This window comes from Thalassophryne amazonica, chromosome 19, assembly GCF_902500255.1.
Source record: "Thalassophryne amazonica chromosome 19, fThaAma1.1, whole genome shotgun sequence".
NCBI classification, from domain to species: Eukaryota; Metazoa; Chordata; class Actinopteri; order Batrachoidiformes; family Batrachoididae; genus Thalassophryne; species Thalassophryne amazonica.
This window is the reverse complement of record NC_047121.1, coordinates 18,117,124-18,189,212: the sequence shown is the minus strand read 5'-3', so window position 1 is coordinate 18,189,212 and position 72,089 is coordinate 18,117,124. Positions and strand designations below refer to the sequence as shown.

The following is a 72,089-nucleotide window of genomic DNA, read 5'->3' as shown; positions in this document are numbered from 1 at the left end:
CATTTAGCACTAATTATTGGAACACAAAATTGGTTTGGTAAGCTCATTGACTCTTGACCTCCTTACACAGGTGAATCCAATCATGAGAAAGGGTATTTAAGGTGGCCATTTGCAAATGTTTCCCCTCTTTGCATCTCTTCTAATGAGTGGCAACATGGGAGCCTCTAAACAACTCTCAAATGACCTGAAAACAAAGACTGTTCAACATCATGGTTTAGGGGAAGGATACAAAAAGCTATCTCAGAGATTTCAGATGTCATTTTCCACTGTGAGGAACATAGTGAGGAAATGGAAGACCGCAGGCACAGTACTAGTTAAGGCCCAAAATGGCAGGCCAACAAAAATCTCAGATAAGCTGAAGCAAAGGATGGTGAGAACAGTCATAGTCAACCCACAGATCTGCTCCAAAGACCGACAACATGATCGTGCTGCAGATAGTGTCTCTGTGCATCGTTCAACTATACAGCGCACTTTGCACAAAGAGATGCTGTATGATGCTGTAATGCAGAGGAAGGCTTTTCTGCATACACGCCACAAACAGAGTCACTTGAGGTATGCTAAAGCACATTTGGACAAGCCAGCTTAATTTTGGGATAAGGTGCTGTGGACTGATGAAACTAAAATTGAGTTACTTGGACATAACAAGGGACGGTATGCATGGCTGAAAAGAATACAGCATTCCAAGAAAAATGCTTGCTACCTACAATAAAATTTGGAGGTGGTTCCATCATGCTGTGTGGCACAGTGCAGGTACTGGGAATCTTGTTAAAGTTTAGGGTCACATGGATTTCAGTCAATATCAGCAGATTCTTGAGAACAATGTTCATGAATCAATGACAAAGGGGGCTGGATCTTTCAACAAGACAACAACCCTAAACACTGCTCAAAATCTACAACCCCTGGCAAAAATTATGGAATCACCGGCCTCGGAGGATGTTCATTCAGTTGTTTAATTTTGTAGAAAAAAAGCAGATCACAGACATGACACAAAACTAAAGTCATTTCAAATGGTAACTTTCTGGCTTTAAGAAACACTATAAGAAATCCGGAAAAAAAAACTGTGGCAGTCAGTAACGGTTACTTTTTTAGGCCAAGCAGAGGGGAAAAAAAATATGGAATCACTCAATTCTGAGGAATAAATTATGGAATCATGAAAAACAAAAGAACGCTCCAACACATCACTAGTATTTTGTTGCACCACCTCTGGTTTTTATAACAGTTTGCAGTCTCTGAGGCATGGACTTAATGAGTGACAAACAGTACTCTTCATCAATCTGGCTCCAACTTTCTCTGATTGCTGTTGCCAGATCAGCTTTGCAGGTTGGAGCCTTGTCATGGACCATTTTCTTCAACTTCCACCAAAGATTTTCAGTTGGATTAAGATCCGGACTATTTGCAGGCCATGACATTGACCCTATGTGTCTTTTTGCAAGGAATGTTTTCACAGTTTTTGCTGTATGGCAAGATGCATTATCATCTTGAAAAATGATTTCATCATCCCCAAACATCCTTTCAATTGATGGGATAAGAAAAGTGTCCAAAATATCAACGTAAACTTGTGCATTTATTGATGATGTAATGACAGTCATCTCCCCAGTGCCTTTATCTGACATGCATATCATCAATGACTGTGGAAATTTACATGTTCTCTTCAGGCAGTCATTTTTATAAATCTCATTGGAACGGCACCAAACAAAAGTTCCAGCATCATCACCTTGCCCAATGCAGATTCGAGATTCATCACTGAATATGACTTTCATCCAGTCATCCACAGTCCACGATTGCTTTTCCTGAGTCCATTGTAACCTTGTTTTTTTCTGTTTAGGTGTTAATGATGGCTTTCGTTTAGCTTTTCTGTATGTAAATCCCATTTCCTTTAGGCGGTTTCTTACAGTTCGGTCACAGACGTTGACTCCAGTTTTCCCATTTGTTCCTCATTTGTTTTGTTGTGCATTTTCGATTTTTGAGACATATTGCTTTAAGTTTTCTGTCTTGACGCTTTGATGTCTTCCTTGGTCTACCAGTATGTTTGCCTTTAACAACCTTCCCATGTTGTTTGTTTGGTCCAGAGTTTAGACACAGCTGACTGTGAACAACCAACATCTTTTGCAACACTGCGTGATGATTTACTCTCTTTTAAGAGTTTGATAATCCTCTCCTTTGTTTCAATTGACATCTCTCGTGTTGGAGCCATGATTCATGTCAGTCCACTTGGTGCAACAGCTCTCCAAGGTGTGATCACTCCTTTTTAGATGCAGACTAACGAGCAGATCTGATTTGATGTAGGTGTTAGTTTTGGGGATGAAAATTTACAGGGTGATTCCATAATTTATTCCTCAGAATTGAGTGAGTCCATATTTTTTTCCCTCTGCTTGGTCTAAAAAAGTAACCGTTACTGACTGCCACAATTATTTTTCCTGATTTCTTATAGTGTTTCTTAAAGCCAGAAAGTTGCCCTTTGAAATGACTTTAGTTTTGTGTCATGTCTGTGATCTGCTTTTTTTCTACAAAATTAAACAACTGAATGAACATCCTCCAAGGCCGGTGATTCCATAATTATTGCCAGGGGTTGTACTAAGGTATTCATGCAGAGGAACAAGTACAACGTTCTGGAATGAACATCTCAGTCCCCAGACCTGAATATTATTGAAAATCTGTGGTGTGATTTTAAGCGGGCTGTCCATGCTCGGAAACCAACAAACCTGCGATGTTTTGTCAAGAAGAATGGTCCAAAATACCTTCAACCAGAATCCAGACTCTCATTGGAAGCTATAGGAAGCATTCCCTGATCTCTAGTAATACTGTGAGAAATCTTGGAGTTATTTTTGATCAGGATATGTCATTCAAAGCGCATATTAAACAAATATGTAGGACTGCTTTTTTGCATTTACGCAATATCTCTAAAATTAGAAAGGTCTTGTCTCAGAGTGATGCTGAAAAACTAATTCATGCATTTATTTCCTCTAGGCTGGACTATTGTAATTCATTATCAGGTTGTCCTAAAAGTTCCCTAAAAAGCCTTCAGTTGGTTCAGAATGCTGCAGCTAGAGTACTGACGGGGACTAGCAGGAGAGAGCATATCTCACCCGTGTTGGCCTCCCTTCATTGGCTTCCTGTTAATGCTAGAATAGAATTTTAAATTCTATTCTTACTTATAAGGTTTTGAATAATCAGGTCCCATCTTATCTTAGGGACCTCATAGTACCATATTACCCCATTAGAGCGCTTCGCTCTCAGACTGCGGGCTTACTTGTAGTTCCTAGGGTTTGTAAGAGTAGAATGGGAGGCAGAGCCTTCAGCTTTCAGGCTCCTCTCCTGTGGAACCAGCTCCCAATTCAGATCAGGGAGACAGATACCCTCTCTACTTTTAAGATTAGGCTTAAAACTTTCCTTTTCGCTAAGGCTTATAGTTAGGGCTGGATCGGGTGACCCTGGACCATCCCTTGGTTATGTTGCTTTAGACGTAGACTGTATTTCATAATTATTGTATGGCCTTGCCTTGCAATGTGGAGCACCTTGGGGCAACTGTTTGTTGTGATTTGGCGCTATACAAGAAAAAAGTTGATTGATTGATTGATTTAGAGGCTGTTACTTCTACAAAAGGAGGATCTACTAAATACTGATGTTTTTTCTGTTGGGATGCCCAAATCAGCCACTGATGTGTGAAAGAAAGTTTTGGATGACAAGGTGAGCCGATAAATAGTCTACCAAATCAAAAAAGCTCTTCTCTAATAAAATTGGGTCCCCTAGCTGTCACTACAGATGTACCCTCATCATTCTAATTGTGTGTTGAGAGAGTAAGCTACAAATTTCAACTAGTTGCAAACATTGTCTGACGTGCAATATATAGGGCCTACGTAATTTAAAGGACATGTCACACATTATTTAATATCCTGGCTAGCAAGTATTCATGATTGTAAGTCTATCTGTGCACATGTGCGAAAAGGTTAGTGGTCGCTGTTGTATTTTATTGCTAATTATTAGTGAGGCAGAAACCGACGCATTTTGAACAACTGAATCAATATGAAGCTATTGTGTTGAAATGGTTCAGTGTTTTGAAGTGTTTGATACAATTACATATGGCGACATCTGCTGGCCAATCTTTAACATAGAACATGCATGGAACAGTGAAAGTCAGGCACTATTACGTATGCTAAATAATAAAGGGTCTATGTGCATTTTGAAATTTGTGACTAATTTTCCTTTAAAGCCATTAATAATATACTTGTCTTATAATGTTAATGTTATAATGTTAGACTCTTTCTCTCCGATTGTTCTGTCTGAGTTATTTTCATTAGTTACTTCATCCAAACCATCAACATGTCTATTAGACCCCATTCCTACCAGGCTGCTCAAGGAAGCCCTACCATTATTTAATGCTTCAATCTTAAATATGATCAATCTATCTTATTAGTTGGCTATGTACCACAGGCTTTTAAGGTGGCAGTAATTAAACCATTACTTAAAAAGCCATCACTTGACCAGCTATCTTAGCTAATTATAGGCCAATCTCCAACCTTCCTTTTCTCTCAAAATTCTTGAAAGGGTAGTTGTAAAACAGCTAACTGATCATCTGCAGAGGAATGGTCTATTTGAAGAGTTTCAGTCAGGTTTTAGAATTCATCATAGTACAGAAACAGCATTAGTGAAGGTTACAAATATCTTCTTATGGCCTCAGACAGTGGACTCATCTCTGTGCTTGTCCTGTTAGACCTCAGTGCTGCTTTTGATACTGTTGACCATAAAATTTTATTACAGAGATTAGAGCATGCCATAGCTATTAAAGGCACTGTGCTGCGGTGGTTTGAATCATATTTATCTAATAGATTACAATTTGTTCATGTAAAAGGGAAATCTTCTTCACAGACTAAGGTTAATTATGGAGTTCCACAAGGTTCTGTGCTAGGATCAATTTTATTCACTTTATACATGCTTCCCTTAGGCAGTATTATTAGACGGCATTGCTTAAATTTTCATTGTTACGCAGATGATACCCAGCTTTATCTATCCATGAAGCCAGAGGACACACACCAATTAGCTAAACTGCAGGATTGTCTTACAGACATAAAGACATGGATGACCTCTAATTTCCTGCTTTTAAACTCAGATAAAACTGAAGTTATTGTACTTGGCCCCACAAATCTTAGAAACATGGTGTCTAACCAGATCCTTACTCTGGATGGCATTACCCTGACCTCTAGTAATACTGTGAGAAATCTTGGAGTCATTTTTGATCAGGATATATCATTCAATGCGCATATTAAACAAATATGTAGGACTGCTTTTTTGCATTTACGCAATATCTCTAAAATTAGAAAGGTCTTGTCTCAGAGTGATGCTGAAAAACTAATTCATGCATTTATTTCCTCTAGGCTGGACTATTGTAATTCATTATTATCAGGTTGTCCTAAAAGTTCCCTGAAAAGCCTTCAGTTAATTCAAAATGCTGCAGCTAGAGTACTGACAGGGACTAGAAGGAGAGAGCATATCTCACCCATATTGGCCTCTCTCATTGGCTTCCTGTTAATTCTAGAATAGAATTTAAAATTCTTCTTCTTACTTATAAGGTTTTGAATAATCAGGTCCCATCTTATCTTAGGGACCTCATAGTACCATATCACCCCAATAGAGCGCTTCGCTCTCAGACTGCAGGCTTACTTGTAGTTCCTAGGGTTTGTAAGAGTAGAATGGGAGGCACAGCCTTCAGCTTTCAGGCTCATCTCCTGTGGAACCAGCTCCCAATTCAGATCAGGGAGACAGACACCCTCTCTACTTTTAACATTAAGCTTAAAACTTTCCTTTTTGCTAAAGCTTATAGTTAGGGCTGGATCAGGTGACCCGGAACCATCCAAATTCAAATTCAAATTTATTAATTTATATAGCGCCAATTCACGACAAAATCGTCTCAAGGCGTTTCACAACATAAAAAACAATTAAAAATTTAAAACACAATAAAAACAACCATAAAAGAAAAACAGCAGTAAAAGAATACAAGATTAAAAACACATCATAACACTAATGATAAAACAGGGAAAATAAATGAGTCTTTAAACGTGATTAAAGGTCTCCACAGTGTCCGACTGCCGAATGTGTGCCGGCAGATCGTTCCACAGAGCTGGGGCATGATAGGAAAAAGCTCTGTGACCGGCAGACTTTTTATTCACCCTGGGAACACACAGAAGTCCTGCACCCTGAGAACGCAGGGCCCGAGCTGGTACATAGGGGCTTATCAAGTCAGCCAGATAGGGAGGTGCAAGTCCATGAACAATTTTAGAAACTAAAATCAGTACTTTAAAATCCGATCTTGCAGAAACAGGAAGCCAGTGCAGGGACGCCAAGATTGGCGTAATGTGGTCAAACTTTCTGCTCCGTGTCAAAAGTCTGGCAGCAGCATTCTGAACCAATTGAAGACCCCTGATCCTGGACTGCGGTAAACCAGAGAATAGAGCATTACAATAGTCCAATCTAGAAGAGACAAACGCATGAATCAAAGTCTCAGCATCAGCCATAGACAGAATAGGACGAATCCTCGCTATATTTCGCAAATGGAAGAAGGCAGTCCTTGTAATGTCTCTAATGTGGAGATCAAAGGACAACGCAGGATCAAAAATTACTCCAAGGTTCCTCACTTTATCCGTATGCTGTATAACACATGGACCTAAGCTAAATGCTAGCTGATCAAATTGATGCCGATATCTCGCTGGACCAAAAACCATAACTTCAGTCTTAATAGAATTTAAAAGTAGGAAGTTACTAGACATCCAACTTCTTACTGATGCAAGACAATCTTCCAAGGATTTTATGTGAGTAAGATTACCAGCAGTTATTGGCATATACAATTGAGTGTCATCAGCATAGCAATGAAAGGGAATCCCAAAACGCCGCAATATATTCCCGAGGGGTGCTACATAAAGAGAAAAAAGCAAGGGGCCCAAAACGGATCCCTGAAGAACCCCAAACTTCATCCCTTAGTTATGCTGCTATAGACTTAGACTGCTGGGGGGTTCCCATGATGCACTGAGTGTTTCTTTCTCTTTTTGCTCTGTATGCACCACTCTGCATTTAATCAATCAATCAATTTTTTTATATAGCGCCAAATCACAACAAACAGTTGCCCCAAGGCGCTTTATATTGTAAGGCAAGGCCATACAATAATTATGTAAAACCCCAACGGTCAAAACAACCCCCTGTGAGCAAGCACTTGGCTACAGTGGGAAGGAAAAACTCCCTTTTAACAGGAAGAAACCTCCAGCAGAACCAGGCTCAGGGAGGGGCAGTCTTCTGCTGGGACTGGTTGGGGCTGAGGGAGAGAATCAGGAAAAAGACATGCTGTGGAGGGGAGCAGAGATCGATCACTAATGATTAAATGCAGAGTGGTGCATACAGAGCAAAAAGAAAGAAACAGTGCATCGGGAACCCCCCAGCAGTCTACGTCTATAGCAGCATAACTAAGGGATGGTTCAGGGTCACCTGATCCAGCCCTAACTATAAGCTTTAGCAAAAAGGAAAGTTTTAAGCCTAATCTTAAAAGTAGAGAGGGTGTCTGTCTCCCTGATCTGAATTGGGAGCTGGTTCCACAGGAGAGGAGCCTGAAAGCTGAAGGCTCTGCCTCCCATTCTACTCTTACAAACCCTGGGAACTACAAGTAAGCCTGCAGTCTGACAGCGAAGCGCTCTATTGGGGTGATATGGTACTACGAGGTCCCTAAGATAAGATGGGACCTGATTATTTAAAACCTTATAAGAAGAAAGAATTTTAAATTCTATTCTAGAATTAACAGGAATTAACAGGAAGCCATTAGTGATTGATTAGTGATTGATCTCTGCTCCCCTCCACAGCATGTCTTTTTCCTGGTTCTCTCCCTCAGCCCCAACCAGTCCCAGCAGAAGACTGCCCCTCCCTGAGTCTGGTTCTGCTGGAGGTTTCTTCCTGTTAAAAGGGAGTTTTTCCTTCCCACTGTTGCCAAGTGCTTGCTCACAGGGGGTCGTTTTGACCATTTGGGTTTTTACGTAATTATTGTATGGCCTTGCCTTACAATATAAAGCACCTTGGGGCAACTGTTTGTTGTGATTTGGCGCTATATAAATAAAATTGATTGAAAATTGATTGATTGATAATGTGATTGTGCTGTCATAAAATACTGTATGTAATAGAGATATAAATTGTGAAATGCTTGTGCAACTAGGGACTGTTATGACCATAGTTGAACAAAATGAAGGGGATTTGGGGGCTTCAGAGGTTTTTATTTAAAATAAGATCATTTCAGTGGTGTTAAGCTTGAGTCTGTTCCTCTTCTCTCCAGTTTTGGAGAAGACTCCCTCATATGGCACAGAAGATAAATGGACTGCATTTATATAGCGCTTTTCCATCTGCATCAGACGCTCAAAGCGCTTTACAATTATGCCTCACATTCACCCTGGGTGCTGCCATACAAGGTGCTCACTACACACCGGGAGCAATAGAAGATAGAGTTTGTCCAGCTTGTAAAGAGTTGGATAAACAGCTGCCTTCATCCTTCCTATCTCTCCTTGCAAATTCACTGCAGAAAATGGTTCTAGGGACCATTAGCATGGCTAAAACCCTTCAGCTTTGACCCTTCAATCAGGGCCTTCTTGATCCCCAGCCATTATAGCATTTTTCTTTATTTGCCTCTCACATGCCTATTCACCTTATTCAGGAAGTCAGGGTGGGTGGCTCCATTTGTCAAGCAACTTCCAGTTTGCGTCGATGATTAGCTACGTGGGAACACAGTACACTAGAAGTGTCCAAACATGAGCAGCATTAATTGTTCAGTTCGTGGGTGTCACAACAACTGGAAGAAGAGGAAACTATCTCTTTCAGAACGATGTTTTGAACAGGGAGAGATCTGAGTGCTGTGGACCAGCATTTAACTTGTTCCCTCCTCCATCGAAAGACGAGGCTCTCCGGTGCTGGCTAAAGGCGCTGTATTTTAAAAATCCACCCAAACGTCCCCATGTCTGTTCTTTTCATTTTGTGGAGAAAAAACCACACCACTGCATCCTTACCCAGAGAAACGACTGGACTATAACACTCCATGAAGAAGCCACGGCGAATGCTACTGAGACATATGTGTTTGTAGCGTTAGCTGCTATCTTATTTACTCATTTTCTGGCGTTTGATACAACCAAGCATTGTATAAAATAACACCATACGTATATTAATGTTACGTAATCTTGGCATTACGGTGGTATTACTTGTCGGGTAGTATTTTAACTTGATTGTGCTTTTACATGCGCTTATACGAGCTGCACAGCGTGAAACTCGTAGTTCCTCATAGCCAAACCGTCCACGCCGAGTGACAACACAAAGTAGTTAAAAATAATCGAGGGCCACTTTTCATGTCATCTTCCCACTCTGTTATGACTGTGGGTGAGCCAGAGTCAATCCCTTTGCGCTTTTCAAAAAGGTTTTTGTTTCTACCCATGCAATGACTTCCATTGTTCTATATTGAAAACACCGCTTAGCGGAAGTCCTAAGACAAAACGGAAATGCCTCTGTTGTAAAAGTGGGCAGCGCTGAATAAGGTGAATAGATGAGCTTGCTGAAATATTTCAGAAAAAGGAAGGAGGATGGATGTGGAGAGAAAAACAATCAAGCAGTTTGTCTTCTGTTATTATTTTTATTAGTAAACAAGGACTGCTTTGTTTTTTTTATTAGGGTTAGGGTTACCAAAAATTTTCGGCACACACAGAGTGTCACTCCAGCCAAAGTCCCAAAGTTGGCAACCCTGCGCTAACTCAAAGATAACTTCTGCTCTTGTCAAAAGCTCATAAACATATTGTTTATGATTAATTGATAGAGGGGCTTTATTGAACATGTACGAGGGTTGTCAATAAAGTATCCTTTTATTTTTTCAAAACTATATGGATTTCATTCATATGTTTTTACGTCAGACATGCTTGAACCCTCGTGCGCATGTGTGAGTTTTTCCACGCCTGTCGGTGACGTCATTCGCCTGTGAGCACTCCTTGTGGGAGGAGTCCTCCAGCCCCTCGTCGGAATTCCTTTGTCTGAGAAGTTGCTGAGAGACTGGCGCTTTGTTTGATCAAAATTTTTTCTAAACCTCTGAGACACATCGAAGTGGACACGGTTCGAAAAATTAAGCTGGTTTTCGGTGAAAATTTTAACGGCTGATGAGAGATTTTGAGGTGATACTGTCGCTTTAAGGACTTCCCACGGTGCAAGACGTTGCTCAGCGCTCCCAGGCGCCGTCGTCAGCCTGTTTCAAGCTGAAAACCTCCACATTTCAGGCTCTATTGATCCAGGACGTCGTGAGAGAACAGAGAAGTTTCAGAAGAAGTCGGTTTCAGCATTTTATCCAGATATTCCACTGTTAAAGGAGATTTTTTTAATGAAAGACGTGCAGCTGGCGCGGTGCAGCGGCACAGGAAAAACACCTCCGTGTTGATAACCATTTGTAAAATCCAGGCGGCTTTTGATGGCTTTCAGTGGAGTGAGTATATGAGAAATTGTTTATCAGCTGGACATGTTCCAGCTTGTCCTTAAGGCTTCCAACAGAGGTGTTTTTCCTGTGGCGGAGCGTCGCGGCGGCTGCAAGCCGACGCTGCAATCCGTCCGCACGTCTTTCATTAAAAAATTCTCCTTTAACAGTGGAATATCCGGATAAAATGCTGAAACCGACTTCTTCTGAAACTTCTCTGTTCTCTCACGACGTCCTGGATCAATAGAGCCTGAAATGTGGAGGTTTTCAGCTTCAAACAGGCTGATGACGGCGCCTGAGAGCGCTGCGCAACGTCTCGCACCATGGGAAGTCCTTAAAGCGACAGAATCACCTCAAAATCTCTAAAATTTTCACCGAAAACCAGCTTAATTTTTTGAACCGTGTCCACTTCGATGTGTCTCACAGGTTTAGAAAAAATTTTGATCAAACAAAGCGCCAGTCTCTCAGCAACTTCCCAGACAAAGGAATTCCGACGAGGGGCTGGACGACTCCTCCCACAAGGAGTGCTCACAGGCGAATGACGTCACCGACAGGCGTGGAAAAACTCACGCATGCGCACGAGGGTTCAAGCATGTCTGACGTAAAAACATATGAATGAAATCCATATAGTTTTTGAAAAAATAAAAAGGACCTATACTTTATTGACAGACCTCGTACAATTGTACATTAGAATAGGATCTTAATAATTAATGCAAATAACAATAAATGTGTATATATATATATACTATATAAAGAAAAAAGTTATTATCAAGTGTTAATACTGTGTCCAGTATGGCACAAAAAATATATACATATAAATGTCAAAAATAGAATGTGGAAAAACCAGTAAAAATATTTAAACTGATTGTAAAGGACCAAAAAGCAAGGTCTTGTTAAACTGGGTGGAGAAAAAAAAATGTTGCTTGAATTAATTGTATATTCCTTTTCCCATTTCAACAACCAACTTACCAGTATGTGCAAACAGTTGATATAACTAGATTAACTAAATATAGCATTTCATGATGTTCAAAAGTCAAGAACATGATGTGCGATAAGTGGTCAGGATCATAGATCAGGATCGAACCCAAAAGTCAGGACCAAAATCAGTTACTGGGATAAAAAGACAGAGATCAGGATTAAAGCTCTGTGATCAGGACAAATTCTTAGTGATCTGGATTAAAGAAAGGAAATGTTAACAGGTGTTGTAATATCTGATACGGCAGTCCAACATAAACATTTAAAGGAAACTATTTACCTCAAAACAATTAAGTAATGATATAAACAAAAATCAAGCATTAATAATCATTTGAAGCATAATAAACTTTGTAGATTAGTGATGAATAAACTTAAATACTTTCAACTTTCTTACACTCATTCATCATTGGTATTTAATACATTCATTGTGATCAGGATTCTTGCACCCAGGCACTCTTCCTTAATGTGAGTGGGACTTGAGCACATTGGGCTTTCACATCTTTCTGAAGGATGACTTGACATGCAGCAGTTAGTTTCAGAACAATATATTCTTTATAATTGCATGAAAGGAGTGTACATTTACACAAAATGCAATTTCAATTTTGTGCTTAAAATTTCGAAATTTACCATAAATTAACCACATTTATTTTACTTAAACACAATATTTGACTAAACTTAAATATTTTGAGGTAATGAGTTTCTTCAAATACTTGAGTAGAACTAACGTCTCAGGTTTTACTTTGGAGAGGGCTGTTGCACCGTGGAGCGTGTGTGTGCGTTCCCTCCGTGTCGACGTGGGTTTCCTCCCACAAACCAAAGTCACTGTGTGACTAAACTGCTGGTGTGAGTGTGAACTCAGTGGCGCCTGCCTGCTGCTGTGAAAAAAGTCTGTGACGTGTGTATGAAGTCAGCAGTGAGTACCTGAATGCAACATTTTAAAGGGACAGATGACTCAGAAGGGAAGTGGAAAGACGTGGACGGAAAAACGAGGAAGGCAAAGACCAAAAAAGGAAAATCTTTCACATTTTCGCCCCGAAGCTGTTTCCACTTCTACTTCTTTCCTTTTCTATTTTTATCAGAATTTTAATATACAGGACATTAAGCAGTGGTGGTGACCAAGTGGTTAGTGTTTGGTTTTGGTGCATAAGGTTCCCGGTTCATTTCTCCATGCCAATCACCTTAGTATTTCTTGTTGCTTAATGCTGACAAATTATACTGTATTTCTTGTCTTTCTGATGCCTGATTGTTTTTTTCTCTCTGTTTGAGGTGCGGCTCCATCCAGAGATGGGAGTGGTGTCAATTTCTGCAACCCTCCTGTGTATTAGTTTTTTAAATTGTCAGTAGCATGGCCTAAGCAGAGGGTCACCCCTTTGAGACTGGTCTGTTTGAGGTTTCTTCCTCAAATCAGAGGGAGTTTTTCCATACCACTGTCGCCTGTGTGCTTGATTTGGGGGTTGGTAAGGTTAGACTTTATTTGTGTGAAGTGCCTTGAGGCAGCTTTGTTGTGATTTGGCGCTATATCAATGTATGTCAATCGAGAACATAAATCTAACCTAACTTAAACAAAATAAATCCAAAGTCACCTGGTTCAGACACTAGTAATACATTAATTTTAAAAAAGTTTTGTGGTTTACTTCTTACCCGATAGTGATTAGTACTTCCTGGATTTTGTTATGTCTTTTGAGACATCTCGATTGTGTCTAGGCTCTTGTGTTAAACGATGCCACTGAATTCGTCGACTGCATTAAACAAATGTCACACTTGAACAAAATATACTCGGCACAACAGAGCTGGTTTATTGCATGTAATTATTGCCCAGGTACCTTTATTTGATAACCATGCTAGTGAGTGAACAGAAAGGTCCGGGGTGCTCAGTGTACTAACTGGGCTGCTGGTTCAACACCACATTCTCCATATTTACATAGAAAAAAAGACAAACATCAGGGGGAAATCTAAATAATAAATAAATTTAAAAAAAAATGCTAGTCCCTGGCAATTATTTTAATAAAGGCACTTCTTTTTTAATTATATACATTTCTTTCATCTTAAGAACATGTTTTGGGCTTTCACAGTAACAACCATAGCAGACATGATTCACACAAATTAACACCACTACAGACGAAACATTAAAGATGATATATTTAAAAGTGTTAACAAGACAATGGAAGCAAAAGCACTTTTCAAGCTATCCTAATTAAAGTTAAAATAAAAAAACATAAAACAGTAGCAGCTCGGAATAAAAGAGATGTCTCTCATGTCTAACAGCACAACTTTTTGAAATGAAGTGCCACTCATCTTAGTGGCTATTCTTCACTGTGGACACACACTTAATGGATAAACTGGGGGGGACAAGAACGTAATCAACACCAACTTAATTTGAGTGTTTCAGCTATACAGTAATAAAAAAGTGTTCTATGTGCTTTATGAATGAAACATTTCCAAACATTCTGTCCTGTGCAAGAGATTCAGAGTTTATCATCAAACAAAAACTAGATTACCAAGTGCCAGGGAGAAAAAAAAAAAGAAAGAAAAAAAAGAGGAAAAAAAAAAAGTTGTTTCTGATCACAGCTGCAGGACAGATCAACTTTTTTTCCTCTTTGGTGAAAAAGTGATCCATTGAAAGTAGATCATTTGCATGAAATGCTGCTCCCCAGCCAGCCACCAGGTGTCGCTGTGTTAATCTGCAGAAAGCTACACCTTTAGTGATCAGGAAACCATTTCGTCAAGGACGAAGCAACACGTGGTTCAGAACTGCCAGGAATCACACAAACCAACAAGGCGTGTTGACAAACACAATCTATCATAAACGTGTGACAACTTTGTGCTTGAGACCAGAAGATCCTTGGTTCAAATCCCAGCCTGACGGGAAAATAATTAGGGCCCTTAGGCAAGGTCTTTAATCCCCTAGTTGCTCCCGGTGTTTTAGTGAGCACTATGTATGGCAGCACCTGACATCAGGGTGAATGTGAGGGCATTATTTGTAAAGCGCTTTGAGTGTCTGACGCAGATGGAAAAGCGCTCTATAAATGCAGTCCATGTAATGTGGAGCTGTGTCAGGAAGAGCATCTGGTGTAAAATTTCTGCCAATTCAACATACAGCTCCACCTTGGATCTTCTGTGGTGACCTGAGTGAAAACAAGGGAGCAGCTGCAGGGACTATGCTAATTTGTTTTTCTATTAATTATTTATCTTTGTGTGTGTGTGTGTGTGTGTGTGTGTGTGTGTGTGTGTTGTGTGTGTGTGTGTGTGTGTGTGTGTGTGTGTGTGTGTATATATATATATATTATATATATATATATATATACAAATAAATAAATAAAAATCCGACATTAAAATCCTTTCAACCTAATTCACCACATTGAATCACACATCTATGTAGACTGAAAATGTCATTTGCGTCTGTTCTTCATATAATAGCACTTTACTAAGTATATTGTGGCAAATATTCAACACATAATGGGCAGTGTGGACATAATTCACCTACCAGGTTATAAACCTATGTTTAGTGTGTGTTTTGTGTTATGCATGTGATAACACGCCGAGAGGGTGCAGCGCACATCAAAATGTCTATGTCATTTTGATGCAAGCTGTTTTTTGTTTCTGTTGTGCATGTGACAAGCTGGCATTGTGTGAGGTGCATATCAAAGCGTCTCAGTTGCTTTGACGTTTTTCCCATCAGGAACCCCTGTGTTGTTAATGGGCGGTGCTGAGTTGTGCTTTAAAGTCCTGAGTTGTGTGAACCAAAACAGGAGAAATAATTGACACACCATTGCATTGCTGACATGGGAAATTGTCACTCCTTATTTCATCCATCGTAATTTCCACAATATACAGTGAAACTCGCATAATGGATTGAGGTGGCCCGAATTTTGTCAATTACAACCCCAATTCCAGTGAAGTTGGGACGTTGTGTAAAATGTAATTAAAAACAAAATACAATTTGCAAATCCTCTTCAACCTATATTCAATCTTATACACCACAAATACAAGATATTTAATGTTCAAACTGATAAACTTTATTATTTTTGTGCAAATATTTGCTCATTTTGAAATGGATGCCTGCAACACGTTTCAAAAAAGCTGGGACAGTGGTATGTTTATCACTGTGTTACATCACCTTTCCTTCTAACAACATGCAATATGCGTTTGGGAACTGAGGACGCTAACTGTTGAAGCTTTGTAGGTGGAATTCTTTCCCATTCTTGCTTGATGTACGACTTCAGTTGTTCAACAGTCTGGAGTCTCTCTTGTCCTATTTTGTGCTTCATAATGCGCCACACATTTTCAATGGGTGACAGGTCTGGACTGCAGGCAGGCCAGTCTAGTACCCGCACTCTTTTACTATGAAGCCACGCTGTTGTAACACGTGCAGAATGGGGCTTGGCATTGTCTTGCTGAAATAAGCAGGGACATCCCTGAAAAAGATGTTGCTTGGATGGCAGCATGTGTTGCTCCAAAACCTGGATGTACCTTTCAGCATTGATGGTGCCATCACAGATGTGTAAGTTGCCCCTGACATAGGCACTAACACACCCCCATACCATCACAGATGCTGGCTTTTAAACTTTGCGCTGGTAACATGGATGGTGATTGTCCTCTTTTGTCTGGAGGACACGATGTCCATGATTTCCAAAAACAATTTGACATGTGGACTCAACAGACCACAGCACACTTTTCAACTTTGCGTCTGTCTATTTCAAATGAACTTGGGCCCAGAGAAGGCAGCGGCGTTTCTGGATGTTGTTGATGTACGGCTTTTGCTTTGCATGGTAGAGTTTTAACTTGCACTTGTAGATGTAGCGATGAACTGTGTTAACTGACAATGGTTTTCTGAAGTGTTCCTGAGCCCACATGGTAAGATCCTTTACACAATGATGTTGGTTTTTAATGCAGTGCCGCCTAAGGGATCGAAGGTCATGGACATTCAGTGTTGGTTTTCGGCCTTGCCACTTATATTATGGACTGTAGATTATGGAATCCCTAAATTCTTTGCAATTAAACATTGAGAAACATTGTTCTTAAATTGTTGGACTATTTTTTCACACAGTTGTTCACAAAGTGGTGATCCTTGCCCCATCTTTGCTTGTGAATGGCTGAGACTTTTGGGGATGCTCCTTTTATACCCAATCATGACACTCACCTGTTTCTATTTAGGTGTTCTTTGAGCATTCATCAAATTTCCCAGTCTTTTGTTGCCCCATTCCAACTTTTTTGAAATGTGTTGCAGGCATCCATTTCAAAATGAGCAAATATTTACATAAAAACAATAAGGTTTATCAGTTTAAACATTATATATATTGTCTTTGTGGTGTATTCAGTTCAATATAGGTTGAATAGGATTTGCAAATCATTGTATTCTGTTTTATTTACATTTTCCACAATGTCCCAACTTCATTGGAATTGGGGTTGTATAATTGAAATGTTTATATGTATAAAATGGACAAAATCTGATATATGTATTAAACGGACAAAATCCGTCATATGTATGTAATGGAAAGATCTACAGGGAATCCTCAGCACCAATTAGGCTTATGTATTTCCTTGATTAAATGCCTGACCTTGAATAGAGGTCTGCCTCATTTAATGACCAGGTCAAAACCCGGTGCATTAAAAAGATTACATTTGGTCGAGTCACTCTTTTTCTAAGTCCGCTGTGGAGTGGTACCTTAAAATCCTAACCTCATTTATGCTTCTACAACTCGGTAACTCTTTAGCCATGCAATGACGTCGATGTGCGCATGATCCATTTAAAGTTCTCCATCGCGCTGATGAGTGTCCTAATGCAATTTACCGCAGGAACAGTGGCTTTTTCTGGATCAATTTGTCCCTCAACGAGCTCCACTTCTTTATGCAATCATTAACCCCATACCATTGTTACAGTATGTGCAATTTCCTTCCATGAATTGTGGGTCATTTGAGTCTATTTGTAGTTTTCTGACTCCATGTTGTAAAGTTGGTCATATTTGTGGACTTTTCTGCCAAACATTCATCTATCTAATCTATGATCGAAATGTAATCGGCATGGGCACTGCAAAAACTTTAAAAATATAATGGGAGAGGAAGGAGTAAACCCAGAAAAATGACCAGTCACAGCCTTTGCTGTCTCCGTTGTTAAAGGAGGTGCATATCAGGCTACAGAGAGAGTTTGCAGCAATGCAGAGGGCTCTGATCTAAAGTGGTTGTCTTTCATTTGTCACACCCAGGGATATGTATGGAACTTAACACGTATTACAGTGTAGGTAGCAAGCAGCATTTTATTAATAATCGCCAGCCTTGAATAAAAGCCTGCCTTGTTTAGGCGCTGGGTCTGAGCATGGTTTGAAAAAAATAAACGCCTAGGATTTTAATGAAGGAAATACAGTATCCATTTTCCTTGAATCATCGCGTGTTAGTGCTGAACTTCATTTCATACCTCCATTGCGACTGGGCAAGGCTAGACTGCTCTGTCTGGTACATGCAAGTGGTTTTTAATGGAAATACACTGCGATGGGACGGGATGTTTTGTCCGATGTGAGCGAAAATCCATCATACAAAATCTTGCATATACAGTGTTATTACATGGAAAACCATACAAAATATTGGGACTTTCGCATTTGTCCAGTGAATGCAAGTGTCTGGTTTATACAATGACAGTTTAGGAGAGTTTCACTGTAGTTAGTGTAGATACCTATAGACCACAGTTTGATTCTAGGTGTGTGCTTCGGGCAACCCAGGTCCTGCAGCAATACATTTTATCTGCATTGTCCCAACCCGATGGGTACCAGCACTGACTGAGGCATAATCTGTGATGGACCGGCATCCAGTCCAGGGGGATTCTTGACTTCTCATCCACTTTAAGTATGTCCCTTCATTTTCTCCTTTGTTTTATTTGGGGTCACCACAGGAAATATAGTATTGTTCTGCATGCTGATTTGGCACAAGTTTTACGCCGGATGCCCTTCAAGGTGCAGCTCCACATTTGATGGAGAATGACCAGGGGTTGAATCTGGATCCTTCTGCTCTGGAAACAAGTGTACTAAATGCTTGGCTCAACTCTCATCGGCTTTATGTTAACATATCCATGGATAAGCCTCTGGGCCTCCAATTGATACTCAGAGGATCTTTAATCAGTCGCAGACAAAATGTAGTTATGACATATTATTTGTGATGTTCATGTTGTCAATATATCTTCATGAAGACCGCAGTGACTGCAATTATACTGACTGAAGCCTGGTCACTGAGCCTGAATCTGTTTTGCAAATCAGTGACAGAAACCTGAATACACTGTTATCAGGGTTTCCAGCAGGATTTTTTCATAGCATAGGGGAGAACTTGGCGGGCATAAGCTGTGTGGCGAGCATTGCAGGCATGAGTATTCTTGGAAGGTCTGGGGGCATTCCCCCCGAAAAATTTATAACCCTCTGAAACCCTACGAGGGCTGTCATAAAGTTACGGTCCTTTTTATTTTTTTCAAAAACTATATGGATTTCATTCATATTTTTACGTCAGACATGCTTGAACCCTCGTGAGCATGCGTGAGTTTTTCCACGCCTGTCGGTGACGTCATTCGCCTGTGAGCACGCCTTGTGGGAGGAGTCGTCCAGCCCCTCGTCGGAATTCCTTTGTCTGAGAAGTTGCTGAGAGACTGGCGCGTTGTTTGATCAAAATTTTTTCTAAACCTGTGAGACACATCGAAGTGGACACGGTTCGAAAAATTAAGCTGGTTTTCAGTAAAAATTTTAACGGCTGATGAGAGATTTTGAGGTGATTCTGTCGCTTTAAGGACTTTTCACGGTGCGAGACGTCGCGCAGCGCTCTCAGGCGGCGTCATCAGCCTGTTCAAGCTGAAAACCTCCACATTTCAGGCCCTATTGATCCAGGACGTCGTGAGAGAACAGAGAAGTTTCAGAAGAAGTCGGTTTCAGCATTTTATCCGGATATTCCACTGTTAAAGGAGATTTTTTTAATGAAAGACGTGCGGACGGGTCCGCGCGTCGGGACGCAGCCGCCGCGACGCTCCGCCACAGGAAAAACACCTCTGTTGAAAGCCTTAAGGACAAGTTGGAACATGTCCTGCCTGTTAAACAATTTCTCATATACTCACTCCACTGAAAGCCATCAAAAGCCGCCTGGATTTTACAAATGGTTATCAACACGGAGGTGTTTTTCCTGTGCCGCCGCACCGCGTCGGCTGCGTCCCGACGCGCGGATCCGTCCGCACGTCTTTCATTAAAAAAATCTCCTTTAACAGTGGAATATCTGGATAAAATGCTGAAACCGACTTCTTCTGAAACTTCTCTGTTCTCTCACGACGTCCTGGATCAATAGAGCCTGAAATGTGGAGGTTTTCAGCTTGAACAGGCTGATGACGCCGCCTGAGAGCGCTGCACGATGTCTCGCACCGTGAAAAGTCCTTAAAGCGACAGAATCACCTCAAAATCTCTCATCAGCTGTTAAAATTTTCACTGAAAACCAGCTTAATTTTTCGAACCGTGTCCACTTCGATGTGTCTCACAGGTTTAGAAAAAATTTTGATCAAACAACGCGCCAGTCTCTCAGCAACTTCTCAGACAAAGGAATTCCGACGAGGGGCTGGACGACTCCTCCCACAAGGAGTGCTCACAGGCGAATGACGTCACCGACAGGCGTGGAAAAACTCACGCATGCGCACGAGGGTTCAAGCATGTCTGACGTAAAAACATATGAATGAAATCCATATAGTTTTTGAAAAAAATAAAAAGGACCGTTACTTTATTGACAGCCCTCGTATGTCCTACATGTCTGGCCGGTGGGCCAAATTTTGTAAAGAAAAGCTCAAGATTTTCATCTTTGTTACAGCCTTACTTTAAAGCCAAAAGAATCAAGGCATCAGGTCGCAATGTGTGTCAGAGGAGCATCAGAACTGCTAATTTATACACAGCAGTTTTCGGAAGAAAATCCTAACAAATATTTTTTACTTCAAGATTAATTTCCGATTACTGTACATTTTAGCTTTAAGTAAAAAAAGACTTTAGAAACCTTTGATCTTCAGCATTTCTTAGACTTCATTTACATCAATCATTCAGAAATACAACACAAACACTGTGGTACTTTATGGCAAATCTGTGTCAGGTAGGCAGTTCTCAAAAACTAAATGACCACGCTGGAAGAAAACGAGTGAGGGATGCCACCAAGACACAACTCTGGAAGAATCTTTGCCTTATGTGGGTGAGTGGAGAAACTGACTAGTGCAGTATTTTTATGTTTAACTTTACATACAGTCCTAATGTTTTCTGATTTGTGGTTGTTTCTGTTGCATTTCTTGAAATTACAGAACTACTGTAAAGAAAAGCGTTAACATTTTATTGTTTTTAAGAACTTTGATGAACTGATGTAAAGACCAAACCACACAGACATGTCCAAGGAAACTGATATAAACTGAACAGAACAATGCAGGCTTATTTGACTCTCCTTTTTTGAAAAAGAATAATAACAGGTAACTTACTTTGAAATAAATAAAACATATAGCTGCAGCCTAATAACTTTGAAAAATGACATTAAAAATTATCAGCTTGTATTTTTATTCGGACTCAAGTTCATTTAGTGTGATGGAAGTTATCGTCTTGTTTTATTTTTCTCCTCAGTCACGTTTTGTGCTTGAACATAACACAATTACATTAAGCTCAAGGCTAAAAAAAAATCCTTTGTAAAATAACAGTCTTGTAAATTTCATTGTTCTCACCTCCTTAATGAGATTTCTGCTTCTGTTCATCACTGCAGTTTCCACATCAGGTTTCTTTTATTAAACACACGTATGCATGATTTTATTCAGTTATACGTATATTCTAATTTTAAGTAATGTTAACCATTTATTTCATCTGGTAAATTCTGTATATTGTCGCCTACACGTGGTTAACCTCTGCTATATTTAGTTCCGATAACTTTCAGTCCCCTAACATTTTTTTACTGGCATAGAGATAAAGCTGAATGGTCAGAAACATCTATAAAACCTAAAATCCTACATTTTAATTCCTGTTGTGTGCTTTGCAATAAACAGACCACTGTGAGAAGCTCAGTCCTCCCCCAGTAAAAGTAGGCAGACCAGCTGCTGCAAAGAAGAGGAAAAAACATCATTTACTTTCAACATGCCGATACTCACATAGTGGACAGCACCCTTCACTCATGGTTTCATTTAAAACCAACTAATTTCTGATAGTTTAGTGAAATTAACGGCAACTGTCATTTTTACAAAGTGAAAATATCAGTTATATGTTTTAGTTTTAAATAATGCACTAATTCTGAAGGTTTGACTTTAAACAGATACATGTGCCAAAAGGCATTATGGGAAAATTAAAATGACCTGCTCTCCTGAGAGTGCTGTCACCCCAATGATGGCCCTGATGCGCTGGTCCAACTCGGACAGCTTTTGGCGGTCTGCTGTTCCCCCTCCAGTCCACTGCATCTCCCATTGGGATTTTGCGATGGTATTTTTAGTATCAGTTTTTAAATCAAACCAATTTTTTTTTCGCTGATTTCCTGCAACATCTAACAACATACTGCTGAATGGAGAAAAGTCTGTGGAGTTGAGAATGTGTTTCTCCCAAAACCAACCCCAACATGCCCCTCTATTTCTTGGGGGATCCGGAAGTCCCAGTTGTGACCACTACAAAATACGATGATTTTCACCTGGACTCTGACTTCAGTGGATACGCCCACATCAAAGAGGTGGTAAAGAAGACATCAAAGAAGGCATCCAAATGGCTCCACGTTTTGACTGTCTTGGCCAGACACGGCCTCCCCTGTGAGGACCTGGTCACCATCTACACCACTGTGATCAGGTCATGTCTGGAGTATGGCAGTCTCCTTTTAGTGGGCTGCAACGAGGGTCAAGCTGCACAGTTGAAGAGGCTGCAGAACAGAGCTCTCAAGTTCTGCTCCAGAGGCCGCACGTCATGTCCACAGGTTCTGTCCATCCAAAGTAGGAGGCAGCTGTCCAACTGGTTACAAAGATGTCAGACATCCAGCATCCACTCCATGACCTTCTCCCTCACACCAGGGTGGATGACACACAGAGATAATTACGCAGTAGAAAAAAAATCTCACAACCATCACCTACAATAAAGCCAGAACAACAACAGAAACACTACCCACTGCTTTTGGACTATACAATATATCAATGATGGGAAAATGACATAAAGACAAACACTTTTTCCCTCACGCACGTCTTCTTGAATTGTAAAAAAGTGATTTTTTTTTTTAAATGTATGAACTGTGGTTGTTTTGTTATATGTTTAGTCCTTCTATGTCTTTTTAGCTTATTTTTAGACCTTTTGTAAATTTTGCTCTGATTCAGTTTTTAACTGTAAAGCGAATGTAAATAAAGTCTCCTCTGAACTACCACAGTTCCTTTTTCTCTTTGCCTGCTGTGCTGAAACTGATTTTCCTTTTGCTTTCGGCATTTTGTTTCCTCTTTATGAAATCTGCATCTGGCCACCGCAATGCACTTCCATGCCCACCAGCTTTCGGTTTACCAGGAGATGGGATTCATCAATTTAGGAACACAGCTGCAAACAATTCTATGGTTTCAGAACACACTGATGAATCTGATGTAAAGTTTTCTTAAGAACCTTCTTAGGGACAGCTTAAGAAGGAATCTAAGAAGATTCTTAAGAAGATATTGGTGAATAAGGCCCAATGTACTTAGTCTGTGAGTCAACAAAATTTCCATCAGTATCTTCGTAAAAACTACTGCATATTCAGCTTTGACATTTTGAGTTTTGGTCTATACAGGTAACCTTTTATTGTGGGCCTTGTCGGTATTTAATATACCGACAAATAATATAATAATTTGCAGTTATTCTTTATTTTTTTTTATATTTCTTATAATGGAACAAAGTAGCTCAAGCTGAATTTACTGACTAACAACCACGTATCCTGCCTATTTCTTTTTGCCCTATGTACGCTATTACTGTTGAACAAATGAGCGCCCCCACCACCCCCCCAAAAAACAAAAGGAACAAAATAAATGCAGTTTTAAAACCACAAGTCTAGCACAATACTGTCAGAAAACTAGAGACCTCTTGCCTTCTTTTGACTGACAAATTTGACACTTGATTTTCCTCGTCTCATTTTTCCCGAGGCCATCAAATGTGGCTATTGGGTATTGCAAAGACTTTGCATCCATTCATCTCTCTGTCTGTCTCTGATGTGTGACGTGCGGTCTCACATCTGTCTCTGTGTGTTTGTGCACATGCGCACGAGCATGCACAAAATCATCATTATGGGATTGTAAGCGTCTGTCCCTCCCAACAGTGGCTGGAATTTTTCCCAGTTAGCCAATTTGTTTTTGTTTTGTTTTTTCGCCATTTTTCTTCCGGTTTCTGCCTCTTTCACCCAACTCTGCTTACAACATTCTCACTGTAGTATTCTCTGATTGTTGATTCACTGAAAACTTTGCACCTGATACGCCAGCTGCACATTTAGAGTTCATAGAGAGTTCCAACATACAGTTGTATGCAAAAGTTTGGGCACCCTGATAATTTTCATGATTTTCCTTTATAAATCATTGGTTGTCTGGATCAGAAATTTCAGTTAATATATCATATAGCAGATAAACACACTGATATTTGAGAAGTGAAATGAAGTTTCCAGTATTACAGAAGTATGCAATTATTAAAAAAAATTGGGCAGGTGCATAAATTTGGGCACCCTTGTCATTTTATTGATTTGAATACATTTAGCACTAATTATTGGAACACAAAATTGGTTTGGTAAGCTCATTGACTCTTGACCTCCTTACACAGGTGAATCCAATCATGAGAAAGGGTATTTAAGGTGGCCATTTGCAAATGTTTCCCCTCTTTGCATCTCTTCTAATGAGTGGCAACATGGGAGCCTCTAAACAACTCTCAAATGACCTGAAAACAAAGACTGTTCAACATCATGGTTTAGGGGAAGGATACAAAAAGCTATCTCAGAGATTTCAGATGTCATTTTCCACTGTGAGGAACATAGTGAGGAAATGGAAGACCGCAGGCACAGTACTAGTTAAGGCCCAAAATGGCAGGCCAACAAAAATCTCAGATAAGCTGAAGCAAAGGATGGTGAGAACAGTCATAGTCAACCCACAGATCTGCTCCAAAGACCGACAACATGATCGTGCTGCAGATAGTGTCTCTGTGCATCGTTCAACTATACAGCGCACTTTGCACAAAGAGATGCTGTATGATGCTGTAATGCAGAGGAAGGCTTTTCTGCATACACGCCACAAACAGAGTCACTTGAGGTATGCTAAAGCACATTTGGACAAGCCAGCTTAATTTTGGGATAAGGTGCTGTGGACTGATGAAACTAAAATTGAGTTACTTGGACATAACAAGGGACGGTATGCATGGCTGAAAAAGAATACAGCATTCCAAGAAAAATGCTTGCTACCTACAATAAAATTTGGAGGTGGTTCCATCATGCTGTGTGGCACAGTGCAGGTACTGGGAATCTTGTTAAAGTTTAGGGTCACATGGATTTCAGTCAATATCAGCAGATTCTTGAGAACAATGTTCATGAATCAATGACAAAGGGGGCTGGATCTTTCAACAAGACAACAACCCTAAACACTGCTCAAAATCTACAACCCCTGGCAAAAATTATGGAATCACCGGCCTCGGAGGATGTTCATTCAGTTGTTTAATTTTGTAGAAAAAAAGCAGATCACAGACATGACACAAAACTAAAGTCATTTCAAATGGTAACTTTCTGGCTTTAAGAAACACTATAAGAAATCCGGAAAAAAAAACTGTGGCAGTCAGTAACGGTTACTTTTTTAGGCCAAGCAGAGGGGAAAAAAAATGGAATCACTCAATTCTGAGGAATAAATTATGGAATCATGAAAAACAAAAGAACGCTCCAACACATCACTAGTATTTTGTTGCACCACCTCTGGTTTTTATAACAGTTTGCAGTCTCTGAGGCATGGACTTAATGAGTGACAAACAGTACTCTTCATCAATCTGGCTCCAACTTTCTCTGATTGCTGTTGCCAGATCAGCTTTGCAGGTTGGAGCCTTGTCATGGACCATTTTCTTCAACTTCCACCAAAGATTTTCAGTTGGATTAAGATCCGCTATTTGCAGGCCATGACATTGACCCTATGTGTCTTTTTGCAAGGAATGTTTTCACAGTTTTTGCTGTATGGCAAGATGCATTATCATCTTGAAAAATGATTTCATCATCCCCAAACATCCTTTCAATTGATGGGATAAGAAAAGTGTCCAAAATATCAACGTAAACTTGTGCATTTATTGATGATGTAATGACAGTCATCTCCCCAGTGCCTTTATCTGACATGCATATCATCAATGACTGTGGAAATTTACATGTTCTCTTCAGGCAGTCATTTTTATAAATCTCATTGGAACGGCACCAAACAAAAGTTCCAGCATCATCACCTTGCCCAATGCAGATTCGAGATTCATCACTGAATATGACTTTCATCCAGTCATCCACAGTCCACGATTGCTTTTCCTGAGTCCATTGTAACCTTGTTTTTTTCTGTTTAGGTGTTAATGATGGCTTTCGTTTAGCTTTTCTGTATGTAAATCCCATTTCCTTTAGGCGGTTTCTTACAGTTCGGTCACAGACGTTGACTCCAGTTTCCTCCCATTTGTTCCTCATTTGTTTTGTTGTGCATTTTCGATTTTTGAGACATATTGCTTTAAGTTTTCTGTCTTGACGCTTTGATGTCTTCCTTGGTCTACCAGTATGTTTGCCTTTAACAACCTTCCCATGTTGTTTGTATTTGGTCCAGAGTTTAGACACAGCTGACTGTGAACAACCAACATCTTTTGCAACACTGCGTGATGATTTACTCTCTTTTAAGAGTTTGATAATCCTCTCCTTTGTTTCAATTGACATCTCTCGTGTTGGAGCCATGATTCATGTCAGTCCACTTGGTGCAACAGCTCTCCAAGGTGTGATCACTCCTTTTTAGATGCAGACTAACGAGCAGATCTGATTTGATGTAGGTGTTAGTTTTGGGGATGAAAATTTACAGGGTGATTCCATAATTTATTCCTCAGAATTGAGTGAGTCCATATTTTTTTCCCTCTGCTTGGTCTAAAAAAGTAACCGTTACTGACTGCCACAATTATTTTTCCTGATTTCTTATAGTGTTTCTTAAAGCCAGAAAGTTGCCCTTTGAAATGACTTTAGTTTTGTGTCATGTCTGTGATCTGCTTTTTTTCTACAAAATTAAACAACTGAATGAACATCCTCCAAGGCCGGTGATTCCATAATTATTGCCAGGGGTTGTACTAAGGTATTCATGCAGAGGAACAAGTACAACGTTCTGGAATGAACATCTCAGTCCCCAGACCTGAATATTATTGAAAATCTGTGTGTGATTTTAAGCGGGCTGTCCATGCTCGGAAACCAACAAACCTGCGATGTTTTGTCAAGAAGAATGGTCCAAATACCTTCAACCAGAATCCAGACTCTCATTGGAAGCTATAGGAAGCATTCCCTGATCTCTAGTAATACTGTGAGAAATCTGGAGTTATTTTTGATCAGGATATGTCATTCAAAGCGCATATTAAACAAATATGTAGGACTGCTTTTTTGCATTTACGCAATATCTCTAAAATTAGAAAGGTCTTGTCTCAGAGTGATGCTGAAAAACTAATTCATGCATTTATTTCCTCTAGGCTGGACTATTGTAATTCATTATCAGGTTGTCCTAAAAGTTCCCTAAAAAGCCTTCAGTTGGTTCAGAATGCTGCAGCTAGAGTACTGACGGGGACTAGCAGGAGAGAGCATATCTCACCCGTGTTGGCCTCCCTTCATTGGCTTCCTGTTAATGCTAGAATAGAATTTAAAATTCTTCTTCTTACTTATAAGGTTTTGAATAATCAGGTCCCATCTTATCTTAGGGACCTCATAGTACCATAGTACCCCATTAGAGCGCTTCGCTCTCAGACTGCGGGCTTACTTGTAGTTCCTAGGGTTTGTAAGAGTAGAATGGGAGGCAGAGCCTTCAGCTTTCAGGCTCCTCTCCTGTGGAACCAGCTCCCAATTCAGATCAGGGAGACAGATACCCTCTCTACTTTTAAGATTAGGCTTAAAACTTTCCTTTTCGCTAAGGCTTATAGTTAGGGCTGGATCGGGTGACCCTGGACCATCCCTTGGTTATGTTGCTTTAGACGTAGACTGTATTTCATAATTATTGTATGGCCTTGCCTTGCAATGTGGAGCACCTTGGGGCAACTGTTTGTTGTGATTTGGCGCTATACAAGAAAAAAGTTGATTGATTGATTGATTGATTTAGAGGCTGTTACTTCTACAAAAGGAGGATCTACTAAATACTGATGTATTTTTTTCTGTTGGGATGCCCAAATCAGCCACTGATGTGTGAAAGAAAGTTTTGGATGACAAGGTGAGCCGATAAATAGTCTACCAAATCAAAAAAGCTCTTCTCTAATAAAATTGGGTCCCCTAGCTGTCACTACAGATGTACCTCATCATTCTAATTGTGTGTTGAGAGAGTAAGCTACAAATTTCAACTAGTTGCAAACATTGTCTGACGTGCAATATATAGGGCCTACGTAATTTAAAGGACATGTCACACATTATTTAATATCCTGGCTAGCAAGTATTCATGATTGTAAGTCTATCTGTGCACATGTGCGAAAAGGTTAGTGGTCGCTGTTGTATTTTATTGCTAATTATTAGTGAGGCAGAAACCGACGCATTTTGAACAACTGAATCAATATGAAGCTATTGTGTTGAAATGGTTCAGTGTTTTGAAGTGTTTGATACAATTACATATGGCGACATCTGCTGGCCAATCTTTAACATAGAACATGCATGGAACAGTGAAAGTCAGGCACTATTACGTATGCTAAATAATAAAGGGTCTATGTGCATTTTGAAATTTGTGACTAATTTTCCTTTAAAGCCATTAATAATATACTTGTCTTATAATGTTAATGTTATAATGTTAGACTCTTTCTCTCCGATTGTTCTGTCTGAGTTATTTTCATTAGTTACTTCATCCAAACCATCAACATGTCTATTAGACCCCATTCCTACCAGGCTGCTCAAGGAAGCCCTACCATTATTTAATGCTTCAATCTTAAATATGATCAATCTATCTTTATTAGTTGGCTATGTACCACAGGCTTTTAAGGTGGCAGTAATTAAACCATTACTTAAAAAGCCATCACTTGACCCAGCTATCTTAGCTAATTATAGGCCAATCTCCAACCTTCCTTTTCTCTCAAAAATTCTTGAAAGGGTAGTTGTAAAACAGCTAACTGATCATCTGCAGAGGAATGGTCTATTTGAAGAGTTTCAGTCAGGTTTTAGAATTCATCATAGTACAGAAACAGCATTAGTGAAGGTTACAAATTATCTTCTTATGGCCTCAGACAGTGGACTCATCTCTGTGCTTGTCCTGTTAGACCTCAGTGCTGCTTTTGATACTGTTGACCATAAAATTTTATTACAGAGATTAGAGCATGCCATAGGTATTAAAGGCACTGTGCTGCAGTGGTTTGAATCATATTTATCTAATAGATTACAATTTGTTCATGTAAAAGGGAAATCTTCTTCACAGACTAAGGTTAATTATGGAGTTCCACAAGGTTCTGTGCTAGGATCAATTTTATTCACTTTATACATGCTTCCCTTAGGCAGTATTATTAGACGGCATTGCTTAAATTTTCATTGTTACGCAGATGATACCCAGCTTTATCTATCCATGAAGCCAGAGGACACACACCAATTAGCTAAACTGCAGGATTGTCTTACAGACATAAAGACATGGATGACCTCTAATTTCCTGCTTTTAAACTCAGATAAAACTGAAGTTATTGTACTTGGCCCCACAAATCTTAGAAACATGGTGTCTAACCAGATCCTTACTCTGGATGGCATTACCCTGACCTCTAGTAATACTGTGAGAAATCTTGGAGTCATTTTTGATCAGGATATATCATTCAATGCGCATATTAAACAAATATGTAGGACTGCTTTTTTGCATTTACGCAATATCTCTAAAATTAGAAAGGTCTTGTCTCAGAGTGTGCTGAAAAACTAATTCATGCATTTATTTCCTCTAGCTGGACTCTTTGTAATTCATTATTATCAGGTTGCCTAAAAAGTTCCCTGAAAAGCCTTCAGTTAATTCAAAATGCTGCAGCTAGAGTACTGACAGGGACTAGAAGGAGAGAGCATATCTCACCCATATTGGCCTCTCTTCATTGGCTTCCTGTTAATTCTAGAATAGAATTTAAAATTCTTCTTCTTACTTATAAGGTTTTGATAATCAGGTCCCATCTTATCTTAGGGACCTCATAGTACCATATCACCCCAATAGAGCGCTTCGCTCTCAGACTGCAGGCTTACTGTAGTTCCTAGGGTTTGTAAGAGTAGAATGGGAGGCACAGCCTTCAGCTTTCAGGCTCATCTCCTGTGGAACAGCTCCCAATTCAGATCAGGGAGACAGACACCCTCTCTACTTTTAACATTAAGCTTAAAACTTTCCTTTTTGCTAAAGCTTATAGTTAGGGCTGATCAGGTGAACCCTGAACCATCCAAATTCAAATTCAAATTTATTAATTATATAGCGCCAATTCACGACAAATCGTCCTCAAGGCGTTTCACAACATAAAAAACAATTAAAAATTTAAAACACAATAAAAACAACATAAAAGAAAAACAGCAGTAAAAGAATACAAGATTAAAAACACATCATAACACTAATGATAAAACAGGGAAAATAAATGAGTCTTTAAACGTGATTAAGGTCTCCACAGTGTCCGACTGCCGAATGTGTGGCCGGCAGAATCGTTCCACAGAGCTGGGGCATGATAGGAAAAAGCTCTGTGACCGGCAGACTTTTTATTCACCCTGGGAACACACAGAAGTCCTGCACCCTGAGAACGCAGGGCCCGAGCTGGTTACATAGGGGCTTATCAATGTCAGCCAGATAGGGAGGTGCAAGTCCATGAACAATTTTAGAAACTAAAATCAGTACTTTAAAATCCGATTCTTGCAGAAACAGGAAAGCCAGTGCAGGGACGCCAAGATTGGCGTAATGTGGTCAAACTTTCTGCTCCGTGTCAAAAGTCTGGCAGCAGCATTCTGAACCAATTGAAGACCCTGATCCTGGACTGGCGGTAAACCAGAGAATAGAGCATTACAATAGTCCAATCTAGAAGAGACAAACGCATGAATCAAAGTCTCAGCATCAGCCATAGACAGAATAGGCGAATCCTCGCTATATTTCGCAAATGGAAGAAGGCAGTCCTTGTAATGTCTCTAATGTGGAGATCAAAGGACAACGCAGGATCAAAAATTACTCCAAGGTTCCTCACTTTATCCGTATGCTGTATAACACATGGACCTAAGCTAAATGCTAGCTGATCAAATTGATGCCGATATCTCGCTGGACCAAAAACCATAACTTCAGTCTTATCAGAATTTAAAAGTAGGAAGTTACTAGACATCCAACTTCTTACTGATGCAAGACAATCTTCCAAGGATTTTATGTGAGTAAGATTACCAGCAGTTATTGGCATATACAATTGAGTGTCATCAGCATAGCAATGAAAGGGAATCCCAAAACGCGGCAATATATTCCGAGGGGTGCTACATAAAGAGAAAAAAGCAAGGGGCCCAAAACGGATCCCCTGAAGAACCCCAACTTCATCCCTTAGTTATGCTGCTATAGACTTAGACTGCTGGGGGGTTTCCCATGATGCACTGAGTGTTTCTTTCTCTTTTTGCTCTGTATGCACCACTCTGCATTTAATCAATCAATCAATTTTTTTATATAGCGCCAAATCACAACAAACAGTTGCCCCAAGGCGCTTTATATTGTAAGGCAAGGCCATACAATAATTATGTAAAACCCCAACGGTCTCAAAACAACCCCCTGTGAGCAAGCACTTGGCTACAGTGGGAAGGAAAAACTCCCTTTTAACAGGAAGAAACCTCCAGCAGAACCAGGCTCAGGGAGGGCAGTCTTCTGCTGGGACTGGTTGGGGCTGAGGGAGAGATCAGGAAAAAGACATGCTGTGGAGGGGAGCAGAGATCGATCACTAATGATTAAATGCAGAGTGGTGCATACAGAGCAAAAAGAGAAAGAAACAGTGCATCATGGGAACCCCCCAGCAGTCTACGTCTATAGCAGCATAACTAAGGGATGGTTCAGGGTCACCTGATCCAGCCCTAACTATAAGCTTTAGCAAAAGGAAAGTTTTAAGCCTAATCTTAAAAGTAGAGAGGGTGTCTGTCTCCCTGATCTGAATTGGGAGCTGGTTCCACAGGAGAGGAGCCTGAAAGCTGAAGGCTCTGCCTCCCATTCTACTCTTTACAAACCCTGGGAACTACAAGTAAGCCTGCAGTCTGACAGCGAAGCGCTCTATTGGGGTGATATGGTACTACGAGGTCCCTAAGATAAGATGGGACCTGATTATTTAAAACCTTATAAGTAAGAAGAAGAATTTTAAATTCTATTCTAGAATTAACAGGAATTAACAGGAAGCCATTAGTGATTGATTAGTGATTGATCTCTGCTCCCCTCCACAGCATGTCTTTTTCCTGGTTCTCTCCCTCAGCCCCAACCAGTCCCAGCAGAAGACTGCCCCTCCCTGAGTCTGGTTCTGCTAGAGGTTCTTCCTGTTAAAAGGGAGTTTTTCCTCCCACTGTAGCCAAGTGCTTGCTCACAGGGGGTCGTTTTGACCATTTGGGTTTTTACGTAATTATTGTATGGCCTTGCCTTACAATATAAAGCACCTTGGGGCAACTGTTTGTTGTGATTTGGCGCTATATAAATAAAATTGATTGAAAATTGATTGATTGATAATGTGATTGTGCTGTCATAAAATACTGTATGTAATAGAGATATAAATTGTGAAATGCTTGTGCAACTAGGGACTGTTATGACCATAGTTGAACAAAATGAAGGGGATTTGGGGGCTTCAGAGGTTTTTATTTAAAACAAGATCATTTCAGTGGTGTTAAGCTTGAGTCTGTTCCTCTTCTCTCCAGTTTTGGAGAAGACTCCCTCATATGGCACAGAAGATAAATGGACTGCATTTATATAGCGCTTTTCCATCTGCATCAGACGCTCAAAGCGCTTTACAATTATGCCTCACATTCACCCTGGGTGCTGCCATACAAGGTGCTCACTACACACCGGGAGCAATAGAAGATAGAGTTTGTCCAGCTTGTAAAGAGTTGGATAAACAGCTGCCTTCATCCTTCCTATCTCTCCTTGCAAATTCACTGCAGAAAATGGTTCTAGGGACCATTAGCATGGCTAAAACCCTTCAGCTTTGACCCTTCAATCAGGGCCTTCTTGATCCCCAGCCATTATAGCATTTTTCTTATTTGCCTCTCACATGCCTATTCACCTTATTCAGGAAGTCAGGGTGGGTGGCTCCATTTGTCAAGCAACTTCCAGTTTGCGTCGATGATTAGCTACGTGGGAACACAGTACACTAGAAGTGTCCAAACATGAGCAGCATTAATTGTTCAGTTCGTGGGTGTCACAACAACTGGAAGAAGAGGAAACTATCTCTTTCAGAACGATGTTTTGAACAGGGAGAGATCTGAGTGCTGTGGACCAGCATTTAACTTGTTCCCTCCTCCATCGAAAGACGAGGCTCTCCGGTGCTGGCTAAAGGCGCTGTATTTTAAAAATCCACCCAAACGTCCCCATGTCTGTTCTTTTCATTTTGTGGAGAAAAAACCACACCACTGCATCCTTACCCAGAGAAACGACTGGACTATAACACTCCATGAAGAAGCCACGGCGAATGCTACTGAGACATATGTGTTTGTAGCGTTAGCTGCTATCTTATTTACTCATTTTCTGGCGTTTGATACAACCAAGCATTGTATAAAATAACACCATACGTATATTAATGTTACGTAATCTTGGCATTACGGTGGTATTACTTGTCGGGTAGTATTTTAACTTGATTGTGCTTTTACATGCGCTTATACGAGCTGCACAGCGTGAAACTCGTAGTTCCTCATAGCCAAACCGTCCACGCCGAGTGACACACAAAGTAGTTAAAAATAATCGAGGGCCACTTTTCATGTCATCTTCCCACTCTGTTATGACTGTGGGTGAGCCAGAGTCAATCCCTTTGCGCTTTTCAAAAAGGTTTTTGTTTCTACCCATGCAATGACTTCCATTGTTCTATATTGAAAACACCGCTTAGCGGAAGTCCTAAGACAAAACGGAAATGCCTCTGTTGTAAAAGTGGGCAGCGCTGAATAAGGTGAATAGATGAGCTTGCTGAAATATTTCAGAAAAAGGAAGGAGGATGGATGTGGAGAGAAAAACAATCAAGCAGTTTGTCTTCTGTTATTATTTTTATTAGTAAACAAGGACTGCTTTGTTTTTTTTATTAGGGTTAGGGTTACCAAAAATTTTCGGCACACACAGAGTGTCACTCCAGCCAAAGTCCCAAAGTTGGCAACCCTGCGCTAACTCAAAGATAACTTCTGCTCTTGTCAAAAGCTCATAAACATAAATATTGTTTATGATTAATTGATAGAGGGGCTTTATTGAACATGTACGAGGGTTGTCAATAAAGTATAGGTCCTTTTTATTTTTTCAAAACTATATGGATTTCATTCATATGTTTTTACGTCAGACATGCTTGAACCCTCGTGCGCATGTGTGAGTTTTTCCACGCCTGTCGGTGACGTCATTCGCCTGTGAGCACTCCTTGTGGGAGGAGTCCTCCAGCCCCTCGTCGGAATTCCTTTGTCTGAGAAGTTGCTGAGAGACTGGCGCTTTGTTTGATCAAAATTTTTTCTAAACCTCTGAGACACATCGAAGTGGACACGGTTCGAAAAATTAAGCTGGTTTTCGGTGAAAATTTTAACGGCTGATGAGAGATTTTGAGGTGATACTGTCGCTTTAAGGACTTCCCACGGTGCAAGACGTTGCTCAGCGCTCCCAGGCGCCGTCGTCAGCCTGTTTCAAGCTGAAAACCTCCACATTTCAGGCTCTATTGATCCAGGACGTCGTGAGAGAACAGAGAAGTTTCAGAAGAAGTCGGTTTCAGCATTTTATCCAGATATTCCACTGTTAAAGGAGATTTTTTTAATGAAAGACGTGCAGCTGGCGCGGTGCAGCGGCACAGGAAAAACACCTCCGTGTTGATAACCATTTGTAAAATCCAGGCGGCTTTTGATGGCTTTCAGTGGAGTGAGTATATGAGAAATTGTTTATCAGCTGGACATGTTCCAGCTTGTCCTTAAGGCTTCCAACAGAGGTGTTTTTCCTGTGGCGGAGCGTCGCGGCGGCTGCAAGCCGACGCTGCAATCCGTCCGCACGTCTTTCATTAAAAAATTCTCCTTTAACAGTGGAATATCCGGATAAAATGCTGAAACCGACTTCTTCTGAAACTTCTCTGTTCTCTCACGACGTCCTGGATCAATAGAGCCTGAAATGTGGAGGTTTTCAGCTTCAAACAGGCTGATGACGGCGCCTGAGAGCGCTGCGCAACGTCTCGCACCATGGGAAGTCCTTAAAGCGACAGAATCACCTCAAAATCTCTAAAATTTTCACCGAAAACCAGCTTAATTTTTTGAACCGTGTCCACTTCGATGTGTCTCACAGGTTTAGAAAAAATTTTGATCAAACAAAGCGCCAGTCTCTCAGCAACTTCCCAGACAAAGGAATTCCGACGAGGGGCTGGACGACTCCTCCCACAAGGAGTGCTCACAGGCGAATGACGTCACCGACAGGCGTGGAAAAACTCACGCATGCGCACGAGGGTTCAAGCATGTCTGACGTAAAAACATATGAATGAAATCCATATAGTTTTTGAAAAAATAAAAAGGACCTATACTTTATTGACAGACCTCGTACAATTGTACATTAGATAATAGGATCTTAATAATTAATGCAAATAACAATAAATGTGTAATATATATATATATACATATATAAAGAAAAAAGTTATTATCAAGTGTTAATACTGTGTCCAGTATGGCACAAAAAATATATACATATAAATGTCAAAAATAGAATGTGGAAAAACCAGTAAAAATATTTAAACTGATTGTAAAGGACCAAAAAGCAAGGTCTTGTTAAACTGGGTGGAGAAAAAAAAATGTTGCTTGAATTAATTGTATATTCCTTTTCCCATTTCAACAACCAACTTACCAGTATGTGCAAACAGTTGATATAACTAGATTAACTAAATATAGCATTTCATGATGTTCAAAAGTCAAGAACATGATGTGCGATAAGTGGTCAGGATCATAGATCAGGATCGAACCCAAAAGTCAGGACCAAAATCAGTTACTGGGATAAAAAGACAGAGATCAGGATTAAAGCTCTGTGATCAGGACAAATTCTTAGTGATCTGGATTAAAGAAAGGAAATGTTAACAGGTGTTGTAATATCTGATACGGCAGTCCAACATAAACATTTAAAGGAAACTATTTACCTCAAAACAATTAAGTAATGATATAAACAAAAATCAAGCATTAATAATCATTTGAAGCATAATAAACTTTGTAGATTAGTGATGAATAAACTTAAATACTTTCAACTTTCTTACACTCATTCATCATTGGTATTTAATACATTCATTGTGATCAGGATTCTTGCACCCAGGCACTCTTCCTTAATGTGAGTGGGACTTGAGCACATTGGGCTTTCACATCTTTCTGAAGGATGACTTGACATGCAGCAGTTAGTTTCAGAACAATATACTTTTCTTTATAATTGCATGAAAGGAGTGTACATTTACACAAAATGCAATTTCAATTTTGTGCTTAAAATTTCGAAATTTACCATAAATTAACCACATTTATTTTACTTAAACACAATATTTGACTAAACTTAAATATTTTGAGGTAATGAGTTTCTTCAAATACTTGAGTAGAACTAACGTCTCAGGTTTTACTTTGGAGAGGGCTGTTGCACCGTGGAGCGTGTGTGTGCGTTCCCTCCGTGTCGACGTGGGTTTCCTCCCACAAACCAAAGTCACTGTGTGACTAAACTGCTGGTGTGAGTGTGAACTCAGTGGCGCCTGCCTGCTGCTGTGAAAAAAGTCTGTGACGTGTGTATGAAGTCAGCAGTGAGTACCTGAATGCAACATTTTAAAGGGACAGATGACTCAGAAGGGAAGTGGAAAGACGTGGACGGAAAAACGAGGAAGGCAAAGACCAAAAAAGGAAAATCTTTCACATTTTCGCCCCGAAGCTGTTTCCACTTCTACTTCTTTCCTTTTCTATTTTTATCAGAATTTTAATATACAGGACATTAAGCAGTGGTGGTGACCAAGTGGTTAGTGTGTTTGGTTTTGGTGCATAAGGTTCCCGGTTCATTTCTCCATGCCAATCACCTTAGTATTTCTTGTTGCTTAATGCTGACAAATTATACTGTATTTCTTGTCTTTCTGATGCCTGATTGTTTTTTTCTCTCTGTTTGAGGTGCGGCTCCATCCAGAGATGGGAGTGGTGTCAATTTCTGCAACCCTCCTGTGTATTAGTTTTTTAAATTGTCAGTAGCATGGCCTAAGCAGAGGGTCACCCCTTTGAGACTGGTCTGTTTGAGGTTTCTTCCTCAAATCAGAGGGAGTTTTTCCATACCACTGTCGCCTGTGTGCTTGATTTGGGGGTTGGTAAGGTTAGACTTTATTTGTGTGAAGTGCCTTGAGGCAGCTTTGTTGTGATTTGGCGCTATATCAATGTATGTCAATCGAGAACATAAATCTAACCTAACTTAAACAAAATAAATCCAAAGTCACCTGGTTCAGACACTAGTAATACATTAATTTTAAAAAAGTATTTGTGTGGTTTACGTTCTTACCCGATAGTGATTAGTACTTCCTGGATTTTTGTTATGTCTTTTGAGACATCTCGATTGTGTCTAGGCTCTTGTGTTAAACGATGCCACTGAATTCGTCGACTGCATTAAACAAATGTCACACTTGAACAAAATATACTCGGCACAACAGAGCTGGTTTATTGCATGTAATTATTGCCCAGGTACCTTTATTTGATAACCATGCTAGTGAGTGAACAGAAAGGTCCGGGGTGCTCAGTGTACTAACTGGGCTGCTGGTTCAACACCACATTCTCCATATTTACATAGAAAAAAAGACAAACATCAGGGGGAAATCTAAATAATAAATAAATTTAAAAAAAAATGCTAGTCCCTGGCAATTATTTTAATAAAGGCACTCTCTTTTTTTAATTATATACATTTCTTTCATCTTAAGAACATGTTTTGGGCTTTCACAGTAACAACCATAGCAGACATGATTCACACAAATTAACACCACTACAGACGAAACATTAAAGATGATATATTTAAAAGTGTTAACAAGACAATGGAAGCAAAAGCACTTTTTCAAGCTATCCTAATTAAAGTTAAAATAAAAAGCAACATAAAACAGTAGCAGCTCGGAATAAAAGAGATGTCTCTCATGTCTAACAGCACAACTTTTTGAAATGAAGTGCCACTCATCTTAGTGGCTATTCTTCACTGTGGACACACACTTAATGGATAAACTGGGGGGGACAAGAACGTAATCAACACCAACTTAATTTGAGTGTTTCAGCTATACAGTAATAAAAAAGTGTTCTATGTGCTTTATGAATGAAACATTTCCAAACATTCTGTCCTGTGCAAGAGATTCAGAGTTTATCATCAAACAAAAACTAGATTACCAAGTGCCAGGGAGAAAAAAAAAAAAAGAAAGAAAAAAAAGAGGAAAAAAAAAAAAGTTGTTTCTGATCACAGCTGCAGGACAGATCAACTTTTTTTTCCTCTTTGGTGAAAAAGTGATCCATTGAAAGTAGATCATTTGCATGAAATGCTGCTCCCCAGCCAGCCACCAGGTGTCGCTGTGTTAATCTGCAGAAAGCTACACCTTTAGTGATCAGGAAACAATTTCGTCAAGGACGAAGCAACACGTGGTTCAGAACTGCCAGGAATCACACAAACCAACAAGGCGTGTTGACAAAACAATCTATCATAAACGTGTGACAACTTTGTGCTTGAGACCAGAAGATCCTTGGTTCAAATCCCAGCCTGACGGGAAAATAACTTAGGGCCCTTAGGCAAGGTCTTTAATCCCCTAGTTGCTCCCGGTGTTTAGTGAGCACTATGTATGGCAGCACCCTGACATCAGGGTGAATGTGAGGCATTATTTGTAAAGCGCTTTGAGTGTCTGACGCAGATGGAAAAGCGCTCTATAAATGCAGTCCATGTAATGTGGAGCTGTGTCAGGAAGAGCATCTGGTGTAAAATTTCTGCCAATTCAACATACAGCTCCACCTTGGATCTTCTGTGGTGACCCTGAGTGAAAACAAGGGAGCAGCTGCAGGGACTATGCTAATTTGTTTTTCTATTAATTTATTTATCTTTGTGTGTGTGTGTGTGTGTGTGTGTGTGTGTGTGTGTGTGTGTGTGTGTGTGTGTGTGTGTGTGTGTGTGTGTATATATATATATATATATATATATATATATATATATACAAATAAATAAATAAAAATCCGACATTAAAATCCTTTCAACCTAATTCACCACATTGAATCACACATCTATGTAGACTGAAAATGTCATTTGCGTCTGTTCTTCATATAATAGCACTTTACTAAGTATATTGTGGCAAATATTCAACACATAATGGGCATTGTGGACATAATTCACCATACCAGGTTATAACCTATGTTTAGTGTGTGTTTTGTGTTATGCATGTGATAACACGCCGAGAGGGTTGCAGCGCACATCAAAATGTCTATGTCATTTTGATGCAAGCTGTTTTTTGTTTCTGTTGTGCATGTGACAAGCTGGCATTGTGTGAGGTGCATATCAAAGCGTCTCAGTTGCTTTGACGTTTTTCCCATCAGGACCCCTGTGTTGTTAATGGGCGGTGCTGAGTTGTGCTTTAAAGTCCATGAGTTGTGTGAACCAAAACAGGAGAAATAATTGACACACCATTGCATTGCTGACATGGGAAATTGTCACTCCTTATTTCATCCATCGTAATTTCCACAATATACAGTGAAACTCGCATAATGGATTGAGGTGGCCCGAATTTTGTCAATTACAACCCCAATTCCAGTGAAGTTGGGACGTTGTGTAAAATGTAATTAAAAACAAAATACAATTTGCAAATCCTCTTCAACCTATATTCAATCTTATACACCACAAATACAAGATATTTAATGTTCAAACTGATAAACTTTATTATTTTTGTGCAAATATTTGCTCATTTTGAAATGGATGCCTGCAACACGTTTCAAAAAAGCTGGGACAGTGGTATGTTTATCACTGTGTTACATCACCTTTCCTTCTAACAACATGCAATATGCGTTTGGGAACTGAGGACGCTAACTGTTGAAGCTTTGTAGGTGGAATTCTTTCCCATTCTTGCTTGATGTACGACTTCAGTTGTTCAACAGTCTGGAGTCTCTCTTGTCCTATTTTGTGCTTCATAATGCGCCACACATTTTCAATGGGTGACAGGTCTGGACTGCAGGCAGGCCAGTCTAGTACCCGCACTCTTTTACTATGAAGCCACGCTGTTGTAACACGTGCAGAATGGGGCTTGGCATTGTCTTGCTGAAATAAGCAGGGACATCCCTGAAAAAGATGTTGCTTGGATGGCAGCATGTGTTGCTCCAAAACCTGGATGTACCTTTCAGCATTGATGGTGCCATCACAGATGTGTAAGTTGCCCCTGACATAGGCACTAACACACCCCCATACCATCACAGATGCTGGCTTTTAAACTTTGCGCTGGTAACAGTCTGGATGGTGATTGTCCTCTTTTGTCTGGAGGACACGATGTCCATGATTTCCAAAAACAATTTGACATGTGGACTCAACAGACCACAGCACACTTTTCAACTTTGCGTCTGTCTATTTCAAATGAACTTGGGCCCAGAGAAGGCAGCGGCGTTTCTGGATGTTGTTGATGTACGGCTTTTGCTTTGCATGGTAGAGTTTTAACTTGCACTTGTAGATGTAGCGATGAACTGTGTTAACTGACAATGGTTTTCTGAAGTGTTCCTGAGCCCACATGGTAAGATCCTTTACACAATGATGTTGGTTTTTAATGCAGTGCCGCCTAAGGGATCGAAGGTCATGGACATTCAGTGTTGGTTTTCGGCCTTGCCACTTATATTATGGACTGTAGATTATGGAATCCCTAAATTCTTTGCAATTAAACATTGAGAAACATTGTTCTTAAATTGTTGGACTATTTTTTCACACAGTTGTTCACAAAGTGGTGATCCTTGCCCCATCTTTGCTTGTGAATGGCTGAGACTTTTGGGGATGCTCCTTTTATACCCAATCATGACACTCACCTGTTTCTATTTAGGTGTTCTTTGAGCATTCATCAAATTTCCCAGTCTTTTGTTGCCCCATTCCAACTTTTTTGAAATGTGTTGCAGGCATCCATTTCAAAATGAGCAAATATTTACATAAAAACAATAAGGTTTATCAGTTTAAACATTATATATATTGTCTTTGTGGTGTATTCAGTTCAATATAGGTTGAATAGGATTTGCAAATCATTGTATTCTGTTTTTATTTACATTTTCCACAATGTCCCAACTTCATTGGAATTGGGGTTGTATAATTGAAATGTTTATATGTATAAAATGGACAAAATCTGATATATGTATTAAACGGACAAAATCCGTCATATGTATGTAATGGAAAGATCTACAGGGAATCCTCAGCACCAATTAGGCTTATGTATTTCCTTGATTAAATGCCTGACCTTGAATAGAGGTCTGCCTCATTTAATGACCAGGTCAAAACCCGGTGCATTAAAAAGATTACATTTGGTCGAGTCACTCTTTTTCTAAGTCCGCTGTGGAGTGGTACCTTAAAATCCTAACCTCATTTATGCTTCTACAACTCGGTAACTCTTTAGCCATGCAATGACGTCGATGTGCGCATGATCCATTTAAAGTTCTCCATCGCGCTGATGAGTGTCCTAATGCAATTTACCGCAGGAACAGTGGCTTTTTCTGGATCAATTTGTCCCTCAACGAGCTCCACTTCTTTATGCAATCATTAACCCCATACCATTGTTACAGTATGTGCAATTTCCTTCCATGAATTGTGGGTCATTTGAGTCTATTTGTAGTTTTCTGACTCCATGTTGTAAAGTTGGTCATATTTGTGGACTTTTCTGCCAAACATTCATCTATCTAATCTATGATCGAAATGTAATCGGCATGGGCACTGCAAAAAACTTTAAAAATATAACGGGAGAGGAAGGAGTAAACCCAGAAAAATGACCAGTCACAGCCTTTGCTGTCTCCGTTGTTAAAGGAGGTGCATATCAGGCTACAGAGAGAGTTTGCAGCAATGCAGAGGGCTCTGATCTAAAGTGGTTGTCTTTCATTTGTCACACCCAGGGATATGTATGGAACTTAACACGTATTACAGTGTAGGTAGCAAGCAGCATTTTATTAATAATCGCCAGCCTTGAATAAAAGCCTGCCTTGTTTAGGCGCTGGGTCTGAGCATGGTTTGAAAAAAATAAACGCCTAGGATTTTAATGAAGGAAATACAGTATCCATTTTCCTTGAATCATCGCGTGTTAGTGCTGAACTTCATTTCATACCTCCATTGCGACTGGGCAAGGCTAGACTGCTCTGTCTGGTACATGCAAGTGGTTTTTAATGGAAATACACTGCGATGGGACGGGATGTTTTGTCCGATGTGAGCGAAAATCCATCATACAAAATCTTGCATATACAGTGTTATTACATGGAAAACCATACAAAAATATTGGGACTTTCGCATTTGTCCAGTGAATGCAAGTGTCTGGTTTATACAATGACAGTTTAGGAGAGTTTCACTGTAGTTAGTGTAGATACCTATAGACCACAGTTTGATTCTAGGTGTGTGCTTCGGGCAACCCAGGTCCTGCAGCAATACATTTTATCTGCATTGTCCCAACCCGATGGGTACCAGCACTGACTGAGGCATAATCTGTGATGGACCGGCATCCAGTCCAGGGGGATTCTTGACTTCTCATCCACTTTAAGTATGTCCCTTCATTTTCTCCTTTGTTTTATTTGGGGTCACCACAGGAAATATAGTATTGTTCTGCATGCTGATTTGGCACAAGTTTTACGCCGGATGCCCTTCAAGGTGCAGCTCCACATTTGATGGAGAATGACCAGGGGTTGAATCTGGATCCTTCTGCTCTGGAAACAAGTGTACTAAATGCTTGGCTCAACTCTCATCGGCTTTATGTTAACATATCCATGGATAAGCCTCTGGGCCTCCAATTGATACTCAGAGGATCTTTAATCAGTCGCAGACAAAATGTAGTTATGACATATTATTTTGTGATGTTCATGTTGTCAATATATCTTCATGAAGACCGCAGTGACTGCAATTATACTGACTGAAGCCTGGTCACTGAGCCTGAATCTGTTTTGCAAATCAGTGACAGAAACCTGAATACACTGTTATCAGGGTTTCCAGCAGGATTTTTTCATAGCATAGGGGAGAACTTGGCGCGGCATAAGCTGTGTGGCGAGCATTGCAGGCATGAGTATTCTTGGAAGGTCTGGGGGCATTCCCCCCGAAAAATTTATAACCCTCTGAAACCCTACGAGGGCTGTCAATAAAGTTACGGTCCTTTTTATTTTTTTCAAAAACTATATGGATTTCATTCATATGTTTTTACGTCAGACATGCTTGAACCCTCGTGAGCATGCGTGAGTTTTTCCACGCCTGTCGGTGACGTCATTCGCCTGTGAGCACGCCTTGTGGGAGGAGTCGTCCAGCCCCTCGTCGGAATTCCTTTGTCTGAGAAGTTGCTGAGAGACTGGCGCGTTGTTTGATCAAAATTTTTTCTAAACCTGTGAGACACATCGAAGTGGACACGGTTCGAAAAATTAAGCTGGTTTTCAGTAAAAATTTTAACGGCTGATGAGAGATTTTGAGGTGATTCTGTCGCTTTAAGGACTTTTCACGGTGCGAGACGTCGCGCAGCGCTCTCAGGCGGCGTCATCAGCCTGTTCAAGCTGAAAACCTCCACATTTCAGGCCCTATTGATCCAGGACGTCGTGAGAGAACAGAGAAGTTTCAGAAGAAGTCGGTTTCAGCATTTTATCCGGATATTCCACTGTTAAAGGAGATTTTTTTAATGAAAGACGTGCGGACGGGTCCGCGCGTCGGGACGCAGCCGCCGCGACGCTCCGCCACAGGAAAAACACCTCTGTTGAAAGCCTTAAGGACAAGTTGGAACATGTCCTGCCTGTTAAACAATTTCTCATATACTCACTCCACTGAAAGCCATCAAAAGCCGCCTGGATTTTACAAATGGTTATCAACACGGAGGTGTTTTTCCTGTGCCGCCGCACCGCGTCGGCTGCGTCCCGACGCGCGGATCCGTCCGCACGTCTTTCATTAAAAAAATCTCCTTTAACAGTGGAATATCTGGATAAAATGCTGAAACCGACTTCTTCTGAAACTTCTCTGTTCTCTCACGACGTCCTGGATCAATAGAGCCTGAAATGTGGAGGTTTTCAGCTTGAACAGGCTGATGACGCCGCCTGAGAGCGCTGCACGATGTCTCGCACCGTGAAAAGTCCTTAAAGCGACAGAATCACCTCAAAATCTCTCATCAGCTGTTAAAATTTTCACTGAAAACCAGCTTAATTTTTCGAACCGTGTCCACTTCGATGTGTCTCACAGGTTTAGAAAAAATTTTGATCAAACAACGCGCCAGTCTCTCAGCAACTTCTCAGACAAAGGAATTCCGACGAGGGGCTGGACGACTCCTCCCACAAGGAGTGCTCACAGGCGAATGACGTCACCGACAGGCGTGGAAAAACTCACGCATGCGCACGAGGGTTCAAGCATGTCTGACGTAAAAACATATGAATGAAATCCATATAGTTTTTGAAAAAAATAAAAAGGACCGTTACTTTATTGACAGCCCTCGTATGTCCTACATGTCTGGCCGGTGGGCCAAATTTTGTAAAGAAAAGCTCAAGATTTTCATCTTTGTTACAGCCTTACTTTAAAGCCAAAAGAATCAAGGCATCAGGTCGCAATGTGTGTCAGAGGAGCATCAGAACTGCTAATTTATACACAGCAGTTTTCGGAAGAAAATCCTAACAAATATTTTTTACTTCAAGATTAATTTCCGATTACTGTACATTTTAGCTTTAAGTAAAAAAAGACTTTAGAAACCTTTGATCTTCAGCATTTCTTAGACTTCATTTACATCAATCATTCAGAAATACAACACAAACACTGTGGTACTTTATGGCAAATCTGTGTCAGGTAGGCAGTTCTCAAAAACTAAATGACCACGCTGGAAGAAAACGAGTGAGGGATGCCACCAAGACACAACTCTGGAAGAATCTTTGCCTTATGTGGGTGAGTGGAGAAACTGACTAGTGCAGTATTTTTATGTTTAACTTTACATACAGTCCTAATGTTTCTGATTTGTGGTTGTTTCTGTTGCATTTCTTGAAATTACAGAACTACTGTAAAGAAAAGCGTTAACATTTTATTGTTTTTAAGAACTTTGATGAACTGATGTAAAGACCAAACCACACAGACATGTCCAAGGAAACTGATATAAACTGAACAGAACAATGCAGGCTTATTTGACTCTCCGTTTTTTGAAAAAGAATAAAATAACAGGTAACTTACTTTGAAATAAATAAAACATATAGCTGCAGCCTAATAACTTTGAAAAATGACATTAAAAATTATCAGCTTGTATTTTTATTCGGACTCAAGTTCATTTTAGTGTGATGGAAGTTATCGTCTTGTTTTATTTTTCTCCTCAGTCACGTTTTGTGCTTGAACATAACACAATTACATTAAGCTCAAGGCTAAAAAAAAATCCTTTGTAAAATAACAGTCTTGTAAATTTCATTGTTCTCACCTCCTTAATGAGATTTCTGCTTCTGTTCATCACTGCAGTTTCTCCACATCAGGTTTCTTTTATTTAAACACACGTATGCATGATTTTATTCAGTTAATACGTATATTCTAATTTTTAAGTAATGTTAACCATTTATTTCATCTGGTAAATTCTGTATAATTGTCGCCTACACGTGCACATGGTGTGAACAGGATGGTACCATCAGTACAGCGCTAGTAGAGAAGGTTGAAAGAGAAATAATGCAGCTCCAGTTTTGTTTTTCTTAACATTATTTCACGCTCAGGTTAAAATCTTCCCTCTCTGCTCTGTACTCGCTATCTCACGTGCACTGATCTTTCAGAATTAGGGAATAACCCTGTTATGTCTGATGGTTTGCATACATTCATGCTGGTTATACGGTTGCAAATTGAGCTTTACCGATGACACGTAAGTGGAGCCGGTAAAAAGGAGTTTTACGGCTATTTGCGAGTGTACGAGGGCTGTCAATAAAGTATAGGTCCTTTTTATTTTTTTCAAAAACTATATGGATTTCATTCATATGTTTTTACGTCAGACATGCTTGAACCCTCGTGCGCATGCGTGAGTTTTTCCACGCCTGTCGGTGACGTCATTCGCCTGTGAGCACTCCTTGTGGGAGGAGTCGTCCAGCCCCTCGTCGGAATTCCTTTGTCTGAGAAGTTGCTGAGAGACTGGCGCTTTGTTTGATCAAAATTTTTTCTAAACCTGTGAGACACATCTAAGTGGGCACGGTTTGAAAAATTAAGCTGGTTTTCAGTGAAAAGTTTAACGGCTGATGAGAGATTTTGAGGTGATACTGTCTGTCGCTTTAAGGACTTCCCACGGTGCGAGACGTCGCGCAGCGCTCTCAGGCGCCGTCGTCAGCCTGTTTCAAGCTGAAAACCTCCACATTTCAGGCTCTATTGATCCAGGACGTCGTGAGAGAACAGAGAAGTTTCAGAAGAAGTCGGTTTCAGCATTTTATCCAGATATTCCACTGTTAAAGGAGATTTTTTTAATGAAAGACGTGCGGACGGGTCCGCGCATCGGGAAGCAGCCGGCGCGGTACGGCGGCACAGGAAAAACACCTCCGTGTTGATAACCATTTGTAAAATCCAGGCGACTTTTGATGGCTTTCAGTGGAGTGAGTATATGAGAAATTGTTTAACAGCTGGACATGTTCCAACTTGTCCTTAAGGCTTCCAACAGAGGTGTTTTTCCTGTGGCGGAGCGTCGCGGCGGCTGCGAGCCGATGCTGCAATCCGTCCGCACGTCTTTCATTAAAAAAAATCTCCTTTAACAGTGGAATATCCGGAAAAAATGCTGAAACCGACTTCTCCTGAAACTTCTCTGTTCTCTCACGACGTCCTGGATCAATAGAGCCTGAAATGTGGAGGTTTTCAGCTTGATGAAAGACGTGCGGACGGATTGCAGTGTCGGCTCACAGCCGCCGCGACGCAACGCCACAAGAAAAACACCTCTGTTGGAAGCCTTAAGGACAAGTTGGAACATGTCCAGCTGTTAAACAATTTCTCAGATACTCACTCCACTGAAAGCCATCAAAAGTCGCCTGGATTTTACAAATGGTTATCAACACGGAGGTGTTTTTCCTGTGCCGCCGCACCGCGCCGGCTGCGTCCCGACGCGCGGACCCGTCCGCACGTCTTTCATTAAAAAAAATCTCCTTTAACAGTGGAATATCCGGAAAAAATGCTGAAACCAACTTCTTCTGAAACTTCTCTGTTCTCTCACGACGTCCTGGATCAATAGAGCCTGAAATGTGGAGGTTTTCAGCTTGAAACAGGCTGACGTCGGCGCCTGAGAGCGCTGCGCGACGTCTCGCACCGTGGGAAGTCCTTAAAGCGACAGTATCACCTCAAAATCTCTCATCAGCCGTTAAAATTTTCACTGAAAAATTAATTTTTCGAACCGTGTCCACTTAGATGTGTCTCACAGGTTTAGAAAAAATTTTGATCAAACAAAGCGCCAGTCTCTCAGCAACTTCTCAGACAAAGGAATTCTGACGAGGGGCTGGACGACTCCTCCCACAAGGAGTGCTCACAGGCGAATGACGTCACCGACAGGCGTGGAAAAACTCACGCATGCGCACGAGGGTTCAAGCATGTCTGACGTAAAAACATATTAAGGAAATCCATATAGTTTTTGAAAAAAATAAAAAGGACCTATACTTTATTGACAGACCTCGTACAACAGCATTAACGTCCACAAATTATCAGACACAATGGGGTTATTCAGTTTATTTTCTATAGGTAATTCAGTCGACAAGGCTTACCATGAGGCAGCGTTGCTGCAACAGCAGTCATGGCACGAAGTAATCCATCAAACATGAAAATCCATCAAATGTGAAACGGTAATTCTGCATCAGAATCCACAGATACTTTCATATGGTATCTTAAATTCACACATTTCATCAGCATTGGTGGCGTCAGTACTCAATTTTCTCTCGCTCTCAGCTAACAGCGCTAACAGCTAGCAGCGTGTGCAGCCGGTGTTCTGTTGAACTGTGCATCTCATCGCAGAAATCGACAGTTCCACTTCCCGACAATACTGCGCATGCGTGCACAGTTGCGCGGAGGACAGGAATGACATCTCGTCAGAACACCAGTCAGGGCACAGAGTTGTTGTTGTTCATTCGGCTGCTCCCGGTTTTGTTCAGGGTCGCCACAGCAGATACAACCAGATCCGCATTGGTAACTGGCACAAGTTTTACGCCGGATGCCCTTCCTGATGCAACTCCAGTTTTACCTGGAGAAACACACACAGCTGCTGGTGTTCCAAAGAGATCTCCCATCCAAGTAGTACTATCCAGATCCTGCTCTGCTTAGCTTCTGAGATCTGATGGGATTAGGCTGACACAGAGCAAGCTGGCTGCAGTCAGGGCACAGAGTAATACATCTAAATGTGAAATGATTAAATATTTTGCCACCATTACCCCAATATTATATAGTCTGAAATATCACACGATTAACCAATCAGATTAGCGGGAAAAATGTAATTGGATTAGAATGTAGCATCTCATGCCTCCGTTCAGGAAACCCCTCCCCCCAGCTGACGGCTTTGAGCAAGCCGTCCACTGTTTTTTTCACGGTCCTTTTCGAAAATTGACCGTCCAAATGACGGCTGGATGGCTTACTCTCTAAAACCCTGCCCTCCCCCCACGTGGGAAGAATCACAGTGTAGGGGATCAAAATCACAATGTAGGAGCTCCCTATGCTCAACTGCGCTAGCGAGAACTCTGGTTATCATATTGAAAGTCAGAAAAATGACTTCCAAACATGTCAGAAATAAAGGACATCTATATTTTAATAGCCAAGTGGCCTCTGTGTGCATGTGTGTGTATGGCTTCAATCATGCTAAAACCAGGGAGAGCTGACATTTGTCATTTGGTATGCTTATGTACTTGGGGTCAAGGATGAATGCTGCGAAAACAGAAAGTTGATAAGACAAATATTTTTGGATAAATTAGCAATTTTATCTAACCAGTAAACAATGGCCATTGTGCTGCAATGCACCATGGGAGTTCAGGGTTTTGAGGTTTTAAACATGTTAGTTTAACAGTGTTGGTGGTGTTACTATTGTGTTTTTGTAGTTCAATTGGTTTAGTATTAAGTCTCATGCTGCTGTTATCTAAGTGAGTTAAGTCTCATGTTGGTACCATGAATGAAATGTGTAGTGTTCTGAATGTCTTCTGCCACCATCTTCATTTGTCCAATTAAAAGCACCTACTTACAGCAGCTGTGCGTGTGTGCAACTTCAATCACAGAGAAACTGTGGGCAGCTGACATTTGTCGTTTGGTATGCTTATGTATTTTGGGTCAAGGAGGAACGCTGCGAAAATGGAATGTTGATAGGATTAATATTTTTGGTGAAGCTGCAGTTATTAGCTAACACCAAACAACGTACGTTACTTTCTTGGCTCACATGCCATTCCAGCAGGGCAAGTCATCTTTATATTAAAAGCGAGATTTATTAAAAGTGAGATTATTTACTAAGTTCACTGGACGTACATATCATTGTAAATACGTTAAAAATACATGGATGACAAGAAAGTTAAAACTTGTTTTCATTGTGGTCCATTTAAAAATCAAATGACAAAATTGAAGTGAACATAAAATAATGTATCTGATAAGAACCTAAACAATTTATAAAGGCAGTTAAGACTGTAAATTAACATTTTAAACTACAGAATTAACAGGAAATAAAATGGTTGAGTTCCTCTTCCAAAAATTGTCTAAGGTTCTAAAAACAGTCTGGACTCACACACCAACTCATTATACAAGCTTTATTACCACCCTTGAAAATCTCAGCTACATATTTTATAAACGTAACTCAATCTAGACCCTGTGGATACCCACGGGCCGCACGCTAGTTCATATTTTAACATTGGTATGGTGTACAGATTTAAATACCAGTCCATTTCTGAAACATTACATGTACTGTCAGCTTCTTTTTATGCCACTATAGTCTCCTCCAATGACTCAGCTGTTCCTCATCCCATTTTTGTTGTCACCGTGAGCTCATTAATCTTTAACAATGGGCTAAGCAAAAGCAGGCCATAATCCAACATTCAGTGAGCTAGCCTTTTACAAATACTTTTCAGACAGAACTTTACAAATGAGTGGTCCCCTAGTGGTCTGTGAGTATATTGGTAAAATATCCCATTTTAAACCATATATTTGAACTTAAAAGCCTTTCTCAAATTGCTTGAAAACGACTCCGAAGTCTAATAGATTACTGCTGGAGTGTTATACAGACCTGTTATCTTTGGATATTTGAGGAGCTATGTGGCCTGTGAGGTTTTTTAAACTGGTTGAATAGTCTTTTGTCTGGAAACACTCTGACTTAAATCAACTAATAAAGCCATATCTATTTGTATAAGCAATAGGTTTGTTGTCTCTCACGGCAGCCTGTACTTAAGGTTCTTGAAATGGAGCAGTATGTCCACCTGATGGACATTTACCATTAACATAGGTACAACAGAATTTTGCCAAGAGCCCTTGGGATTTGTTTAGAGCAGACTGGCTTCAAAAATAGTAAACAAAGTAGTGCATGAGAACTCTGAAGTAGTTACAGAAGAAAACAAGTGATAGTTTCAATGGTGCCTGTATTCTCAATCTTTTTAAAGCATTTCATTGATGGTTCATAAAAGGAAACATAACTTGTCAGCATAGACAATGTAATTGACGTATAATTTTCCATTTGACAAAGTAACACTTCAAAAGGCTCTTTTGTGTAGTGTATATCACACTGAAAATCATATTTTGTCTTTAACATGTTAATCCGTGGGCCAAGCACATTTTCGGTACCACTTGTAGGTGTCAAACTGATTCCAGAAAGGGCCAAGAGGGTGCAGGTTTTCTTTGTAACCACCCACTGCACCTGGTGATTTCACTGATTAACATCACTTTGAGCAGATGGAATCAGTTATGCAGTGAGTGGTTACAAAGAAAACCTGCACCCTCTTGGCCCTTTCTGGAATCAGTTTGACACCTATCCAGTCTCAGTGTACTGTGGCCGACACTAAAATGTAGTCCAGCCATCCCGGGGTGGCAACTGTAGCCAGGTAGGGCTCAATGAAGAATTACACATAGGTCAAAATGTAACTTGTTTGGGTTAATAGGGTTCTTAAAAGTAAGTTTGCAGTATCTGTCACGCTTAGTTGTTACAGAATAACATGTGACAGCATAGAATCAAATGGATGTCAACCATGTTTGACCTTTACTTTGAAGACCAAACATTCAAGTCAAAACTATTCCATTTGTTAATCCTTTTATTTCAACCGATAATTTGTTTTTTTTTTGTTTTTTTACTGAAATTTGAGCAACTTTTAACTTTTTACCCCTGTACAAACTGAAACGCCACCAGTTTTGCTGTTTTTACCCCATAACATTCAGTCATAGATAGTCCAAACTATACCTTTTTATAATCATTATGATCAAACAAATTTACATTTTGACCTCTATAATTCATTAACCCTTAGCTGGCTACAGCTGCCACCCTGGGATGGCTGTACTAAAGTTTTGTGTAGGCCATGGCACACTGAGGCTGGACTCTTAAGTGTTGTTTGATCACCTTAAATGGTACACATTAGGTCAAAATTGATGACTGGCTATGTCAGGTAACAAGCTATTCAATAAACAAATTTACTCCAAACCCACATCAATCTTATAATCAAAACTCAAACATAAATTGGCAAAATTATCCCCCAGAAAACATCTACAAATAAACACCCATTTCACATAATGAATAGTTGCACCTTTTATTATAAAAAAATATTTACAAAGATGCTACACTGTTTTTCCTCAATATAAAAAATGCATACATTTTACAACAGTAATTCATCTTTGAAGTTCTAGCTCCCATTCAGACCAGAATGACATCCTTCAGGAGTGTTGTGGTACGGTATTCAGCGTGTCATAATACTGTATTTTTGTCAATACATTTTGCTTGCCTGAGTTAATCTCTTCATTACAATAAGGAACTTTGAAAAATGCATTTAACGTCCCACATCTTTAGGAGAAAGGCAACTGTTTGCATAAAGGAATTAAAGGACATTTGAGTTGTATACAATCATTTTGAAACATGACAGAGCTGCATAGTGATTTGAATAGTAACCCGGTTATTACTAACATCATAAAAACCCAAAAAATAAAAAAATAAATAGGTATTGCATTCAACGCAGAGGGCATAATTTGGATAATTTCATTGGGGCTTTTGCTTGATTTGAAAATATGATGCATGTACCTAAATAATAATAAATACAATAAATAAAAATAATAAATTAGATGGGTTAAGACAGAATTCTTCATTTGTAGTTTGTACAAATGAGAGAGAAATATGGCTTCTTGATGTAATCATCACCCGGGGATTTGTACATACTTCCAAGAGAAGCTGTATGTAAAGGAGGGCAGGAAATTCATTTCAGTTTGTACACTGGTTACTCCAGTCATTTTACCAGCCAAAGGTTTTTGTTTTGTGTTTTTTGGTGATGCCCATTTTCCTACTGAATTGACTGAGGGAACATGTAAACTTACCAGAAATAAGACAAACCTTGACCAGCGTTCTGTTATCTGGCAGTAATTTCCACACCCTGCATAAAGCTTCAGAGAAAACAAAATAACAGCGCCTATTAAGTGTGACGATGTCAGTCTTGACACCAGTTATGGTCGATTTATTACACCAAACCACGGGAAGACACTGTCTCAAAACTGGCTACATTAAAATCTTAAAAACCACTTGGGAGGGAATAAGAATAATATCAAATGATACTTGCAAAATCCCCAGCTGTATAATGCAAAAAAATATATTTCTATATACACATACGTACATATACATATATTCCATTCATAACTGTTCAAATCTTTTAGGAAAATATGCATTGATTCATAGATTTGGATTTACAATTTGTTCTGGTTTCTGATGTGTGTAGTGTGATGACTTGTTCCTCTCAGTCCATGTAACAATAAATAGAACTGGACAAAAAGGCGGAGAATACCATAGAACTGGACAAAAAGGCAGAGAATCCCAAAAATGGCGCATGTATGACACGTAAACATGGAAAGTATGTAAATGAAAGTGTCGCGTAGAAGTAATTATCTTTGCCTTCTCACAGATACTGTTGAGTTTTCTATTTCAACAACAATGTAGGAAACTAACTGCATCGCCAACAGGCCACAGTGGCTCATGAATCCCAAAATGTGCTAATTTACATTTCTGAATAAAACACTGAGGTCCCAACAGCAGCTGGCCATTTAGAGCAGATAACCCCTCCTGGCCGATCTCTTATTTGGCTTGCTGCTAATTTCCCACCTTGTCTGAAACAATCTCCACGTGTAACAATACCACATACAGAACATGCACATTGTACTGCGCATAGTCAGGCAACAGTTTATGGAATCAGTACAGGCCAGAGGAATGTTCAGCGTTTCAGGATCCCACTATAATTTCCATGATGTGGTCCAGTTCATTCAGGTCTGACCTGCAGCTCGTGCTGGAACTCAGGGCTGTTGGCCCATGAGAGGACAGGCTTTCCAGCAGATCGTAGGGTCCCATCTTCGGGGCGCTCTGCATGCCTGTCAGCACCGTATCCAGGTCATAGTAGGATGGGTCCACATCTGAGAACAGCTCCTCGAGTGCAGGGTCAGGTGACGGTGACGGGTGCTTGATTTCAAAAGTGCCAAATACTTGATCGCCTGTCCTGGTTTCTGGAGTCAGATGGTCCTGCTCTCCCTCCTCCCCCTCTGACACACACTCTTCACTGTCCTCCTCTTCATCTTCTTCACACTCGCCATCTTCCTCCTCCTCCTCTTCCCAGCATGGTCCCATGCCAAAGGGGCTTGTGAGGTAAGAAGCTGACGACAGCTGAGGGGAGACAGGAGACAAAGTGGACATGGTGACCTCTGTCTCTGCATCTCCCTCCATCACTGCCTCTTCCGAGTGGTAGCCTTCATCCAGACCGACCACTGAAAAGGGCTTTGGGCTCTGTCCAGCTTGAGCCGCCACATCCGTCTGCCGACACAGCACCTCTGTGGCTACCAGTCGGTCGGTGGGACACTGGGTGGCAGCGAGGGCCTGAGTCATTATCTGCCAGGTACCGTCCTGGGTCATCTCTTCCTGGATCTGCCGCACGGTGTTAGCAATGAGCACCGAGCGGCACAGGTTTGGCTCCACCAGCATGTGGCAGAGCTGCAACTTAATCAGAGACATGTCGAGCAGCGACTGCCGCTGTAGGCTGTAAGAGGACGACAGCGTCCGAGCTGATACGGATGGAGGAGATACACCTTGGTCACTGCCTGATACTGGCTCCTCCCCAGAGTCTGAGAACTTGCGCTTGGTGCCCTTTGGGAACATGTTTTCTCTCTGTGGTGATGATGAAGAGACAAACAAGTCAGAAGCCAAATACCAATACTTATGAGCATAATCAAACTTGTCACACTTAAAATTATTGTGAATTTCATTGGCTAATACTAAATGAGATGCCATATAATTAATGACTAGGTGAAGCAATGAAGCTAAGTGGGGTATTATTTGTGTGTGGACATGTGATCTACAGCAACAATCTGAGTGTCAGGTGACAGATACATATTTGTAAGCTACAGTAAAAAGAAAACTGTTGTAGTTGAGTTTTGGTTTTTGTTTTGTTTTTTTTCTTAAAGTTTGCTATACCTTTCCTGTTGAGAGGGACAGGCAATAGCATAGCAGCTTGGTCCCGGCTGCAATGCTTCAAGTACTTTTGTACGAGCGACAAGCAGCTTTTGTTCAGCACCATTTCTGCCCATTTTAGGCCAGTCTGAGGCAAGACTCCTGCTGGGCGGAACAACCACACTTTTAACAGACCACTGAGCCACTGAAAATAGCACGGTCACCAACTAAATAGCATTGCTGCATCAAAGATAGCAGAGGCTAGTAGAGACCTTTGTCAGAAAACAAAAACAGCACTTTAGTTATGTAATCAGCATACTGATATTCTTTCACCTGTGATCAGGAAAATAGCCAAATAATAATGTTATCACCTCCACCCCCTTTTTTTAGGGTTAACATGATGGACAAATGAAAAAAAAGTCTTTACAATGTTAACAATACAGCAGATCATCCTGAGCCACTAATATTTAGAAGAGAAGTCAGGCTTCCAGGTCTGCACACACCACATCAAAAACTAGTAGAACAAGAATTTACTTTCTCTTCACTGGGGAGGGGAAGAAAAGTACAGTCAACTTCCTTATTGCAAACTGCTTCGTCCACAAATCTCTTTCAGGAATAAAAAGACACTCCTGCCAACATTAAAGGCTTCTCACTCCCCAAAAATAAATGGGACATGAGCAAATAGGAGAATGAGCCACCAACAGCTGTGTGCGGCATTTCATTTTCCATCAGACAGCAAATACAGCGTGCAGTGTCCAGCTGAGCGTCCTGTGTAAAACCTGTAGGGATGGCATTCAGTAAATAATTTCACCTTATTTGGAGTGGGGGGGGGAAGCTTGAAGAAAGGGAATGAAACCTTGAGAAACCTTGCATGCAGAGGAGAGAAGTTGGCTCCATGACAGTACAGACTGACACGCAGAATTTGATACATTGGAAAACATCAGAAGACATTTCCAGGAATTAATGGACTTTATTAACGTACCACGATCGTGAGAGAACTGGAAGGGGGTGAAAGAAAGCTTCAGCGCAAGAGCATTTTATTCATATTGAGTCTTAAAGTAAATAATATGAAATTGGTCACTGGATCCTTGATCTCTGGGCATAATTAGAAAAAAAACTAGTATTTGTCAAAAGCATTTCCTTTCAGATATTAATGGCACAAATGTAACGCCACAGACCCTGAGCTGAGCACAGGGCATCTCATTTGGGAGGGGAAAAAAAAACAAAAAACAAAACATCTTGGTCTGTTGTGGTTTGTTGATTGTATTACAACGTTTGGAAAGAGGTGTCATTTGATTTAAAACCGAAATTTGCTTTGAAGTTATTCATTCCAACCGGACTCTACCTTTCTAACTTGACTCAGCAGAGAGCAGCGCAGCATTTGGAGCTGTGCAAACGGAACTGAGGATGAGTCTCGTTGCTTGCCCCAACAAGAGTCCCACTTAGTGACTTTAATCCACACAAAAGTGACTCAAGATTAACATCTTTAAATGGCTTTGAGAGGGGTTAAAAAGTGGACCTGTCGCTTCTGAAAAGCACCAAAGCAGAGAACCAAGGAAGCAGTGGGTTGGAGCACTACTTCGTTGGTTCAAGCTTAAAGCAGAGCTGCTATATATACACAACCCCTAGCAAAAATTATGGAATCACCAGCCTTGGAGGATGTTCATTCAGTTGTTTAATTTTGTAGAAAAAAAAGCAGATCACAGACATGACACAAAACTAAAGTCATTTCAAATGGCAACTTTCTGGCTTTAAAAAACACTAAGAAATCAGGAAAAAAAATTGTGGCAGTCAGTAACGGTTACTTTTTTAGACCAAGCAGAGGGAAAAAAAATATGGAATTACTCAATTCTGAGGAAAAAATTATGGAATCACCCTGTAAATTTTCATCCCCAAAACTAACACCTGCATCAAATCAGATCTGCTCGTTAGTCTGCATCTAAAAAGGAGTGATCACACCTTGGAGAGCTGTTGCACCAAGTGGACTGACATGAATCATGGCTCCAACACGAGATATGTCAATTGAAACAAAGGAGAGGATTATCAAACTCTTAAAAGAGGGTAAATCATCATGCAATGTTGCAAAAGATGTTGGTTGTTCACAGTCAGCTGTGTCTAAACTCTGGACCAAATACAAACAACATGGGAAGGTTGTTAAAGGCAAACATACTGGTAGACCAAGGAAGACATCAAAGCATCAAGACAGAAAACTTAAAGCAATATGTCTCAAAAATTGAAAATGCACAACAAAACAAATGAGAAACGAATGGGAGGAAACTGGAGTCAACGTCTGTGACCGAACTGTAAGAAACCGCCTAAAGGAAATGGGATTTACATACAGAAAAGCTAAATGAAAGCCATCATTAACACCTAAACAGAAAAAAACAAGGTTACAGTGGGCTAAGGAAAAGCAATCGTGGACTGTGGATGACTGGATGAAAGTCATATTCTGTGATGAATCTCGAATCTGCATTGGGTAAGGTGATGATGCTGGAACTTTTGTTTGGTGCCGTTCCAATGAGATTTATAAAGATGACTGCCTGAAGAGAACATGTAAATTTCCACAGTCATTGATGATATAGGGCTGCATATCAGGTAAAGGCACTGGGGAGATGGCTGTCATTACATCATGAATAAATGCACAAGTTTACGTTGATATTTTGGACACTTTTCTTATCCCATCAATTGAAAGGATGTTTGGGGATGATGAAATCATTTTTCAAGATGATAATGCATCTTGCCATAGAGCAAAAACTGTGAAAACATTCCTTGCAAAAAGACACATAGGGTCAATGTCATGGCCTGCAAATAGTCCGGATCTTAATCCAACTGAAAATCTTTGGTGGAAGTTGAAGAAAATGGTCCATGACAAGGCTCCAACCTGCAAAGCTGATCTGGCAACAGCAATCAGAGAAAGTTGGAGCCAGATTGATGAAGAGTACTGTTTGTCACTCATTAAGTCCATGCCTCAGAGACTGCAAACTGTTATAAAAGCCAGAGGTGGTGCAACAAAATACTAGTGATGTGTTGGAGCGTTCTTTTGTTTTTCATGATTCCATAATTTTTTCCTCAGAATTGAGTGATTCCATATTTTTTTCCCTCTGCTTAGTCTAAAAAAGTAACCATTACTGACTGCCACAATTTTATTTCCTGATATAGTGTTTCTTAAAGCCAGAAAGTTGCCATTTGAAATGACTTTAGTTTTGTGTCATGTCTGTGATCTGCTTTTTTTCTACAAAATTAAACAACTGAATGAACATCGTATATATATATATATATATATATATATATATATATATATATATATATATATATATATATATATATATATATATATATATATATGTGTGTGTGTTGTGTGTGTGTGTGATTTAGTTTTTTATTTTTAATAAATTTGCAAAATCTCAAGAAACTGTATTGCATGTAGAATTTTGAAGGGGGAAAAAATGAATTTCATTCATTTTGGAATAATGCTATAACAACTGTGGAAAAAGTCAAGTGCTGTGAATACTTTCCGGATGCATTATCAAATGTAATTAAAGGGTCATTGATTTATTAGCATTAGGTTTTCATTCAAAATTTGTGCATAAAAGAGAGTACCACTGTTTATAATTTCTCATTAAAACCCAATGTAAAGTGTAAGGGGGAAAACGTCTCAACTACTTTTTTGAGGCTGGGTCAAATACTATACTCCCCATATTGTAAGAAACTATGACTATTTTAAAAACAACCAAATGGACTGACTACACACTCGGAGGTCTTATAAGTCCTGTATAGAAACACAGTCCTGTCAATGGACAGATTTGGAAAAAAGTAATTTTGAAGATGTCCAGAAATCTAGAAGAATGAGAAAACAATTATAAACATATGTTGTCTCCTTATGTAATGCACCTTTGTGCTGGCCCTGTTAAACAAGAGAATACTATCTTCTAAATGTGGAAGAAAAAAAAAAAAATATATATATATATAAAAACCAGGAATGTTAAGCAGGCCTGTAAACAGATCAAGCACAACGTACAGAGAACGTTTTGACATGACAAATGTTCACATTCACGGATTCTGAATACCACGTTAGCACACAAGTTTAACCTCTTTCAATATAGTTTTTGCCCCCCCCCCCCCCCTTAAATTTCTCAGATGAAAATGGCTTAATTCTTGACCACTCCATTAGGCCCATCAGCAGACAACAAATCAAACATCAACCTTACAACTGAGGCTACATAATTTAACAAATCTCCCACAACAGCGCACAGCACGCCATAGCAACCAGGACAAAGGGTAACACAAAATGTTGATCAGTACATTTCTGAAGACAGGTTCATAACTTACTCATGTCCCAAATATGTTGCATTATTGGTTCTACCAACAAGACGACTAAAAGCAAATAACTAATTTTACTTTATCACAAGGAAGGCAGCTGAGCCACAAAGAAAAAAGAAATGGCTCCAGATGATTAGGAGAGCCACTATTCCAGCTAACGCTAAAATATGGTGGCACAAATTATAATATCAGAACTAGGAATGGGTATTGATAAGACTTTATCTATCGATGCCATTATCGATTCCGCTTATCGATCCGATTCCTTATCGATACCTCTTGTGATTTTTCTGTGTACAAAATGTAGGCTTTACAGGTTTTCTATGTCAACATTTTACTGAGTCTTAAAATAAATAAATATTAAATTGGTCACTGGATGGTTTATTTATGGACATAAATAAAAATAGGACTGAAACGATTAGTCGAGTACCTCGAATAATTTGATTACAAAAAATGTTTGAGGCAGTGAAGCAGTGCGTTTGTCTATTTTTAAAAGTCACACGGTCCGCTCGACATGAAGAGAGACTATTGACCCGGTGGCTGGCTACTGTCTCCCTCTGCTCGGTGCGAGTCACAGCTCCGTCCCCGGAGTGAGTGAAGAGTAGGGGTGGGTATTGATAAGATTTTAATTGATATCAATATACCATTATCGATTCTGCTTATCAAGCCCATTTCTTATTGAATTTTCTGTGTACTAAAGGTAGACTTTACAGGTTTTCTATGTCAACAACATTTTAGTAAATAAATATGAAATTGGTCACTTAATCCTTAAACGCTGGACATAAACTCTACACGGTGGATCCTTGATCTCTGGACATAAATAGAAATAAACAAAATCTGTAGTTTTTGTCAAAAACATTTCCTTTCAAGACATTATTGATATGAATGTTTTTCCATACATCTGAGGTGAGCTCTTGCAGCCGGCTGTGCTGCACGTCAGCATCAATGTAATTCATGAAGAGCGCAGGATGTCTCATTTTGTGAGGGAAAAAAACAAAAAAACATTTTAGTCAACTGTCGTTTATTGTCTGTATTACAACATTTGAAAACAGGTGTCATTTTATTTAAAGCACAGATTCGCTTTGAAGTTACGTTTGCAGCTGTGCGGACGGAACGGAGGACGATTCTCATTTCTTGGCTGCAACAAGACAAGAGTCCACTTAGTGACTTTAATCTGCACAAAAGTGACTCATAATTGACATTTTAAATGGTTTTGAGAGGGGTTAAGAAGCGGACTTGCCGCTTCTGAAAAGCATCAAATCAGAGAACCAACGAAGCGGTGGATCGGAGTATTGCTTCGCTGGTTCAAGCTTCAAAGCGGAGCCGCGCTGCAGAAGCGGTTGATTACAGACCTGCTGCACGGTCTGCAATCAACGTAGACAAATGATCATTTTCCTGACAAACACCCTCAAAAACAACAACTGCTCTGAAGGGCCGATAAGGGAATCGTTAAGAAATTATTTGATCCACCGACAACAGCCTTTTTGCTTAACGATTCTCGAAAAGAACCGGTTCTCGATACCCAAGCCTAATCAGAACGCATGTTGTTAACTTACATTCTACATCTGCTAGACTCTTACTAATCAATATTTTAATTACAGTATTCGTGCATCAGAGTACACTGGGTGTTCTGTACAAAATTCTGCTTATATTCCAATATTACATTTGTCAGAATGCCCACTTCAACAAAATGTTTAACAATCACAAAAAAAAAGAAAAAGTAAAACCACAAATTCATGAAATGTGTTCCCTGAGTCAGCTAGAAGTTCTAGCGTGTTCACCATCACAAAGCTAGCCATTGTCCTGGCACACTGTTTTCTTGCACAAGTCTATCAATATAAGAGCATATTTCAACATAAACTTCAATTCGACTAACAGCCCACACTGATAACATCATCACAGGTAAGACCCAAAAAGACAAAAACCAAACATTTTTTATGATGTGTTGGAATCACAAACTTACTTAACTTTGGGTGAGTGTTTAATCAACTTTAATAAAAATTAATTTAATTTAGGATGGGTGTTTAACCAGCTTCCTTCAACACAGAGCTCCTCCCGAGTGACTGAGCTCCTCACCCTTTCTCTAAGGGAGCGCCCAGTCACCCTGCGGAGGAAACTCATCACGGCCGCTTGTACTCGCGATCTCATTCTTTCAGTCATGAGCCAAATCTCATAACCATAGGTGAGGATCGGAACGTAGATTGATCGGTAAATCGAGAGCTTTGCCCCCCTACTCAGCTCTCTCTTCACCACGACGGTCCGATACAGCGACCGCATCACTGCAGATGCTGCACCGATCCGTCTATCGATCTCACGCTCCATCCGTCCCTCACTCGTGAACAAGACCCGAGATACTTAAACTTGAGGCAAGGACACTCCATCGACCTGAAGAGGGCAAAGCACCTTTTTCCGGTCAAGAACCATAGCCTCGGATTTGGAGGTGCTGATTTTCATCCTGGACGCTTCACACTCGGCTGCAAACCGCCCCAGTGCACGCTGAAGGTCCTGATTTGACGAAGCCAAAAGAACCACATCGTCCGCAAACAGCAGAGACGAGATTCTATGGTTCCCAAACCAGACCCCCTCTACACCCTGGCTGCGCCTAGAAATTCTGTCCACAAAAATAATGAACAGAACTGGTGACAAAGGGCAGCCCCCTCTCCCCCTCTAGCTGCCACCTTATCGTGGTGGGGGAGTTTGCGTACCCGGATGATCTTAGGAGCTATGTTGTCGGGGGCTTTGTGCTCCCTGTAGGGTCTCCCAAGGCAAACAGGTCCTAGGTGACGGGTCAGACTAAGGGCAGTTCAGAACCTCCATGACCAGTAAAAAAAAAAATCAAGGACCAAGATGTCGCCCGGTATGGCGGAGCCGGGGTCCCACCCTGGAGCCAGTGCCTGGTGGTCAGGCCTTAGCCCATGGAGCCCGGCCGGGCTCAGCCCGAAAGAGCGAAGTGGGCCCGCCCTCCTGTGGGTTCACCACCTGCAGAGGGGGCCATAGGGGTCGGGTGCAGAGAGGATTGGGTGGCAGTCGAGGGCGGGTGGCCCGGCGGCCCGGTCCATGCTCACAGCCCCTGGCTGTTGGAACGTGGAATGTCACCTCGCTAGGGGGGAAGGAGCCTGAGCTTGTGCGGGAGGTTACGAGATACCGACTAGAGATAGTCGGGCTCACCTCCACGCACAGCTTGGGCTCTGGTACCCAACTCCTGGAGAGGGGCTGGACGCTATTTAAAACTTACATTTATTTCAATATTGGCAATAGGGCTTTGGATCACACTGCTCAAAAATTCCTTCATGTGGATCCAAAAATAGTCTTAATAATTTACAGTTTTATAGTATTAAGGCATGGTGTGCATTTTATTATATTGCCTTTCATTTTTAATCACGGCTCCAGGTTGCTACGTAGGCAACCTGACAGCAGCAGGTGACCTTTGTGCAGATTACAGATCTGAACAGAAATTAAGTGATACTTTCAGAATGCTGACAAAATAAAATAGTGAAATGACAGCATTTCCATTGAGTGATGGAATACAACTGCTGGATTTTGTCTTCTTACAATAACTTATTCAAGTAAGGCATGGGCAAGAACTGTAATTCCAATTCTCTCTGTGACAGAAGGGTCCCGCAAAATACTGCCTTTCTGTTATTGTTATTGTCATAACATCACAAGGTTAAGAAGCTCTCCATCTTGTACTCCATGCACATGTATTTTAAAATATTACGTAATGCTTTCTGTACATCACGTGAACTGTAATAGCAAAAAAGTGTTTCCATTCAACTTTTGCAAAATAAGGTTTCATCAAATTGTCTGAAAAACCACCTCATGCAAGCATAAAACCTTTTTGTAATATTTTGCAGTTTGTTTGTTTTTTTAACTACAAGTGTATGTATTTTCAAGTCACTACTTCAAAACATGCAATTTGGAAAGTCTTGTGATATGACCCGATACAATGGATTTGTGGTTGAGACATAATGCAAACTGTATACTAAAAGGGTTTTCAATAAACATCCAAATAGGGATGGGTATTGATAAGAATTATCAATATCAATGCCATTATCGATTCTGCTTATCTATCCGATTCCTTATCAATTCCCTTATCGATACCTCTTGTGAATTTCTGTGTACTAAAAGTAGGCTTTACAGGTTTTCTATATCAACAACATTTTATTGAGTCTCAAAGTAAATAAATATGAAATTGGTCACTGTATCCTTGATCTATGGACATTAATAAAAATAAACAAAATCTGTAGTATTTGTCAAAAGCATTTCCTTTCAGACATTTTGGCATGAATATCTCTCCATACCTCTGAGCTGAGCTCGGCCGGCTGCTGTACATCAGCGCAGGACGGCTCATTTTGGGAAGAAAAATAAAAAACATTTTGACCGATTGCAGTTTGTATTATAACGTTTGGAAAGAGGTGTCAATTGGTTTAAATGGCGTTTCACTTTGAAGTTATTAATTCCGGCTGGACTTCATTGTTCTAACTTGACTCAGCAGAGAGCCGCGCAGAGTATGGAGCTGTGTGAACAGAACGGAAGACAATTCTCGTTGCTTTCTCGCAACAAGACAGGAGTCCCAGTTAGTGACTTTAATCTGCACAAAAGTGACTCACAATTGACATATTTAGGGATGAAAGTGGTGAAAAACAAAAAAGTTGTAACCCAAAATTACCCCCCCCACCACCACCCGCACGGAAATGTTTGAACTCTAGAAGCTCTGAAATGCAATCTGGGACTATTCCAGACAACAAACTGCAGTGAGTGCAGCATCCATTTTGGTGAGAGAAAAAAAAACATCTTTCCTTATTCACATTATGCACATTATCCTTATGCAGTAGTATTCTGCTCTTACTAGGATGCAGCAGTTTTCTAGCGATAGTTCTGGAGGAAATCACCAAAGAAATTAAACTGAAAATATGGTTTGACCAAAACAAACTGTCATTAAACTTTAATAAAACAGTGATGAAGTGCAGGTGTAAGAGTCACTAGGTGTTCAGAGGAAACATTTATTTATGTTCATTGTTAGTTGGTTTTATATTTTCTGTTGTGTTTTTAATCAGGTTCTTTGTGTCTTTCTCTAAAATTGTATTGTGGCATTATTAGTTATTATTACTATTATTGTTGTTGCTGCTGCTATTATTATTATTAGTATATAAACAAAAGTAAAAAAGTATTACAATTTGTAATACATGTGACTCTTTTACGACAACAAACGCTGACATTAATTATACAGAAAACAAATGCACACAAACGTGCTGAGATGCGAACAGCTTAATGCTAACTTTAACATTGAAAATGCCATAGACATGCTAACGCATTAGCATCAGTCCCAAGTTATTAAATACATCTATCAACTGTTTCAGCAGACCATAACAGGTCAGTTTAACATTAAAAAAAAAAAAAAAAAAAAAAAAAAAAAAAAGGTAAATATTACTCAGACATATGCTCTTTGGGGTGTTAGCGGGGAAAAAAATGAAGATAAAGAGACATAAAACAAAGAACCATGACGCAGCGGGTCGGATCAATGCTTCGTTGTTTCAAGCTTCAAAGAAGAGCCGTGCTGCTGAAACGGTTGATTACAGACCCTGCAGAGGTTCTGTAATCAACGTAGAGACATGATCATTTTCCCGACAAACACCCCCAAAAACAACGGCCACTCTGAAGGACCGATAAGGAAATCATTAAGCAAAAATCGGTGGATCGAATCATTTTTTTAATGATACCCGAAAAGAACTGGTTCTCGATACCCATCCCTACATCCAAATGTCCACAAAATCTACAATCGGGATCAGATCCTGATCAAGTGTCAGGTGACAGTCTGCACCTGACTTTCAAAGAGTGATTGGGGTATGCTGGATTAAGACATAATGTAAAATATACATGAACTAGGGTTTTCAATGTTAAATTTAAATTCCCACAAAATCTGCAATCCAGATCAGATTTGGATCAAACTTTGTCAGTCGATAAAGGACACCAACCAACATAATGCTCTCAAATATGAAAGAAATTTGATCTGTTTTGACAATTCTGAATTTTTGAAAATTTGTTCAATGTTAAAGTACGGGATTTTTCCAATTTTCCAGGCTTTTTCCTGACTTTCACCTTTGAATTTTTTAACAATATATGAAAAATTGTGGGTTACAGCTTGTTAACAAAAAGACAAACAAACGAGAGCTCATTATAGTGTAGTTTTGCCTAGGGATGCGTGGAATGAGTCCGCGACAATGAATAAACACTGCTTCTCTCACTAATAAACTACTAAAATACATGGCAATCAGGGCTCTCACACTGATCTCATTATATTACTGGATCGCTCATTGGTCAATATATCAAAGGCTGTTAATGAACATTTCACCTGTGAGTATGATTGAATCTAACCGCACCTAAAAGCCTTAAATTTTCACAAAAATCGGCCGTGCGCCCTATAATCCGGTGCGCCTTAAGTGCGCACTGAATTCCAAAATCTGTAAAAACGACCGACGTTGTCTTTGACCGTGGGAATATCGGACCATTTCCTGCTGACAAGGACGTAATACGTAAAATACGTACGCTGGTAGCGTAGAGTACGTATGCTGCCAGCAATAAACCAATCAGAGAAGAGTCCGTGATACGTACACTTACGCCCGCCACTCCTCCAGTAGTTACCGTATACTACAGGTATCCTGCAAAACATTTGTTTGTCTAAGGACCCCCGAAAATGGCGCCAGCGAAGAGACATGCTTACGAGGCACAATTCAAACTGCAGGCTATCAGTTACGCGGTTGTTCATGGGAATAGAGCAGTTGCAAGAGGAAACAAGAAAATGAACTGCGCCAAGTTAAAAAGACCAAACGGAGTCTCCGCAGAAACAAAGCGAGGTGGCCACAGCTAGAAGACCAGCTGTTCAATTCAGACACAGAAGATGAAGACTTCGATGGATTTGTGACAGAACCATAATAAAAAATAATGTGAGTACCATATTGTTAAATACCGGTAAGTTGTTAAAAAGTTCAAATAAACTCACCGTTTTGCTTCCGTGACCTTTTTTTTTTGTAGACTATGTGTTTTAGCGTGCGCTTTTTGTAAGGGTTAAGTACCCGCTAATTGAGGCCGCGCCTTATAATCCGGTGCGCCTTTTGTAAGGGTTAAGTACCCGCTAATTGAGGCCGCGCCTTATAATCCGGTGCGCCTTATGGTGCACAAAATACGGTAATGAACAATAATTTGAAGAGTTCTCTCCCTTATTTCAGCATATACACAAATAATAATAATAAGTGGCTTATTAACTCAACATGGGTAGCCACGTGGTATTTTGTGTTGGACAAACTATTTAAGACATTTATTAGGTCTACTTGTGCATATTTTTGCAGCTTTAGGTGGTGTTGCTACGAGCTTTATTACTTACATTAGGCTGAAGCTCATAGTGCTGTGTGTAATAAATGTTGTCACTGCAGGGAAAACTAAGTGGTGTTTTATTCTTTTAGTGCAACTATTTAAAAAAATCCACTATTTCTGTATTATCCATCATGACTTTTGTTATCCATCCACTTTTGTTTAATTGAATACACCAAAGACAAGATATTTAATGTTCAAACCGATAAACTTCGTTTTTGTGAAAATATTTGTTCATTTTGAAATGGATGCCTGGAACACGTTTCAAAAAAGTTATGACGGGGCAACAAAAGACAGGGAAAGTTGATGAATGCTCAAAGAACACCTAATTGGAAACAGGTGAGTGTCATGATTGGGTATAAAAGGAGCATCCCCAAAAGGCTCAGCCGTTCACAAGCCAAGGATGGGGCGAGGATCACTACTTTGTGAACAACTGTGTGAAAAAAAAAAAATAGTCCAACATTTTAAGAACAATGTTTCTCAATGTTCAATTGCAGGAACTATATCATCTACCGTCCATAATATAATCAGAAGATTCAGAGAATCTGAAGAACGTTCTACACGTAAGCAGCAAGGCCAAGAACCAACACTGAATGCCCATGATCTTCGATTCCTCAGGTGGCACTGAATTAAAAACCGACATCATTGTGTAAAGGATCTTACCGCGTGGGCTCGGGAACACTTCAGAAAACCACACAATTCGTCGCTACATCTACAAGTGCAAGTTAAAACTCGACCATGCAAAGCGAAAGCCATACATCAACAACATCCAGAAACACCGCCGCCTTCTCTGGGCCCAAGCTCAATTGAAATGGACAGACGCAAAGTCGAAAAGTGTGCTGTGGTCTGATGAGACCACATTTCAAATTGTTTTTGGAAATCATGGACGTCGTGTCCTCTGGACAAAAGAGGAAAAAGACCATCCAGATTGTTACCAGGGCAAAGTTCAAAAGCCAGCATTTGTGATGGTATGGGGTGTGTTAGTGCCCAGCAACACATGCTGCCATCCAAGCAACGTCTTTCTCAGAGACATCCCTACTTATTCAGCAAGACAATGCCAAGCCACATTCTGCACGTGTTACAACAGCGTGGCTTCGTAGTACAAGAGTATGGGTACTAGACTGGCCTGCCTGCAGTCCAGACCTGTCGTCCACTGAAAATGTGTGGCGCATTATGAAGCGCAACATAAAGGCTTATTTTACACATCTTTGACTCATTCATCCCGATGTGAAGGTGCTGCCACACAAGGCGCACACTACACACTGGGAGCAATAGGGGATTAAAGACCTTGCCCAAGGGCCCTTAGTGATTTTTCAAACCCCGGACTGTTGAACAACTGAAGTCGTACGTCAAGCAAGAATGGGGAAAAAAATTCCACCTACAAAGCTTCAACTATTAGTGTCCTCAGTTCCCAAATGCTTACTGAGTGTTGTTAGAAGGTGATGTAACAGTGGTAAACATACCACTGTCCCAGCTTTTTTGAAACGTGTTGCAGGCATCCATTTTAAAATGAGCATGCACAAAAACAAAGTTTATCAGTCTGAACATTAAATATCTTGTCTTTGTGGTGTATTCAATTAAATATAGGTTGAAGATGATTTGAAAATCATTGTATTTTGTTTTTTACATTTTACACAATGTCCCAACTTCAATGGAATTGGGGTTGTCCACTAATCAATTTTGTCTATGACGTTCACAGCTATAAAAAACTAAAGTTAAGTAGCACTGCAGCCGAAAACCTCCTGCTGGTTATGAGCTATAGGAAATTAAAAAATATGATGGGGAAATATAGCGCCACAGAACTTTTTAGTGGTATTTTGATCTAGAAAGTGAGGTTGTATGTAGGTTGTCTGACAGTAAACTGGCTTATCTGCATTCGACCGAGCCATCCTTGACCACCTTCAGCACGTGTTGCGAAAACATCCCAGCTCATCACAACAATGCTGTTGATTCAGTCAAGTAAATAGGTCTCCTACTGTGTCTTCATGCATCTGTGTGAATGCAGCTGTTAAATAACATAAAACTAATTTAAAGCCTTAGCTGTTTTGATAGGCCTATTACATATTCATAATTTTTTGTTCTTTTCATAAATTACGCTCAATTTTCTGAGCATTTTCTTACCTTTTAACAAGTCGACTAAACTTGATTTAAAGCTGTACAACCTCCGTTTTCTTTAAGGGTTGAGTCATAAAAAAATTCTTTGACACCAATGACATTTAGCATTTAAATAAGGGATTCATAATATGATATTGTTTATATGATCAAAATTAATATGGTCTGGAAACAATTTAGAATTTCTCCCCGTGAAGGGGAGCAATTCAAGTGATCAGACGCCATGTCCTACACTGCGACTGTCAATCGGCGGAAAGAAAGGCAGTGTGATGTCAGCTAGCTACTCACTCAAACAAAATAAACCCAGATGGCGGAAACCACTCCAAAATGGGCTTATTTCTGTAGAAACCGAACGTGTTTGTCATATAGTTTGTAAGAGTTAGCGAGATATAACAAGTCGCTTCAGCTTCTCCCGTGTTTCACTCTGGGTCACCAAAGTGGATGTGCATGTTGATTTGGCATGTTTTATGCCTGATGCCATTCCTGACGCAACTACACTTTTTGAATGGAGAACAGGAAGGGGTGACCTTGAACCAGAAACCTCCCACACCGGAAGCAAGTGCATTTAACTGCTTGGCCACCACCCCTGCAGAAAAAAGTTAGTGAGAAATAAACACTTCTAAATCGAAAAGCGTTTTTGAAACCAGATAACACGTCTGAAGTGATTTTCAAGACATGTTATGGATGTTAGCAATACACACCCTGGGAATGTGCATCAAGCAAGTGGGTCAAGTCACAAGTAATCTCAAAACCTCATGCATGTGCACGTTTCCTCCTGCAGTTTCTGTGCATGACGGCAGTAGAACCAAAGGAAAATATTCATATTCCTCCAAGAAAATATTCCTCCCAGGTAAATATCTTCTCGTATTTAAAATGTGCTGTAATTCTGTAACATGTTACAAAAATAGATCTACATTATAATGCTTGCAGTTAAGTTTAAATGGTCAGTTTTGTGAAATTTCAAAGGTCGTACAACTTAAGATTTGTCTTACTGAGGGAAATTCTGCTAACAGTCACCGACTGACATTACACCTATGGCTGGACCACTAATTGCAAGGAATATTGTTATAAACTAGAAAGCACTCAGAGAACACGTAACTCTGCTTAGGCCACATGTGCCTGAATGCTTAAGACTTATTCAGAATCAGAACATCAAAATCAGAATAGCCTTTATTTGCCAAGAATCTACAAGAATACAAGGAATTTGACTTCGGTTTGAGCTGCACTCTCTCTGTACGGGCATGTATAAAAATACACAACACTTAAAAATTTACAGTAAAAATGTGCAAAAAAGTAAAATTCTAGATCTAAAGTAAGTTTGAGATGAAGTTCAACATAAAATCCCTGATTTTCTCAGACATTATCCAACCGCTCACCATATTTCATCATCATCATCTCAACTTTTTGAGTTATATGTTGCTATGTGCCAAAAATTCTTCTGGATGTCAGTTCCAGAACATATTCTGGACCACCTCCAAAAATGAGTCACTCATTTTCTGGAACATTATCTAGCTGTTACACATTCTATGCATTTGCATTACCATCCAAATTACATAATCTGAAGTAGGCAATTCAAAATAAGCTTAATGGAAACAAGTGCATTTAAAAATTAGTTTAACTTTTAAAAAATGCAACAACAACAACAAAAAAAAGGTTTTAGGAGTGCATGAGGTGCATTTCAAGCAATTTGAAAAAAATACAATGGAACCACTTTTTCTATTATAGGTCACATGGCTTACAGAAAGTCACGACATTTTAAAATACATGACAGTATGTGTGAACAGAGAAAGGGAATTTGGCAAATGTTATAAGAGATGATATTACAGCAATACTGAATTAATAAGAAAAAAATTAAATACTTACCCATCCATCACCATGACTACTGGAATTACAGTTCTCACAAGAGCCTTGCTAGAATAAGTTATAACAGGACAAAACCCAGGAGGCACATTCAACCACTCAATGGACAACTGCTATTGGTTTTTGTTGACATTCTGAAAATACCTCTTGACTTTTGCACAAATCTCTAATGTAAACCCAGCTATAAACAAACAAACACCAGTGAAAACATTAGCTCTTTGGCAGAATAAGAATTTTAGCATAGTGGGACATGTCTAAACTTGTTCAGGCAGGCACATGTACAGTACGCCTTCCATTGGCATGTGACTTATCCCAAGGTCCTGGTAGCCACCGTGGCTCATTTTTAATGAGATAGCAATGTATAAATAACAGTTGGAAATTTTGCCTTCACACATGCGCAACTAGAAATCATGCAAAATTAACCTACAAAGATTGCTTCTTTATGCACCTGTAAAAATACGTCAGACCTTAACATCAACCATTATTACAATTTGAGATTCAGGGAAAAAATGTGCTTATATGAAGTTAACAATTGTCAATAGGTAAGTACTGAAGGCCATGTTTCGACTGTCTTGTACTAAACGCTATTAGACGTCACACAGCTGTGGCCAACAGCGGGAACTAAAGGGAGCCAAACAAAATGCAGCTTCGCTTTACGTCAATGGCCGCGAGCGTGGCCCATCCCCCACTGTTCGCTTAAAAAAAATGCCGCTTTCCCAGTTCGCTCTACCGTAACAATTAATACATTTAACGACACGACAAAATTAATTTTGAAATTCTACCATCAACAATAAAATAAAACTATAGCTTTCAATGAGATTAAAGCCGCTAAAGAGAGCGGTTCGGCGCCGCTGGCCGTGAACGCCGCGTGCTTTGTCTTTTCAGCAGCCGCTACCGACCCACAATGAGGCCATTTTGCGCTAGCAGCTAACCGGCTACTTAAGCTACAGAGCTGACGAGACGCTAAAGAGCCGCCTTTTGCCAACTACACTCGGTGAAACGGCAAAACGACGCCTCGGTGGGGACAAGAAAAAAAAGGCGTCTGTCTTACGCCCGTTTCCTCGCCATCACAGAAAAATAATAATGTTAGCAAGCGTAGAAGTAATTAGCCAGAGAGCCCACCCACTCGTCCCTCTTCCTGCTTTCTAGTCAAAAACAAGAGTTTTCTCCGCGGCTCAGCTGCTAAGTTCCTAAAAGCAGCAAAGTGTTAGCGGGTGGCAGATTAAAACAGGTGACCGTACTCACCGTGTGCTTATGTTACTTTATTCCCGTCTCGGTCATAGGGATCGGCGGCAGGGAAAGCGGAGATCGGGTTCAGATGAGATCATTCATGCCACGGCTTCAAAAACTGAAGTAGCTCTCTGTGTGTGTGCCGCTGCTGCTCGTGCGGAGGGAGGGGGAGGGGAGCCGACTATGACTGCCATATGCCCGGGATTCCTCTCTAATCACTTCTTTCTGCCTTTCTTTCCTACTTTACTCTGACACACAAGTGAAAGCCTGTCTTTGCCATCAACTCCAACAAGCACATGGATTTGTCTTGTGTTTACATTATACTGTTCTTACGACTCCATCACAGTGGTTATTAAACGCTTATCTGGATAGATTTGGAAGGTTTTTAAGACGTTGCTTGCAAAAAAAACAAACTGTCCACCTCTGGAATCTATGAAAGTCTTCAATACTAGCCTGCAAGAAAGACTACGCCACAAATTAAAACCATGGCTGTAGTAAGTGGAGTATCAAAAGGATGAGTACTGGGTCCATTGTTATTTGTATTTGATAGTAGAGAAGCTGAATCTTCGACTGGACCGGGTTGCTTGACACGAGGACGTTTCGCTTCAAATCGCAGAAGCTTCCTCAACTAAAATTCTTGCTCTGGTGGTCTGACTTCTGTCTTGACTCTTGTAGAGAAGAATAATCAAGAAGTCACAAAAGCTGGAGTTTTAAACCTA

The 72,089-nt window shown here is 40.2% G+C and overlaps 1 protein-coding gene across 2 annotated transcripts; it reads right to left on the bottom strand.

Moving 5' to 3' along the window:
- Positions 1–51,587: 51,587 nt before the first annotated feature.
- On the bottom strand, positions 51,588–71,603 carry cdca4 (cell division cycle associated 4). 2 transcript variants are annotated; one of them, XM_034195230.1, is made up of 2 exons: positions 71,386–71,603; positions 51,588–54,201 (listed from the first exon to the last, which is right to left on the bottom strand). In XM_034195230.1, exon 2 carries the CDS (start codon positions 54,190–54,192, stop codon positions 53,269–53,271), a length of 924 nt encoding a protein of 307 aa, XP_034051121.1. In that variant the 5' UTR covers positions 54,193–54,201; positions 71,386–71,603; the 3' UTR covers positions 51,588–53,268. The 2 variants fall into 2 exon arrangements, with proteins under 2 accessions (XP_034051121.1, XP_034051123.1); XM_034195232.1 differs by lacking the exon at positions 71,386–71,603 and adding an exon at positions 54,508–55,652.
- Positions 71,604–72,089: the final 486 nt, after the last annotated feature.

Bases quoted from the DNA above. Each gene is read 5' to 3' on its own strand.
- cdca4 (XM_034195230.1), bottom strand. From the start codon at position 54,192: ATGTTCCCAAAGGGCACCAAGCGCAAGTTCTCAGACTCTGGGGAGGAG.